Source organism: Rhincodon typus, chromosome 4 (genome assembly GCF_021869965.1).
Source record: "Rhincodon typus isolate 14 chromosome 4, sRhiTyp1.1, whole genome shotgun sequence".
In the NCBI taxonomy this organism is placed as follows: domain Eukaryota; kingdom Metazoa; phylum Chordata; class Chondrichthyes; order Orectolobiformes; family Rhincodontidae; genus Rhincodon; species Rhincodon typus.
Window position 1 is genome coordinate 89,035,572 of NC_063335.1, and position 66,822 is coordinate 89,102,393.

Here is a 66,822-nt window from a genome sequence, read left to right on the forward strand (position 1 = left end):
AGCCTGATCGTTAGCAACTCCTTTGTCTGTCCAACTGTCTTTCTCTCTCTTTGGGCTCTATCCTATCATTTACTCCCTACCCCACCCACCTCCCTATTTTCTGCATATAAACTGACGTTTTCCAAGCCACCATCAGTTCTGAGGAAGGGTCACCGAACCCGAAACGTTAACTCTGTTTTCTCCGTCACAGATGCTGCCAAACCTGCTGAGCTTTTCCAGCAACTTTATTTTTGTTCCAGAACTATACATGATACCCAAGGTGCAGCTTCACTGAAGTAATACATCCGTACTTCTAAAGTCAAATCAATGTGCGGTGAAGGCCAACATACCTTTGCTTTACTAATTGCTTGCTGCACCTGCCTCTTTAATTAACTGTTATGCAAGGATACATAGATTCCTTTGTACATTCACATTTCCCAATATGTCACCATTTAAACAATACTCTGCCTTTCTGTTTTACACCAACGCATATAACTTCGCACTTAGCCATATTATATTGCTACTGCCTGTGTTTGCCCACACAGTCAGCTTGTCGTGATCACCCTGTAGCGTCCTTGCATCCTCCTCACAACTCTCAATCCCACCGAGTTTTGTGTTATTATCAAACTTAGAAGTACTGCATTTGGTCCCTTCATATAAGTAATTTTCATATAACATGAATAGCTGAGGGCCAAACGCTGATCCCTGCGACACACCATTAGTTTCCACCTGCCACCTGGAAAAAAAACCTTCATTCCCACTTTGTTCTCTGTCAACCATTCTTAATCCTTTCTAGTATCCTGAATGCTTTAATTTTACCCACTAGCCATGTAGATGGAACCTTAACAAAAGCCTCCTGAAATCTAAATGCACCACATCCACTGGTGTCCCCCTGTCTATTCTATTATTTATATTCTCAAAAAACTCAAAGTAAATTAGCTGAGCATAATTTCCCTTTCATACATCCATGCAGATCTTGTTTAATCCCATTGATGCTTTACAAATGTTCGAGTATGATGCTTTTTACAATTGACTCTAGCATTTTCCCATTTATTAGTGTTAGGCTAACTGGTCTGTAATTTTGCTTTGTTCTCTCTCTTTTTTAAATAGTGGGGTTATACTTGTCATCTTCTAATCTGTAGGAACTGCTACAGGGTCAATAAAATTTTGGAAGATAACCACCAATGTATCCAATATTTCCAGAGCCACTTTCTTTAATACTTTGGGATGCAAATTATCAGGCCCTGGAGATGTGTGAGCCTTTAACTCCATTAGTTTCCCTAGTACCATTTTTGTTTTACTAATTCAGATTTTCTTTGATTCCTCCCTCTTATTAAACCCTTGGTTTCCTCTGGAAAATTATTTGTGTCCTCTTGTGAAGATAGAACTGAAATATGTGTTCAATTCTTTTGCCATTTCTTTGTTCCCGATTAAAATTTCTGCATTTCTAACTGTAAGGGACCTACATTTGTCATTGATAATTTTTTTCTCTTCACATATTTAAGGTTTTTATAATCGCTTTTTATGCTCCTTGCAAGTTTACAATCATACTTTGTTTTTCCCCTCTTGAGTAATCTTCTGGTCACCTTTAGCTGAATGATAAATCGCTCCCAGTCCTCAGATGTGCTGCATTTTCTGGCAATTTTATATGCTGCTCTTTGGATCCAATAGTATCTCTAATATACTTTGTAAGCCATGGTTGAGCCATATTTCCTGTTTTATTTTTGCACCAGACTGGAGTGAATAATTACTGTAACTCATGAATATGTCCCCTAAACATTAGACATTGTCTATCCACTGTCAATCCTTTAGTAAGGTTCCCAAATCCATCAGTGTCAGCTTGCACCTCATAAGCTCGCAGTTCCCTTTTTGTAGATTCAGGCTGTCCTGTTTGTCTCTTATCCTAGTCTTCAGCAGAGTACTGTGGGCTTATCTGGCAAAAGCCAATACAAACATTTCTTTGGGACAATTAAATGCAAAAATGTGTACCATCATTAGAATCCTCCACTCAATACCTCTCCTCTAGCTTCCAGTCCTCACAAACATCCTTGTCACACATCAGCAACTTACAGAAACCCACAAACTGGTTGAAACCATCTGTGCTGCACCTCATTTAGCACTCCACAATGATCTGTTAAAATCATTCACCTCCAGCTCATTATCCACCTTGATTGGCTCTATTAAGCAAATTTGCTAAGCGAAATCTACCAGCAGACATCCTTTGGATCATGGGATCTTCTAAACAGTAAACAGGTCTTCTACTTGTCTCATATGTTCTTCTCATATGTTATGACATTGTCTAATTAAGTTACACAGTTATGAACCTCAGCTATGACTTGATTCATAAGCTGCTGGAATGTAGCTGGAACATTCTTTAACCCAAATGGCATCACTCAACATTTGTATATCCAATTTGGTGTAAGAAAAGTGGATATTCCTCAGCCCTTTGCTTTAATGGCACTTGCCAGTATGCCTTCAATAAATCAATAGGAGGAATGAGGTACTGCCAAACCTATCAATACAGTCTTCTAAATGTGCAATGGGGTTTAATTCTGTCTTTGTGACCCCATTTACCTTTTTATAATCCATACAGAATCTGGTTGATCCATCCAATTTAGGAACTAATACTACTGATGAACCCTAACTGCTTTGGCTAGGTTAACTCAAGTGGTTTTCCAACATGTACTGAATCTCTTTTTCCACTGAACTTGGTTTTCTGGACTCAACTGATGAGAATGCTGTTTTATTAGTCTTGACGCTCTAAAATCCATATCATGCCTGACAGAGGTAGGAGCAGAAATCTTAATTACATTTAGGACATATTTAGACGTACACTTGCCATGCCAAGACATAGAATGCTATGGGTCAAATGCTAGAAAATGGGATTAGAATAGTTAGATGGTTATTTTTGACCAGTGGAGACTCAATGGGCTGAATGGGATTTTTCTGTGTCATGGATTCTATAATATAATATATCTCTACAGACTATCTTATACATTCTAAATTACAAGATCCTTCTGTTGTTCTTTCTGTCAATATGAGAACTCAGTGTCTGTAGTCCCAGTAATTTCTGTGTTAGCTCGTTGAATAATAGGAGATTCTCCTTGAAAACTATCCATCTGTCCTTCCACCTCACTCTTATTGACTCTCATCTTTCATTACTCTTCTCACCTGACACACTTGTTCTCTTTTTTCTCTTCCTTACAATGACACCTTTTCAATCTGTCAACGTGACAACCAATTCTTCTTCCAACAATCAAGAAAATTTATCAGAAATGTAAACCCTCCTAAATACTTGTGTAGACTACTGAAATTTATTTTTGATGACGGTCCTTCACAATCTATTAACACTCAACCAAATAGTTCTTCCAGAAATATAATAACCATAAAATCATAAGATAGAGGAACAGAATTAGGCTATTTCGCCCATTGATTCTGCTCCATCATTCAATCATGGCTGATATGTTTCTCAACCCCATAACCTTTGATCCCCTTACTAATCAAGAATCTATCCATCTCTGCCTTAAGTACATTCTGACCTCCACAGCCTTCTGTGACAATGAGTTCCACGGATTCACCACCCTCTGGCTGAAGAAATTCCTCCTCATTTCAGTTCTAAAGAGTTGTTCCTTCACTCTGAGGCTATGACTTCGGATCCTAGTCTCTCCTACTAGTCAAAACATCTTCTCCACATCCACTCTATCCAGGCCTGTCAGTATTCTGAAAGTTTCAGAGAGATACCCTCTCATCCTTCTAAACTCTACCAATTACAGACCCAGAGTCCTCAACAACTCCTCATAGAATAAGCCCTTCATCCCAGGTCATTCTTGTAAACCTCCTCTGGACCTTCTCCAAGGCCATCCTTCCTTACTTATGGGGCCCAAAACTCACCATATTCCAAATGCGGTCTGACCAGCAACTTATACAGTGTCTGCAGTACATCCCTGCTCTTGAATTCTATCCATCTCAAAATTAATGCTACCATTGCATTTGCCTTCCTACCTGACAACCAAATGTACTTGTTAATCTTAAAGAGAATCCTGAACTAGGACTTATAAGTTCCTTTGTGCTTCAGATTTTTGAAGCCTTTCCCTATTTAGAAAATAGTCTTTACTTCTTTTCTTCCAACCAAATTGCATAAGCCCTCACTTTCCCACATTGTATTCCATCTGTCACTTCCTTGTCCACTTGCCTACCCTGTCTAAGTCCTTCTGCAGCCTCCCCAACTCCTCCACACTTCCTGTCGCTCCACCTTTGTGTCATCTGCAAACTTAGCAACAATTTCATCAGTTCCTTCCTCCAAATAACATGAATAGTTGTGGTCCCCGCACTAACCTCTGTGTAACTCCACTAGACGCCATCTGTCATTCTGAAAAAGCCCCCTTTATTCCTACTCCTTGCCTTCTGCCAGTCAGCCAATCCTCTATCCAGGCCAATACCTTCCCCTACCACCAAGGGCTGTTATCTTATTTAGCAGACTCCTGTGTGTCACCTATCACAGGCTTTCTAGAAATACAAATAAATCTCATCCACTGTCTCTACGTTGTCTAACTTGCTCGTTACCGCCTCACAGAATTTTAACAGATTTGGCAGGAATGACCTCCCCTTGTCGACACCATGCTGACTCAGCCCTGTTTTACCATGCACTTCCAAGTACTCTGCAATCTCATTCTCAATAATAGACTCTAAGATCTTATTGGCGACCAAGGTCAGGCTAGCCTGCCTCTAATTTCCCATCTTCTGCCTCCCTCCCTACTTAAACAGTGATGTTACATTTGCCATTTTCTAGAAGTCTGGAACCCTCCCTGACTCCAGTAATTCCTGAAAGTTCATCACCAATACCTCCAAAATCTCCTCAACTATCCCTTTCAGAACCCTGGGGTGTAATTTATCCAGTCCTGGTGATATATCCACCTTCAGACTTTTCAGCTTCCCCTTCTCTTTAATGATGGCCACTACACCTCTGCCCCCTGATTCTCTTGAAGTTCTGGTATGCTATTGGTGTCTTCCAATGTGAAGACTGATGCAAAGTATCATATGGATATCAAATGTGCTGGTTTTAATTACATGTTGGGGTTTTCCTACCACCTGACATAAATTACATGTTTTACAGAACGGCTCTGCATCATTATGAAGTTTTGGCCTGATGATTGATAGCTGCCTTTTCCTTATTCCTATATGTCCCACCAGAGGAATTTCTACTTCCAATATCTCGCTACAATATCTTAGTAGTTCCGCTATTTAATGAACAACTGTCCATTCTTCACCTGCAGGTATGTGAGGATGTCATCATTTACTCATCAGAACTCAACTTCAGTGTGAGCTGTCTGGGCTTAGGTTTGCATCTGCTTCCCGAATCTTAATTAATGAAGACATGTTAAACACTTCTTAGAATTTCAGCTACGTGACATTTGTTTGCGATATTTCTGTGATCTTGGGTGATGGACTTTGTTTACGTGATGGAAGGTACCCAAAGTCTGAACTTCCTGTGATTACGGGTGTAGATACAGCTAAACCATACACCAGGACTAAATAAACTCCTTCCACAATTAATTTCATAACTACCCCAACTACCATTTGTCTAGACAACAAGTTACCCTTCAATTGGACTTTGTACAACGGACCTAGGTTGTAGTCTCCACCTGTCCCAATTACCAACTGTTTGGGAAGGAAAATCTAAATCCTCGAGCAGTGGATGATGAGATGGATATGAGATGTGATGTACAGATGCGTTCATTCTCCTTGACCTGAATGAAGTCATTAAATGATTATTCAGCAGCCTGCAATACATTACTGCAACTACTGACTTTATAGAGGCTGCAATGAAGAAAGGAAGAATGCCTGGAGCATGTAGTTTCTTCACAGTGCTATGCCATGCTCTGCAATCTGCAGAGAAGGTAACACTTTGAAGACTGGGGCAAAGTGAAAGCTGCTTGTGGGCATGCTAAAATTGGGGAAATGTGCTGGCTACTCTAATCTTATATACTGGCAATCTCCATTCCTACTGGTTTGGGCAAGTTACGAATCATAGTCCTCAAACCCAAATATCAGGGTAAGTATATTTCAAGGGCGTAGAGTACAAGCAAGGAGATTATGTCAAACCTCTATATAAGATACTAGTTCAGCCTCAGCTAAACTATTGTATTTAGATCTGGGTGATAAACCTTAGGAAATTTGTGAAGAGTTGGAAAGAGTGCAGAGAAGATTCACAAGAATGGTTCCAGGGAGGAGGAGCTTCAGTTATGAAGGTAGTCCTAATCTCTCCAATCTGTTTTCTCTGAAGTAGAGAAAGTTGAGAGAAAATTTGTTAGAGGCATTAGCCATGATGTGGAGGTGCAGGTGTTGGACTGGGGTGAATAAAGTCAGAAGTCACATGACACCAGGTTATAGTTCAACAGGTTTGTTTGAAATCACAAACTCTTGGAGCGCTGCTCCTTCATCAGGTGAAGTGGAAGGAAGCACACAGGCTCAGAATTTGACAATAGCTTCTCATTTGTCTGCTGTTTTGATGACGATGTTGTAGTTGGTCTTGAGAGTACAGATGGCATTGCGCTGTGCTTGGATGACATTCTGGACTATTTTGTGAGATGATGAATCTGGCATTGACGCATCTCTTGATGGCTTAACATACATGTTGATTTTAGGGCAGCGGCCTTCCAGAGGGGTCTAATTCGACTCTTTCTTCTTTGGTCGCTGCACCATGGATCTCTCTGTCAACTGTTCTGGTTAGTTGGTTGTCTCATTGGGCTCGCTGCTAACATCTTGGGGTTTGTGGAAGAATTCCCAGAGCTTCATTCACCTGATGAATTCCTCTGTGTCTGCCGCAAGACCAATGGGGTCCATTTTGGTAGTGAGGCAAAGTTAGGTCCTCGGCTCAGAACTTCGATTTCATCTGGTTGAAGGGTGTGGTCAGACAAGTTGACGATGGACTTCCCTGTGATAGTACCAGTTTCAACCCTGGTACTGCGAGACATTTGGTTACTGCTGGTGGTGATGGTGAGTTTCTCAGGTTTCCTGCTCTTGGTGTGCATGTAGGTGGCATGGTTCTGTTGCCTCTTCTTCTTGGCTGTGTCTTGTAGCTAGTCTGCTGTATCCTGAGAGCAAGCTGAGAATATGGATTCTACTTTGATTTCAAGGCTGCAGCATCTGCTGTAGAGCTGGTGTACGAGATGGTTGAGGAGTGTGTGAGAGGTGTGAAGCCAGAGCCTCTCAGCGTTGTCTCTGTTGTACATCAACTTGAGTGGGTTCATGATCTGTAGTCCTTTCGGGATCTTCTCTGCTTTCTTACATCTCTGTAGAAATTTGATGTGTCGATATGCATGATCTTCTTAGCGATCCTCTTCACTTTGGGCCGGCAGTTTGTGAAAACCATGAAGAGGAGATGCTGTTGTTGGACTGAGGTAGACAAAGTCAGAAGTCACACAACACCAGATTATAGTCCAGCAGGTTTATTTGAAATCACAAGTTTTCAAAGTCCTGCTTCTTCATCAGGTGAAGTGGAAGGAAGTGCACAGGCACAGAATTGTGAAAGAAACAAGAATGTGAGAGCACAGATTTAAAGTAATTGGCAAAAGAAACAAAACTGACCTAAGGAAAAATTTTCCATGCAACAGGATCTTGAATGCACTGCTTAACAGTGTGTTGAGGAAGGTTCACTCGAGGCATTCAAAAGTGAAGAACACTGTTAACTGAAGAAGAATGTGCAGGGTTACAGATAGAAAGCAGGGGAATGGTGCTAGTTAAATTCCTCATTTGGAGAGCTGGTGTTGACATGATGGTCTCTTTTGCACTTTAACATTTCTGTGAAATTTCACTTAACTGGGAGAAACAAAATAAGAGGTTAAATGACCTACTCCTATATCTCTATGCAGACTACTGGATGGGCACCCAAATGATTTAACTTTAACTCAACAAGAGCTTATATGACGGCTATCAGCTGCTATTCAGTGAAATGGTCTTCCTATGTGTGAACACAGGCCATAGGTCTCTCTTTCTACAAACTCAGAAATTACAAAGGCAATCGTACATAGACCGAGAAACCAAACTGGAAGCTCCCAGCTTTGGATATGTGTCAATGTTACGCTGGATAGTGGATTTATCCCTTTACTAAATGAAAATGTGAAAGAGATGTTAAATTCTTGACAGACACAGCTGCGCAGTAGTTTGATTACAGTGATATTTGAAAGAGGCTGAGATTAACTTTGCTAACTGCACCACTCCTCTCTCAAATGTTCTGGTGGTATTTTGAGCATTGACGTTGAGTTTCAACAAGCCTTTAAGCGGAGTTGCCAAAATAGCTGAGCCTAGTCTTGCTTTCAACTCACATCTGCACAATAATTTTTTTCAAACATTTCTGCAGATGGATTTGGGGTTGGGATCCTACAGAGATTAACACACTCCTGAGATCCTCAAGAACATTAGCACAGACTTCCTACCCTAAATTCAGAAAGACAGTGTCAGGTCCAAAAATAAACCAATGTTATCACTGCATAAAATATTTATTAGTGTACAGCACCAAAATAACATGCTGGTGAATGGATGCGTGCAACACAGTACAAAAATCTGATGACAAACTGGAAATAATTGGTAGCTGCCCAGATATTCTGGGATTCTCTCAACAGGCACCAAAAGTCCACTTTGAAACTTGTAACCAAAAAGCACTTTCTTAGTGCAACATTAGTAAACTAGGCGGTATTGGTTTAGTAATTCTTGTAGAATTGTTAAATCGTTATCCTGACAACTTTTTCTAATTTATTTTATGTCTCTCTCTGTGTCTCTCTCTTGAGTGGGGGGGTGAACTGTGACAAGGATACATAGATCCTTCAGCATGATGTGGACAGGTTGGGTGAGTGAAAATCAATGGCAGATACAGTATAAATTGGACAAACATGAGGTTATTCACTTCAGAAGCAAAAACAAGAAGGCAGAATACTATCTGAATAGCTGAAAATTGGGAGAGGGGAGTGTGCAGTGGGACCTGGATGTCCTTGAGCAACAGACGCTGAAGGTAAGCATGCAGGTGCAGCAGGCGGTAAAGAAGGCAAATGGTATGTTGGCTTTAGTTGTGAGAGGTTTTGAGTACAGGAGCAGGGATGTGTTGTTGCAGTTATACAGGGCCTTGGTAAGGCCACACCTAGCATATTGTGTGCAGTTTTGGTCTCCTTTTCTGAGGAAGGATGCTCTTGCTCTTGAGGGAGTGCAGCGAAGGTTTACCAGTCTGATTCCGGGGATGGCGGGTCTGACGTATGAGGAGAGATTGACTAGGTTAGGAGTGTTTTCACTAGAGTTCAGACGAATGAGGGGGGATCTCATAGACACTTATAAAATTCTAACAGGACTGGACAGGGTAGATGCAGGGAGGGTGTTCCTGATGGTGCGTGTCTAGAACCAAGGGTCACAGTCTGAGGATTTGGAGTAGACTATTTAGGATGGAGATGAGGAGACATTTCTTCACCCGAAGAGTGGTGAGCCTGTGGAATTTGTTCCCACAGGAAGATGCCAAAACATTGAATGTATTCAAGAGACGGCCAGATATAGCACTTGGGGCAAATGGAATCAAAAGTTGTGGGGAGAAAGCAGGATTAGGCTATTGAGTTGGATGATCAGCCATTATCGTGATGAATGACGGAGTGGGCTTGAAGGGCCAAATGGCCTCCTCCTGGTCCTATCTTCTATGTTTCTGTGTTTCTCTCTCTTTCTTTCGCAATGTTTTTTTAATTATAGCATAACAGGACCGGTGACAAACTCTTAAGTGTCTGCCAGTTCCAGCCTGTTACTGAGTACTTTTATTCATTCAAGCGATATGAGCATCACTGGCTGGGCCAACATTTATTTACCATTTCTAAATGCCTTGGGGAAGGTGGTAGTCATCTGCCTTCTTGGCTGCTGCAGTCCATTTGATGTCAGTACATCCACAGAGCTCTTATGGGATAGGTTCCAGAATTTTAATGTAGCAACAGTGAAAGAATAATGATAAGAGTTCCAAGTTAAGACACTGAATGGCTTGGAGAGGAACTTGCTGGTGTTGCCCTATCGTCTGCCTTTGTCCTTCAAGGTGGTCGTGGTCATGGGCTTAGAAAGTGCTGTCCAAGAGTCTTTGATGAATTTCTACAATGCACCTTGTACCTGGTCCACTCTGCTGCTATTAAGCATTGGTGATAGAGGGGCTGAATGCTTGAGGATGTGGTTCCAATCAAGTGGGCCTGCTCTGTCCTGCATCTTTTCAAGCTTCTTGAGTGTTGTTAGAGCTGCACTGATCCAGACAAGTGGGGAGTATTCCATCGAAAACCTGACTTGTGCCTTGTAGATGGTGGACAGGCTTTGGGAGTCAGGCAGTGAGTTACTAACTGCAGGATACCTAGCTTTTGACTTGCCTTTGTAGCCATTGTATTATATAGCTAGTCCAGTTCAGTTTCTGGTCAATGCCAAGACCTCTGCTGGGTCTGTCAGTGGGATAGGACAGGGGTGGTGATGGTATTGTCTGACACATTGTTAGATATGATTCTGTTGGTATAACTCTGTCAGCTGTTGCTTGATTAGTCTATGAGACAGCTCTCCCAACTTTGGCACTAGTTACCACCAATGACAGCTCAACAGTAGCAGTACTGATCAAGCTGGTCGAGTCCTAAAGGACTTATCTGCTAAACTGGGTGTGAGCAAGTGGTGAGGGAAGTAATGAAATGGAAGAACATAATTGACTTCACCTTCATCAATCTGCCTGCTGCACATGAATTTGTCCATGACAGTATTGGTAAGAGTGACTACTGCGCAGTTTATGAGGAGACAAAGTCCCATTTTCACATTGAGAGTATGCTTAATTGTGTTGTGTGGTACCAACACTGTGCCATATGGGATAGATTTTGAACAGATTGAGGAACTCAATACTGGGCATTCAATACTGAGGTTCACGGGCCATCCGCATCAGAATTGTACTCCAACTCAATCTGCAATCTCATGCCCAGCATATCCTCCAGTTTACCATGAACATCAAACCAGGGGATCAACCCTAATGCAATGGAGACTGCAGGAGGGCAAGCCAGGAGCAGCACCAGGCATACCTAAAAATGAGGTGTCAACCCGGTGAACCTACCAAACAGGACTATTTGCATGCCAAACAGTATAGGCAGCAAATCACAGACAAAGTTAAGCAGTTCCACACTAACAGATTGGATCTAAGCTCTGCAGTCCTGCCGCATCTAGTCATAAATAGTGGTGGACAATTGAACAAATCACTTGATTAGGAGACTCCACAAATAAATCCCTCATCAATAATAGGGAGCCCAATACGTTGGTGCCAAAGGTAAGGCTGAAGCATTCACAATCATCTTCAGCCAGAAGTGCCAAATGGTTGGTGCATCTCAGTCTCCTCCAGAGGTCCCTAGCATTACAGATGTTAGTATTCAGCCAATTCAGTTTACTCCATGTGATATCAAGAAAGGTTGGAAGCACTTGATACTGCAAAGTCTATAGGTCTAGACAACTTTCCGGCAATAGGACTGAAGACTTGTGCTCTAGATCTTGGTGCTCCCCTGGCCAAGATGTACCAGTACAGCTACAATACTGGCATCTACCCAACATAGTGGAAAATTGCCCAGGTATGTCCTGTACACAAAAAGCAGGATAAATCCAGCCCAGCCAATTATCACTCCATCAATTTACTCTTGATCATTAGTAAAGTGATGGATTGTGTCATCAACTGTGCTATAAAGTTGCATTTACTCACTGGTCACTGATGCTCAGTTTGGGTTCCACTAGAGCTACACAGTTCCTGACGTCATTCGAGCCTTGGTTTAGACATGGACAAAACAGCTGAATTCTAGAGGTAAGGTGAGAGTGATTGCTCTTGACATCAAGGCCACACTTGGCATCAAGGACTTCTAGCAAAACTGGAGTCAACGGGAATGAGGGCAAAATCTCGCCATTGTTTGCAGTCATACCTGGCACATTGGAAAATAGTTGTGGTGATTGAAGATCAGTCATCTCAGTTCCAGGATATCTCTATAGAAGTTTCTCAGGCTAGTGTCTTTGGCCCAACCATCTTTAGGGCTTCATCAATGACCGTCCATCTACCATAAGGTCAGAAGTGGGAGGTTCTCTGTTGACAGCACAAAGTTTAGCACTGTTTGTGACTCATCAGATACTGAAGCAATCCATGTTTCAATGCAACAATCCTGGAGAATATCCAGGATTAGGCTGAAAATTGACAAGGAACATTCATGCCACACAAATGCCAGGCAGTAACTATCTCCAAACAAGAGAGTATCTAGGCATCACCCTTTGACATTTAATCACCATCACAAATCGACCACTATCAACATCCTGGGGGTTACCATTGACCAGAAATGGAACTGGATTAGTCATATAAGTACTATGGCTGGAAGGCCAGGTCAAAAGCTAGGAATCTTTCAGTGAACAACTCAACTCCTGACTCCTCAAATCCTATCCACCATCTACAAAGCACAAGTCAAGAGTATGACGCAATACCACCCATCCCTACCTTGCCTAGATAAGTGCAGCTCTAGGACACCATCTATGATAAAACACTCACTCTATAGGCATCACATCCGTAATTATTCAGTCCCTCCACTGTTGACACCCAGTAGCAGCAGTGTGTACCATCTACAAGATGCGCTGCAGAAACTCACCGAGGCTCCTTAGCACCTTCCAAACCCATGACTATTACCATCTAGAAGAACAATGGCAACAGACACATGGGAACACTACAACCTGTAAGTTCCCCTCCAAGCCACAAGCCATCCAGATTTGGAAATATATCAGAAAGGTCCCAGCAACAACAGGCCAACTTCCTTCCAGACCTGTTTACTTTCTATTCTGGGCACTGTTCTGGTGTACACGCAGGTTCATATCTTGTTTTCTTCACCTAGTTCACATGGTAGGGGAAGGACCCATTCTTCCTGATATGTCTGGGTTAACAAGCAACCATTGCAAAGGAGTAGCTTAAAGTCTACTTAACATTCTATATATTATACCAGGTTTTGAGCAGAGCATCATTAAACTGCGAGAAAGAAACCAAAATTGTGATTTGGTATTTGTGTAGACAGCTGTGTAACATTAGCACAACATCTGGACATCTCATCAATGTTCAATTTTAGCTATTTGTAAAATTTAGCCCATGTTGCGATAAACATTTACAGACTCGGTCAATATTCTACACTAAGCTCATAGTTCTAACATAAAGTCAGGTTTCCCAGGGCACTTTGCGATTACCTATGATATAACCTTCTAAATGTACCCTGCCAAAATAACCTCAAATGACTCTGTAATGGCTCTACCAGCCTCTGCTAAGTCCGGATATATCACCAGCAAATAGTAATTGTATTCATAAAAAAGGCTTCATCAATGTAATAACACAATTGTGATATTTGAGATACAGCAACTGTCCATAGCATTTCAATGTAGCACTTGGAGATTGTGGTCTTTGAGATGAGGCATTAAACTGTCCACTCAGAGGTGTTCTTTTGTGTCCTAACATTTATCACTTAGCCAATGTCACTCACTAAAATAAATAATATAGTCATTATTCTTATTGCTGTTTACAGGAACCCGCTGTGCATAAATTGTCCAATGTTAACTACACTTTGTAGATAATTAAGTACTTGGGAACACCTCGAGAACATAACAGGCATCGACTTTTTTTTTAACTATCAAAGCTCTTAATTACTTGGCATTTCTAGGTTAAACATGAATTGAATAGCAGTTAAATATTCAATAACTTATCACATCTTTCAGAAAATCCCAAAATAACTTGTTGCAAATATTTAATTCCATCATCCATGTGTTTTAAAGGTATAATGTTTAATTATAGGACCCTTCCAGTTTAATACATTTTTCCTATAGCAGGGCGACCAGAGTTGTACACAGTACTCCAAATGTGGCCTTTTAATGACTTGTACAGCTGTAACAGGACATCCCAACTCCTGTACTCAATGCTCTGACCGATGAAGGTAAGCATGCCAAACGCTTTCTTCACCACCCTGTCTACTTGCGTTGCGACTTTAAAAGAACTAGATATCTACATACCCCTAGGTCTCTCTGTTCAACAACACTCCCCAGGACTCTACTATTAACTGTATAAGTCCTGTGCTGGTTTGTCTTACCAAAATGCAACATCTCGCATTTATCTGAATTAAATTCCATCTGCCACTCCTCAGCCCATTGGTCCAGTTGATCAAGATCCCATTGTACTCTTAGATAACCTAATTCACTGTCCACTATTTTGGTGCATTCCGCAAATATACTACCCTTGCCTTCTGTATTCTCCAAATTATTTATATAATTGATGAAATGAGGAACAAATTATCAATCCTGCAGTGATTAAAAGTCAAACAAGTCTGGGCTAATTAGAGTTAAAACACAATCAGTATTTGGCTTATAAAATTACAGTTGGAAATGAGAAAACCTAAACAATAGATAACTCATCATTTGACCTCTTATTAATGCCAATGTGTCCATTATTACCAAAATTAAAGATTTACATTGTTTATGTGATTCCCAGATGAAAGAATTTGAAAGGAATTGGTAAATGGGTAAGTTCACAGCGGGATCAGCAATTCTGGGAAAGAGGATCATGAACTCAATTACAGATATAAATTATTCATGTGGGTTACAAAATCAAAAGAGTTGTTTGGAAGGTAAAATTTCTTTTTGGAACATTCCAAATCATGCCATAATGCCACATTATTTTGTTTTAATTTGCTGTGTGCGTCTCATAGAAGTAAGTTGTGGACTTAGTATATGTTGAGCTTCCTTAGAGATTGTGAGGGTAAAGATACCGTAGGATTTTTCTAAATCAAATGAAAACACTTGCATTTGTATAATATCTCTCAGAGATATCCCAAATAACTTGGCATGTGACTAATCATTTGCATTTTCAGCTAAATATGGCAAGATGCCAAAGAAAGTAGTGTCACATCAGTTACTCTGCTTTGATTGTGTTGGTTGAGGGCAGGAAAGCACTCTACTCTTCTTTAGCATTTAAGGTAGAATCTTTAATTGTCTCCTGGTTTTCAGGAATCTTTTAAACCCATTACACAAACTCGAAAATGCCATCTTGCGTAAACATCTCATCTGAAGTGTATAGATACATGTGTGGTCATTTTGTAGCCCAAAACAGATTTTGTCAAATAAAGACAACTGCAGATGCTGGAAATCTGAAACAAAAAATAGGAAGTGCTAGAGAAACTCAGAGGTCTGGCAGTATTTGGTTGAGAGAAAGACAGTTAATGTTTCAAGTCCAGTGATTCTTAATCAGAACTTCATTCATATGACACTAATCAGGATAATTTGCAAGAAATGCCAGTGTAAAGGTAAAACCACATCTTTATACTGTATGAAAAGAGAGTGCTAAGTGGACTGTAATTGGTAGATGCTTTTTCCATGGAAAATGCAGCGTTAGATGATGATTGACAGTTAACTACCAAGCTTGATTAAATTTCAACCAGGCAAGTTGACTCTGATTGGTCAAGGTATTCCTCTGAGAAATAAACCAGGAAATGGCTATTAACTGCTTTGTTGAGTTGAAACAGGTTCAATGTGTGTACATATTCTTTCAGTCTGCAAAGAGCAGGATCCTGAGTACTAAAATATGTAACTTCAACTGCGCACAAGTGTGAGCCCACTTAACAATCTTATAATACCTTAAGGATTGTTTACCAAATGCTGTCCAATCACAGAGTTGTACCTAATGTTGGACACTGTGCTTTGAGTTTTACTAGCACATGCTGGTTAGATTCAGTCAGTAACTGGCTTGGAGTGAACAGCCAAAGTGATGTACTGTTTGATATGATCCACCAGTCTTTGGAACAATCTACATACACCACACCACCACTCAAGTTCACATATCACATTACTTACGTATGTTTTAGTCAGAACATTTTTTTGGCTTAACAACAGCACCCTGTTAATGCTGAACATGGCTTGTACTGTTACTGTTATTGCTACTGCAATGAAACAGCTGGTCAACAGATTGGGATTCCTAAGGTTCCAATTGTTATAAGATTAGTTTTCTCGGCAAACTCATAAATAAGGCCTACATCATTAGTTCACCATGCAAGTTAGATTTTGAAATAGAGCACGTCAAATCTATCCTGTGAGGTAATGCCTTTCTTGATCAGACTGTTTCTCAATCATACAAACTTATGAACAGACCTCAGGTTGCCATTTTTGTCCTGACTACCTCAGGTTAGGGAAAGGTATCTCAAAGATTTGAGAAACACATGATTGAGAAAAACAAAGGTTATTTGCCACTAACAGAATGCTGCCATCAAACCAAAATGATGTTCTGCCTATCACATAAATGAGTAATGCAATCTATGAATTTAAGTGCCAGTATGATGCTAAGTATGTAATCTGTGGATCCCTAGACTGGTGTGGATCATATCAAAAAGCACATCCCTTTAGCTGTTCACAAAAAAACAAGGTACTGGCCATACCTAACTAGCGCTCGATTGGAAATCTCAAAAAAATGTCCAACATCAGAAATGATTCTGTGATTGGACAACACTGCTGAATAATCCTGAATGTGTTAGGAATTGCTTGCATTTACTGGAAGCTACATATATTAATACACAGGGCACTGGTCTCTCCAGACAGAAGGAACATGTACATGTTTTGCACCTGTTTCAACTCAACAAAACGGGTGACAGATAGTCTTGGGTTCATTTCTGAGAGAAGTGACCAATCAGAGTTAACCTGCCTGGTTTAAATTTAAACAAGCTCACTAATTAACTGTCATTCATCATCTAACTAAAACTCTACCAATCAGAGTCTGCCTGCCAAATAATCAGCATACTCTTCTCATGTAGTGTAAAAAGACTGCTTTGCCTTTACTTTGGTATTTCATGTGATTGTCCTTAATTGTACAAGATGATAAAGCTTTGACAAAATGTGGCTTTCTGTTAGCAATATTCAAGGGTCAGAAATAATGCTATTAACTTTTATTAATGAATGTGATTAACTGCACTTTACTAAATTTGTTACAATGGAGATGAGCACTGACGTTGCAAAGTTTTATGCTGCAGATTTATAAATTGAAACTAAGTTGAGACTGAAGGTGGCTTTCTTTTAGGATTTTCAACAGGTGTCGGAGAGAAGGAAGGTTTGTCAGCGCTGGCATCTTGTTTGAGTAATGAGAGAATACTGTTCAATTATGGATTGATACTCATTCAAGCAAACGTGTCGTGATTTTCTGCAATCTTACTTAAAAAACAGCAACACGAGTTAGCTTCACTGAGTGGAGAGTTGCACCGAGATCTATACCTGCTTCTGCATCCAGCTGCCACCCAGTGGTAGTCAAAGAAATTGCAGGTCAGCCGCAGACCATATATAACTTGTCCAATTCAGCCTAGATTATGTGTTCAAATTATGTGTTATTTTAAACTATTAATTCACAGGATGTGGGCATTACAGGCTGCACCAGCATTTATTACATATTCCTAATTGTCCTGGAGAGGGTGGTGATGAGCTGCTTCTTAAATTGTTGCAGGCCATGTCAGATGGTGCAGTCAGGATGGCATATGGCTTGGAAAGGAACTTGCAGGTGGTGATGTCCTAATGTATGTGCGGCCCTTGTCTTCTGGCTGGTAGAGGTTGTGAATTCGGAACGTGCTGCTAAGGAGGCTTGGTGATATAAATGTCATAGATGGGACAGACTTTTGCAACAGGAAATCAGTAACGAAGAAATGAATGTTGAGGACGTTTGGGAACATGGGAACACCACCACCTGCAAGTACCCCTCCAAGTCACTCAACATTCAAATTTGGAAATATTACCATCCTTTCAATGTTGATGGATCAAAATCCTGGATTCTCTCCCTAATGGCATTATGATGTGAAGGTGCTGGTGTTGGACTGGGGTGGACAAAGTCAGAAGTCACACAACACCAGGTTATAGTACAACAGGTTTATTTGAAATCACAAGCTTTTGGAGCATTGTTCCTTCATCAAGTGAACTGTCTCCATAGTGTCTGTGAATATTTGCATTAAACTTCACTGCAAAATAATAAACAATGATCATTTAAAAGTTTAACTGTTCTGGACTATTGGATTGTAAAGCAATTGATTCCCAGTGACAGCTTCTGTGCACATTAAACTCAGCAAAAATGCTGTCCTCGGTTGCAGAAAGCATTCAACATTATTAATGCTCTCAGCCTGACAAAAACAGGCCTAAAGCCACACATTGCTTTCAGCTAAAAAATAATTCAATCAAAATGATTAAATATAAGAGAAACTGTGACACAGGAGTGCCAGGCTGCTCTCTGCTTACTGAATATTCCTGATGGTTTCCCACAGACACACATCTAATATCTTTATATTTTTAATCTATCCCATTTTATCTCCTCTCCTAAATGACTATACTCTTGGTGAGCACAACAGACAACAAATGTTGCCAAATTATTTCACTTATGAGTCATCACTGATGATTTTGTTGTTTCCTGATATAGAGTGATGGAATCATAGCGATGTACAGCACGGAAACAGACCCTTCAATCCAACTCGTCCATGTCAACAAGACATTATAAATTAATCTAGTCCCATTTGCCAGCATTTGGCCCATAGCCCTCAAAACCCTTCCTAATTATGTACCCAACTAGATGCTTTTTAGATGTTGTAATGTACCCGCCTCCACCACCTCCTCTGGTAGCTCATTCCATACACGCACCACCCTCTGCATGGAAAAGTTGACCCTTTGGTCCCTTTTAAATCTTTTCCCTCTCACCTTAAACCAATGCCTCGAGTTTTGGACTCCCCTACCCTGGGAAAATAGCTTGATATTCACCCTATCCATGCCCCTCATGATTTTATAAATTTCTGTAATGTCACCCCTCAGTCTCCGATGCTTCAGGGAAAATAGCCCCAGCCTATTTAGCCTGTCTCTGTAGCTCAAACCTCCCAACCTGGCAACATCCTTGTAAATCTTTTCTGCACCCTTTCAAGATTCACAACATCTTTCATATAGCAGGGAGACCACACCTTACACACTTGAATATTTCACTGGGTTTTCCCTGATATGTTTCCCAACCTGTTACCAGTGGTGAAGAGGCTGGTCGCAATGCCCAGTGGCTGCTCTGGCTAACATCTTGACATTGATTCATAAGGATTGCCAAATGTAAAAAGACAATGATCCATCCAATTCCATTTCTGTTATTCTGGCAGTCGCATGATGTAACTAGAATAAAATTATTAATCAATACTGCCAATTGACTTCCCAATTACTCTGTAGTGTTCCTGAATCTGTTCCCAGCAAACAGCAGGAGGTGTTTTCTCAGGCAGTAGCAGTAGCACTGTGCAGATGTAGCTCAGTGTTATGTCATTGTAGCCTGCTATCCAGTCCAGAACGCTGTGGTTCACATCAAAATAGTGCAGTCCGGAAGGCTACTCGAGGTCATCCTCCATCACCTTCTGCATTTTTCTCAACTTAACATCAACAATATTCAATTATTCCAATACTCAAGCCGCACCCACTTAAAAACACCTTGCAGAAACCCTAAGATAGGCAAAGGCATGCAAATCAAGTACTTAGAGAATGCACAAGAATGATTGGTTTAATTTTGTATGCACTATTTAAGAAGTGAACTTACACATTAGATTTGAATGTGCATTTTCAGGTAGTTTTTATTTTTGTTATCAAAAAGGACACAAATATGTTTGGAGATAAAGGAAAGGTATGGATTGTGGATCCTTGGTGAATTATGATGTGTAGTTTAGCTTAATGGCATTGCTTAAGAATAATTTGATAATATGCATTAGAAAAAGACTGTTTAGGTATAGCCTTCTTTCCTGTTCCGCTATTGTGCTGCTTCCTCCTTGTGCGCCTGCTCCTCAACCACTTAGGAGATTGTAAGAGTTGCTTCTTCATTATGGTTAGATTCTGCATAAGTCTTGATACCCACTCAGTTAAATATTGCAGGGCTTTCCAGATTGCAGAAACATTGTCTCCTGAATCCAGTATTGTGCTATCTAATTTTCATAGTGGCAATGTGACTCTCACTCTATGACTCCTATGCACATCAGTATGAATAGTTTCCTGACCAGAGACAGGAACGCTGTCATTCATGAGGGGACAACCTTTGTCACTCACTAGTCACCCTTTGATTTGCTGTTGTAGTGCAAATTTTTTTTAAGGCAGTATTTATTACCCAGAGGGTGGTTCAGAGTCAACCACATTGCTGTGAGTCTGGAGTCTCATGTAGGCCTGACCAGGTAAGGGTGGCAATTACCTTCCATAAAGGGCTTTAATGAACTAGATGGGTTTTTCCTAACAATCGACCATGGACTTATGGTCATCATTAGATTCTTAATTCCAGATATTTTATTGAATTCAAATCCCACCTTCTGCCATGGCAGGATTCGAACCCAGGTCCTCAGAATGTTATCTGGGTCTCTGGATTAACAGTCCAGCAATAATACCATTAGACCATCTCTTCCCACCACATGCCAAATGCAAGTATAACAGAGGACTGCTACAGAATGAAAGAGTTGTGGCTGCTACCACCAAACTGCATGAAGTGCTGCCTCTAGTTGCATACCAACTGCACACTAAGAGATGCCTCAAAGTAACATCTCAGCTGACACATTTGACAATGCTAGAGTGTCAGATAGATTTTGTACTCAGGTTTCTGGGTTTGGTTGACAACTCCAGGTTCGGTACAGCATTGATAAGATGTAAAGATTCCTCCACATGATTCAACCAAAAAAAACCATGGTAAAGTTCAGCACATTTGGGAAGTGTTGCTGAACAAGGAGACCTTGGAGTGGAGGTTCATAGTTCCTTGAAAGTGGAGTCGCAGGTATACCCGGTGGTGAAGAAAGCATTTGGTATCCTTGCCTTTATTGGTCATTGCATTGAGTATAGGAGTTGGGACATCATGTTTTGGCTGTACAGGACATTGGTTAGGCCACTTTTTGAATACTGTGTACAGTTCTGGTCACCCTGCTTTAGGAAGGATGTTGTGAAATTAAAAGGGTTCGGAAAAGATTTACAAGGGTATTGCCAAGGTTGGTAGGTTCAAGCTAGAGGGAAAGGCTGAATAGGCTATGGCTATTTTCCCTGGAGCATTGAAGGCTGAGGGGTGACCTTATAGAGGTTTATAAAATCATGAGGGCCATGGATAGGGTAAATAGACAAGGTCTTTTCCCTGGGGTAGGGGCATCAAAAACTAGAGGACATAGGTTTAAGGTGAGAGGGAAAACATTTAAAAGGGTCCTAAGGGGCAAGTTTTTCACACAGAGGGTGGTGCAAGTATGGAATGAGCTGCCAGAGGAAGTGGCAGAGGCTGATACAATTACAACATTTAAAAGGTATCTAGATGGGTATATGAATAGGAAGGGTTTAGAGGGATATGGTCCAAATGCTGGCAAATGGGACTAGATTTTCCTAGGATATCTGGTCAGCACGGACGAGTTGGACCGAAGGATCTGTTTCTGTGCTGTATAACTCTATGACTTCAAGTTATCTTTGAAATTAACAACGCTGTCTCTGTACTTCCATATGAAACATTGCCAATTCAGGTCAATATGAGTTAGATGTGGTGTGGTGAGGATTACTAAAGACTCACAACCCTTTGAGAGAAGAAATTCCTCCTTATTTCAGTCTTAAATGGCACTCCTTCGTTCTGAGACAATGCCCTGTGGTCCTAGGCTCTTCCGTGAAGGGAAACACCCTTTTAGCATTTACCCTGTTAGGGATTCTGCATGTTTCAATGAAAACACCTCTCATCCTTATAAACTCCAATGAATATAGTTCCAACCTGTTTAACCTTTGCTCATAAGCAAATCCCTCATACGGAGGAACATCCAAGTGAACATTCTCTGAACTGCCTCCAATGAAATAATATCTTTTCTTAAATAAGGGGACCAAAGCTGTTCACAGTACTTCAGATGTGGTCTCACTAGCATCTTGAATGGTTGCATCTTGAATGACCACATTATGTCATACTCCATTTGTCAATTTTTGTCCACTTATTTAAACAATCAAGGGCTCTCTGTAAACTGTTTGCATCCCTCTTGCAACCTTTCTGTTTACCTATTGTTGTGTCATCTAAATTTGGTTACATTCGCTTCCTTCCTCTAAGTCATTAATATATATTGCAAACAGTTGCAGTCCCAACACTGATCCCTGTGGAACCCCACTGGTCACAGGCCACCCAACCTGAAAAAGAATCCCTTATCCACACTCTCTGTTTCCTGCCCATTAGCTAAATCTCTATCCATGCCAATATACTGCCTCCAACACTGTGGGCGTTTGTGATATGACTTCACCTTTTGTGACGTACCTTGTTAAGTGCCTTCTGGAAGTCCAAATACAACACATTTAGTGATTCTCCTCAATCTTGGTTGAGACTTCCTCGAAAAACTGTAATAAATTAGTCAGACACAATTTCCCTTTCATGAAGCCATGCCAACTCTGCTTGATTAGATTATGATTTTCCAAATGATCCGTGATTATTTCCTTAATAATTGATTCCAAAATATTTCCAATAATACATCTTAGGCTAATTGGCCTATTGTTACCCCCTTTTTGCCTTCCTCCATTTTTGAATGGGGATTTCACATTGGCAATTTTCCAACCCTGTGAATAGGACATTTATCGGTGCCTCTGATTTATAGATTCATGTTAATTAGGATTTAAATTATAATTTTCCTAACATAGCACTCTCACAATCACCAGCAAAGATTCTTATATAATTTCTGAGCTAAATTCAAATTCAATTTCAAAGGTGGGAAGTCAGTGTTTAATCCCCTGCACCACCCATTCTTACTTCCCTACTACTGTTACGTTGATATTCTTTGGATTCCCCTTTGTGGTTCAATGGTTCCTAAATTATGTACCCAAAGGTTCATATCACCATCATTGCCCACAAATAAAAGTGCACAATTAAAAAAGTATATGTTCTCAGCAAAAGGCCAGAGCAGGCATTTAAAAATAACCTTTTATCTGTAGTTTCAATGATAATAGGCCTTTGTTTTGAATGACTCTTTGGAGTGCTGAATGACTTGCTGCCTGCTTGAAAGCCTCATAAAATGGGCTGGAGTCCAATGTTCTCCTAAATTGTGCAGGTGCACTGCGTGCAACATGCTGCAAAAGAATGCACAGTGCAACATATAGATCATATGCAATGAAGAAAAATGAGAGGAGACATTGCTGTAGAAACATGTAGACCTGACTACATAGGAGAGGTAAGATCCAACCATTGATTACATTGCTGAACTAGTTAGGTTTTATGCCATCGAGCAATACACCACCATCACATCCTTAATTGGTCAATTTCAAAGCCAGCACTCTTTGTTAACGGAGCCATTGGAGTAGTGGTAATGTCGCTGGACAGAAACCCCCAGACAAATGTTCTGTAGTACATGCATTTGAATCCCGACATGGCAGATGATTAGAATTTAAATTCAGTAAAATTGTGAATAGAAACCTAATAGCAGCCATGCAACTATTTGCTTGTCATAAATAATCTGGTTCAATAATGTCCCAATGTCCAATAATGTTGGCATACAGTAGCTCAGTGGTTAGCACTGCTACCTCACAACACCAGGGACCTGGGTTCAATTCCACCCTCAGGTGACTGTTTGTGTTGAGTTTGCACATTCTCCCTGGGTCTGAATGGGTTTTCTCTCACAGTCCGAAGATGTGCAGATTAGTTGGATTAACCATGGTAAATGTGGGGTTATAGGGATTGGGTGGAGGGCTGGGTCTACGTGGAATGCTCTTTGGAGGATTGGTGTGGACTTGATGGGCTGAATGATCTCTTTCTGCACTGCAGGGATTCTATGATTCAGGGAAGGGGAATATGCTACCCTTACCTGATCTTGCATAAATGTGACTTCAATGTGGTTCACTCTTAGGTACCCTCTGAGTAATAAATTCTGCCTACATCCCATGAGCAACTTTAGAAAAACCTGAAGGGACAAAGTTCTAACCCAACTGACACCAACCAATCTGTCTTTTCAGTTCTGTTGACAAGAAGAAAATAGATAATTGAATTTATTGATGCAGAACATTCTCATATGACTCATGACAAAGACAATGACCAAACAGTGGACTATTATTAGATATTGAGTTCAGAGCTGATTCTATTGACAGCTTACAAAGGGATGATAAGATTATTTAAAAGAACTCCTGCTCTCTATCAGCCGCTAAATGGAACCTATTGCAGTGATGTGAGGCACACCACCTACTTATAAATATATGCCAGTGGTTTAAATGAACTCTTTCCATCGTAATTGTACTGAAATCCATTCAGACTAAGAAGGAACTTTGGCTACTGTCCAGCTGTACTTTTTAATGAGATGGTGTAATTACTGTGTTCCTGACAAGCCTGAATGGCTCTACTACTGTTATTATAACCTGAGGCTGCCAAATGTGTCGGTATAAAATATTTAGAAACAGTTCACTGAATTGGGAAGTAGTAAACAGATGGTAATTCAATGGCAATAGATCAACAACAACTTGCATTTTTATAGTTTCTTTGACATATTGAATTTTTTTAAGGCACTTGAAATTCGTGTGAGTTAGTTGGAGTGTCATTCCTTCATGCAATTGCCCTAATTTCTGGCCAGCATACATCTGGTGTTGCTGTGAATGCAAAGGCTTATAAAATCTTTGATTTGGATTATATCATCTATTTTAACGTAAAACAAGATGTACTTGAAAAGGGGGATGGTGTGTGTTGTATTATACTCTGCCAGATAATAGGCAAGGTAATGGTTACTGTGGCGACACGGGCCCAGGTCAAGACTTACTGATACCCTACTGTCATATTTCACACCTGAACACAAAGTGGAAGATTTTTATGCTTTGTGCAGAGCAAGAGAATCCGAGGTACAAAAACCTTGGAAAAGCTCAGCAGGTCTGGAAGCATCTGTGGAGAGAAATCAGAGTTAATGTTTCAGGTTGAGTGACCCTTCCTCAGTACTGATGGCAGCTAGGAAAATGTTGGTTTATATGTAGAAGATAAAGTGGGTGGAGGGGTAAAGAGTAAACGATAGGTGGGAATAGAGCCCAAAGACAGAGAAGAACATTGATCAGACAAAGGAGTGGATAACAATCTGGCTAGGAGAGTGAATAGCTATTAATGGGGGCTGTTATGGGTTAACAATGGGTTGTGTGTAATAGCAAACTATGTGATAACAAGACCTGGTGTGTGGGGGCTGGGCTAAGCACATGGGCGAACTCAAGCCCTGAAGTATTGAACTTGATATTGAGTCCAGAAGGCTGCAGGGTCTCTAGGTGTAAAATGAGGTGCTGTTTTTCCAGCTTGCACTGAACTTTGCTTGAACACTGCAGCATGCCAGAGTCAAATGTTGGCCAGGGAACAGGGTGGTGTGTTAAAGTGGCAGGCAACTGGAAGCTCAGGGTCTTTTTTGTACACAGAACGTAGATGTTCTGCGAAGTGGTCCCCCAGTCTATGCTTCGTTTCCACAATGTAGAGGAGACCACATTGTGAGTGCCAAATGCAGTAGACTAGATTGAGTGAAGTACAGGTAAAGTGCTGCTTCACCTGGAAGTATGTTTGGGCCCTTGGATACTGGGGAGGGAGGAAGTAAACAGACAGATGTTACACCTTCTGCTGTTGCGGGGGAAGGTGCCGTGAAGCTGTTGGGAGATGTTGGGAGTGAAGGAAGTGTGGACCAGGGTGTCCCAGAGGGAACAGCAGAAGGCTGTCAAGCGAGGGGAGGGGAATATGTGTCTGGTGGTGGCATCTTGCTGGAGGTGGCAGAAATGGTGGCTGATGATCTTGTGGATGTAGATGTGGAATCCCAGGTAGTCTGATTAAAAAAATACCTGGACAGAGTAACAGTGTGAAATGAGCAACTGGAATTAAACTGTTCTGTGTTAGTTGCCAGGCTGGTGGAAGTTGGTTAAAGGGAAGGAACCAGCGGAAAGTTACAGATAATGGAAGCTTTATCTTAACAACCCTGTTAACCCTCGGTGCTGGGCTGATTGCTATTTGTTATATATATCAATGATTTGGATGAGACTGTACAAGGCATGATTAGTAAGTTTACGGATGACACTAAAATGGGCAGTATCATGGACAGTATGGAAGATTATCAGAAATTGCAGCAGGATCTTGATCAGCTAGGGAAGTGGGCCGAGAAATGGCAAATGGAGTTTAACAAGTGGGAGGTGTTGGATTTTGGAAAGTCAAATCAAGGTAGGACTTTCATGGTGAATGGTAGGGCCTTAAGGAGTGTAGTGGAACAGAGGAACCTTGGGGTTCAGGTGCACAGCTCTCTGAAAGTGGAGTCACAGATAGACAGGGCAGTGAAGAAAGCTTTTGGCGCACTGGCCTTCATCTGTCAGGGCATTGAGTAAAGAAGAAGTTGGGAAGTTACGTTGCAGTTTTACAGGATATTGGTGAAGCCACACTTGGAGTATTGTGTTCAGTTCTGGTCATCTTGCTACAAGAAGGACGTTATTAAACTGGAAAGAGTGCAGAAGAAATTTACCAGGATGTTGCCAGGACTGAGTTATAGAGAGATCTTGGACAAGCTAGGACATTTTCCTTTAGAGCATAGGAGACTGAGGGGGGATATTATAGAAGTGTATAAGATCATGAGAGGCACGGATGGGGTGAATGCACTCTGTCTTTTTCCCAGGGTTGGGAAATCAAGGACTAGAGAGCATAAGCTTCAGGTAATAGGGGAAAGAATACGCAGAGGGTGGGACACATGTGGAATGAGCTGCCAGTGGAAATGGCTGAGGTGGGTATATTAACAACATTTAAAAGGCATTTGGATGAATACACGGATAGGAAAGGTTTAAAAGGATATGGATCAAGTGCAGAGAAATGGGGTTAGCGTGGATGGAACTTTGGTCAGCATGGACCAGTTTGGGCCAAAGGGCCTGTCTTCATGCTGTAGGACTCTGAATCTATGACTGTAAGACCAGGAGAAGGAATCACTGGGGTGAGCCTTGCCGAAGGAAGTTGGCTTGAGAATTCTCAGAAGAAGAAGATTCTCTTGAATTTTTGATGGCCACTGGATTTTACAACTTGGTGAAACAAGAAGAGCCCATTGGTAACTTATTTGGATTGTTTACTTTAAAGACTGCAATTTGGTGGAGATCATTCTGTAAAGTATAAAGGGGATTTTTGAGTGCATTATACTGCAGGAAAGGCATGTATTTTATGTAGTTTAGGGCATTTGCTGCCTACTAAGAAATGTTCACTCGATGTTGAATTTAGATTGTCTTGTGCAATAAAAATTCTTAAGACTTTAAGCCGTGTTCTGTGATTCTTGGTCATTGGAAATTCAGTTTTTTTTTCATAATGTATCAGTATATTTTGGGCTCATTTGATTAAATGCAGGTGCAAACCTAAACAAATGAGCCCTGCATCTCCATAGAATTTAATCTCCAGCTATACCTTCAGCAGAAGATGGGTACAACTCTCAGATAAAAACCGTAATAGCCAATTCTAGTGGGTTCTCCTGGGATTCTGCTTACTTGCCACTGACTTTCCAGATCATGAACTGTCACAGAAAACTAACGTAAATGTCCCCTTTCATTTTTTTTCCATCTACTACCTACCAGTGGCTATTCTATTTGTAGTTTCACATGAAAAGAAAATCTTAGCATAGATCTGGGAGCAGTGGCAGTGAAGTAATCTATGCTATAGAACTATAGTTTGCATTAGAGACATGTGTTTGAGGTTATTATAATACTAAACAGACCTGCTGTATTAATGACTCCTATTTAGTGCCTGTCATCAGCCCAATTGATTTATAGTTCATGAATGCCACCTGGTGGAGAGAAGAATACAAAACAATTGAATTTTTAAACAAAGTAAATGCAATTCGTTAGTACCTTTTAAAGCGCCTAAATCAGTTTGCTAGAGTATACTCAGACAAGCCAAAAGAGGAGACGTCAGGATGGGTGACTAAAGAGTGCCATAGGGGTAGATTTTAAGGAGAATCTTAAAAAGACATTGAGATGTTCAGTGAAAATAAATCCTCAGATGGAGCGTAGATAACTGAAAGCACAGCTGTCATTGGAGGGAAGGAGTGGGTAGCAGATGAACGAGAAACCAGAGTTGGAAGAGTCAGGGATTCCAGGCTTTTTTTAAATTCATTCATGAGAAGGTGGTGGTAAGCTGCCTTCTTGAACCACTGCAGTCATTTGGTGTAGGTATACCCACAATGCTGCTAGATTAGGAGTTCCAGGGTTTTGACCCAGTGACAGCTAAGGAACAATGATATAATTCCAAGTTGGGATGATGAGTGTCTTGGAGCAAAACTTGCAGGTGGTGTTCCCATGTATCTGCTGTCCTTGTAGTTCTAGATGGGAGTGGTCTTGTTTTTGGAAAGCACTGTCAAAGAAATCTCAGTGAATTTTTGCAGTGCATCTTGTAGATAGTGCATGCAGCTGCTACAGTGTCAGTGGTAGAAGAAATGAATGTTTGTGGATGTGGTGCCAATCAAGCAGGCTGCATTATCCTGAATAGTGTCAAGCTTCTTGACTTGTTAAGCTGCACTTATTCAGACAAGTGGGGAATATTCAATCATACACCTAACTTTTATTTCAGCGATAGTGTACTTGCCTATTGTTCTATTGCATAGATTTGAGTACATAATCAAGTCTAACAATTCAGTTCCATATTGAATTAATGTTGTATCATTGGAGGTGCAATCTTTCAGTAGAGACACCAGCTGCACTCACAAGTAAATGTACATGATCCCATGGCTCAATTTTTTAAAATGAAGGCAGTAATTTTCTGGCCAATATTTATCTCTTAACCAACATCACTAAGGAACATCGCTAAAACAGATCATCCAGTCAACTGTTACTATTTCTGGAAGCTTGCTGTGTGAAAATTGGTAGCTGCATTCAGAAGTATTTTATTGACTCTAAAATCAGTGCATCCACCTCTCTGCCAAATTTCAGCCAAAGCAACGAGATAATAATGGCAAGGTTATGTGGGAATGGACATCCTGGAAGGAAATCTGCAGAGAGAAAAGAAAGACTTCCTTTTGATAGTACCTTTTTCAACTCAACACCAATTCTGAAAAAACAGTTTTCAAGAAGGAGTTAAATATATTTCTTAGGGTTAAAGAGATTAAAGGATATAGGGAGAAAGTGGGAACAAAGTACTGAGTTGGATGATAGTTATGACGATAATAAACATGGAGCGGGCTCAAAGGGCTGGATGGCCTACTTCTGCTCCCGTATTCTATGTTTCTACTCCACAGCTAATGAAATATAACCACTGTTATAATTTAGGACATTTAGAGGAATGGAAGTGGAAAGGGAGATGAAAATTATAATGAACAAAGAAAAGAGGGGGTGTGATGTATGTCAAGTGAATTCTAAGAACCAGATCAGATACAATAAATTGAGAGGGAAGATGATGAGGTCAATAAAACTGGCAAGGAGAGAATATTAGAACGGCAGTCAACATAAAGGGAAACCCCAAGAATCATCTACTGGCTCATGAATAGTAAGTAGCTAGTAAGAGATGGTGAAATGAACCCAATTAGAGATGAAGGTAGATAGATAATTAGTTTATTAAAAAATCATCCTGGTAGCAGATGCTGAATTATGATGACAATAACAAAAAGTAATAATCATAACTCATAGTTATAGATATGCATTAAAATAAAAAATACAATCGTAAAAGAATTAGACAATTTCAGTATATGGATAATTAGAATACATTGGAAATTGCTTTGCCATTCATCACAATCATGGCTGATTGTCCAACTGAATAGCCTAATCCTGCTTTCTCCCCATAACCTTTGATCCCATTCGCCCCAAGTGCTATATCTAGTCACCTCTTGAATACATTCAATGTTTTGGCGTCAACTACTTCCTGTGGTAATGAATTCCACAGGCTCACCACTCTTTGGGTGAAGAAATGTCTCCTCATCTCCATCCCAAATCCTCATTCTGTGACCGCTGGTTCTGGACAAACCCACCTTCGGGAATATCCTCCCTGCATCTACCCTGTGAGAAATCTGTGTTTAAGTCTCTAGGCTTAAAAGTTTTTAGGTTTTTCTCTCTTTTTCTGAGAAATAGTTTGTTACATTTTCATAATAGGTCCATACATTCTAATTTTCAGAGTAATGGAATGGCAAGAGTGGTTCCAGGGATTAGAAACTTCAGCTATGAGGATAGAGTGGAGAGATTAGGAGAGAAGAAGGCTAAGTGAGGTCTGACAGAAATTTTCAATATTTATGGAGATCTGGATAGAGTAGATAAGGTGAAACTGTTACTGCTTTCATGAAAAGATGAAGAAGGAGAGGCCACAGATTTAGTGTGATGTGCAAGACAAGCCACTTACATGTGGTTTGGATCTGGAATGTACTTCCTCGAAGTGTGGTGGAGACAGGTTCAATTGAATCAAGAGGCTATTGGATGTTTATTTGAATAGAAACAAGTCAAAAAATTTGGGGAAAATGCAACAGAATGGCATTAAACAAAATGCTCCTTTGGAGAATCATGCAGACATGATGGCCCAATTGGCCTCTTGTGCTAGAACACTTCTGTGATATGTTTAAGGCTTTCAATTCACCATGTAACTGCATGTTGGGCAAGATTTTGGGAAGGGTATATAATCTGATCATAGATGCAAGGGAAAAGAGATGGGAGGTCATGAGGAATAGATGCAAAATGGCCATTGAAACAATTCACAAAACCCATATGATTATCACTATCAATGCCGAGTACAATGTTAACGAGGGATGCCAGATACCATTAAAAGTACCCCTCTATCCCATCATGCTAGTTTAATAATTGGATTTGCCTGGAGTAAAAATTGTACCCTGCAGCCCTAATTGCATGATTTATTATTCTGACCACTGTCCATACAAACAGATGTTATCATGGTGATAGGCAGTCTTCCATTTGCATTTATGCTTATATGATGGACAAGACTAGAATAACTAATAAGTAATTTGTACCCATGTTTATTAAGGAGGAATTTGACAAAAAAGTTGGCAGAAGAGAAAGAATAGATGGAATGGATATGGTGAAAATTGAGAGGGGAAGTAATAAAGAAAGTTGATGAAAAGAATGTGGTGGATGTTGTCTATATGTATTTTAAGGAATATTTGACAAAATACCACAAAATAAAACTGGCTAACAAAACTGATGCCCCTGGAATGGGAAGGTCCATGTCCAATGAATTTTTTTTTTAAAAAATGGCGTAATGGCACATCCAACGCATTGAGGTAAATGGTTCTTTTACAGATTAATGGATGCAAAATAGTGGTGCTCCACAAGGATCAGTACTAGCACCACTACTTTTTTGTGCTACATAAAAATGACATAGATCTTGGATTAATGATGAGAATTTCAAAACTTGCTGGTGACGTGAAACATAGAGAAGTGGCAAATGATGAGGATGATACAATTGCCTACAACTTGACATAGGTGGGCAGAATGAAAAGCCAATTGGAACTTAATATGAAAAGTGTGGCAGAAAGGATAGACAATATTGATTAAATGGTGCACTTATAATAAGTGTATAGGAACTGAGGATACATATGTGTTTGAAGATGGTAGGACATTTTGAAACAGTAGCTAGCAAAGCATGTGGGATTTATGACTTCATAAACAGAAACACTGAGGCAAGCTATGCCAAAAATTTAAAATGTGTTTGGTCTAGTCACCACACGTTAGGAAAAATATGAGGCCCCTTGAAAGGAAACAGAGGAGATTTTCAGAATGGTTCCTGGGATGAGATCTTTTAGCTACAAGGTTAGGTTGGAAAAGCTGAAGTAGCTTTCCTTAGAGCAAAGGAGATTGAGATGATAGAATTGTATAAGATAATGGCAGGTTTGGGTAAGGCAGACAAGAAAAAATTATTCCCATTAGTTGAAAATGGGCAAAGATTCAAGGTTTTTAGCCTAGAGTTGAAGGGAAAATGTGAGGACAAATAGCTTACGCAACAAATAGTAATGCAGTGTAGTGATTGGAACCAGGGCCACGTGGATCTCATTGATACAAGATCCCTGATTGGGGTTGTTAACCTGAGCCAATCAGGGAGCCCTGGCTGACAGAAATGAACAGTAGATTCAGAGATGGCTTTGAGCAAGCTAGTCAGAGATCATGTACTGTGCATATGTAAATAAAGGGTGACTTGGTGACAGGATTTTGGCCTCTATGCAGTTATTTCAGTGACCTGAAAGTTACTGTCCAAACGACATGCATTTAATGTGAATACCACATGGATAAAAGACAACTAGATGACAAACATTTTTCACACAGTAAATGGTTAACATCCAGAATGTACTGCCTGAAAGGGTGATGGAGACAGATTCAATAATGACTTTTGGTTAATACTGGAATCATTGGAAAGAAGAAAAACTCAGACCATAATGAAAAGGTGAGAGTGTAGGTTTAGCTGAGTTGTTCTCGTAGACAGCTGGCATAGACATAAAGAGTTGAGGAGCCTGTTTCCGTGCTGTCACTGTGCACCTGTCTGTTCAGCTTCCCAGAAAAAGCTTTGAGTCTCAAGTGCATTGTGCAGAATTTATTTTTAACACATCTTTTTGGACTGAAAGCATTTTAAATACATTTGTTTAAATAATGACTGAGTCCATTAAACCATTTTAGACGTTGGTTTTATTACTCAGAAAATAATTACGTTTGGGCCTTTACAAGGAAATCCTTGATATTAGTTACTGAACAGGATTACAGAGAGAGAGAGAGAAAGAGAGAGCAAAACATTTTAAATATATAAATGTTCAGTGGGATTTGAGAGCTGTTTGAAATCACCAAACACCATAAGAGAGAATGGTTTCACTGGTTGACTGTCCTGTCAGTCAAAGGGAGGAATTCACTGAGAGGCTGGAGCAGTTCTGAAAAATTAAATAAAGAGCGATGTTACTGTTATAAAGAAAGACAAAGGCAACAAATTAAATCCACAAAATGTCGATGGAATACAAGGAAAATGCAAAGAAGTATGTTTTTTTTCAGAAACATGCCAGAGTGTTCACACACAATAAATGACTTTGAATTTTAGTGATTTTTGTAGTTGAAGAATCTAGTTCGCTCTTTGGAAAATTCTTTCTTTGGATTAATCCTTGGAATGTGGGGACTGTGGTAACATTGCTATTTAGTGCCTGTCCCTAGCTAACTTTGAGAAGGAGTGATGAGAGCTTCTTGACAGCTGTAGTTCATGTAACAAAGGTGCTTTTCTGAAGTTACTAGGCAGGCAGTTCCAGGATTTTGACCTTTGGATGATAAAGAATTGGCTGTACATGTCTGAGTGTTAGTGATGATTAACTTGTGTGGAACTTGGAAGTGATGGCACTTCCATTCACCTACTGTTTTGGTCCTTACAGTTAACAGAAGTCATGGGATTGAAAGCAGATGAAGGAGTCTCAACAAGTTGTTATAATGCATTTATAAAACTATAAAACTTAAGGGCAGGAGTAAGCCATTCAGCCCATTGAATATTCTCCACCATTTTATGACTGGGTCTGATAATCCTTAACTTCACTTTTTGGCTTTACCCCCATAACCCCTGATTCTTTTAATGATTAAAAATCTGTCTATCTCATCCTTAAATATACTTAATAACTAGATCTCGACAACTCTTTTGGTAAAAGATATTCCACAAATTCACTACCCACTGAGAGAAGAAATTTCTCCTCATCTATTTCTTAAATGAGCACCTCCTTATTCTGAGATTATGCCCTTTGCATCATGTAGTTAATGTACACTGCAGGCACACTGATACCTAGTGAGAGGGGAGGGAGTGGATGTTGAAACTAATGGATACCAAGTTGCTTTGCCCTGCCCATATGCTTTTATGTTCATTGATGCATCTTATTCTAAGTTTCCTATTTGTGTTTTTTATTATTGTTGTTTTTACTATCGTTTTTATTCGAAAGTGATAGTGTGCTGATAGTGTCATATTCAATTCTTTTTTCTTTTGCCTCTATAAGTGTCTATGGGCTTTCTTTTTGTCACTCCTTTTCAAATTGGAAGTTTCATAAGCCATTTGAAATGTTCCTAAGAGTTTACTAAATTATGTGAAACTGGACTGAAGGATAGACCAGACCTTTGACAGCTGGTTTCCTTCCCTGAGGGATGATTGTGAACCAATTATATTTTTATATCAATTTCCTAAAACCATTTCAAGTACTAGCTCACAGCCGGGGATTAAGATAGTGTAATGGTTACGCTACTAGATTTATAGTCTCATGAATGAGTTTAAATCTCGCTTTGGAGAGACTTACTTCTCTTTAGTGAAAGATAAAAAGAAAACTTTGGCTCTGTTTGCCCCAAGAAGTTAAAAACTAATGGGGTCACTTGCAAATAGGTTGAAATTAAATACTTCACTGGCACTGGTAATTGAGAGCTGCCTTGAAACTAAGAGAGTTTCTAGACCATTACAAAGAGCCATTTAGAGTCAAACAATTGGTGTCAATCTGGAGTCCTATTTAGGTTATGGTCAGAAATTCCTTTTTTTCTTCAGGCAAGTGAGGAGAACTAGGCTCCAATCTCGGGAGATATGCCCATTTTCACCATTTGGCAATACCAAGTGGACTATTGTCCAAGAAATGGTGGTCCCAGTGAGAGTTGGAAACTTCCAGTGTTGAGATTCACCAGCAAGTTTCTTCCTGCAATGGCCTTGTTTAGAGGATGTTGAAACTTTACCCTTTACACGCCCTTTGGGGGACTCCAACAACAAGTCAGATCACCCACTAACATTTAATCCCAAATCTATAGCACGAGTCACCAACCTCAATGGCAAAGCCAATGTTAATTAGGTATTCTAAGCAAAGGAAACATGCTTACCTATCACTTCTAGTCTTCAGCCAGCCATGATGTGCTTTACAAAAGCTGCAAAGTAATAAAAAATTGATTACTAATGTAGAAAATTTAGCTTGAGATGAGATTACAGTCTTTTGGTTTTCAGTTTATCAACAGTATCCAATCTATCAGGAGTTTCAATATTGTAAATATTGCCTACATGAATTATTTCGCTGCTAAGACCATAAGCTTCTCGAGGGGCACTGAGAGCCATAAAGCTAGCAGTGGGCTTTAGAGGAAACCATGTCTCATGGATAGTACTGAGCTCCCAAGTGTCCGGTGAAGACTGCTTTAGACTCCAAAGGGTCCAACTATCTGGTTGTGATAACTGATTGAAGATTATAAAAGAGGCATTCTTTCTTCCACTGACTTTTATTTAATAAAAAAGCAAAAGTGTAGTTTAAAGCAATGAACTATTTACAATGAATATTCATTCCCCCGAGATTGCAGATATTTTTGTAGTGAACAAAAATGGGACATGTCAGCAGCTTCACAGCCAAACCTGATTCACACAAGTACATTTTCCAGCAGGAGTTGCCAATAGCAATCGGATCTGACAATCTGGGAGATATTTGTCCCTCTATCACCCAAAGGTGTTGAGATCAAAAGTAGTCTCCCAACTAAATACAATCTCCGGTGTGTAAACCAGAGATTTTCCTGTACAGAATGACTCAGATCAAAAGGGCCATTGCTTTTATTCACTGCACCAGCTGTTGACACTGATTTTAACAAACTCACCTTCATAGTTGATGCATCCATTGGCATCTTCCTGTCCAGCCATCAGCTGTTCCACTTCATCCTCCGTCATTTTCTCACCTTTGGAAAACCATGAATGGTGATGTTAGCATCAAGCGTAAAAATAAACTCTCATCTTGAATAGCAGCTGAAGGATCCAACTTAATCCTTTAACTCTTATTCTTCCCTTACACCCTGTTTCATTAATCCTGAACTATGATCCTGTTGAAAGGGACGTTGTTGACTGGAGTTTGTGGGGAAGTGAAGGGGAGAAACCTAAGGTTAGCTCAGGCACCTGACCTATTAGCTGCAGAGGGACAGAACTAAACAAAGAGGAGAAAAATGAATGTGTGGCTCAAGTGATTTTATTGCTGGTCTGGTTGTCCAGGGATTGAGACATCACACCACGACATTTAAGAAGTTGATTAGAGTTTAAGATATAAAAGTTGGAATCAATAAAAGTCAAAATGAAATAAAAGATTGTTATTAAAAATTCACTGGTACATATGGAGGCCAACATGTGACACAGTGGTGGTTCATTCTAAAAGGCTGCAGTGGGCAACTAGATATGAGCAATAAATGTCAACACTGCAATGAAACCCACAATCTCCATCATCCAATGAAGCCTCCATTTCAACCACTCATTATTGTGTAAAAATTGTCTTTTAACTTCTTACCTAAAAAGTTACTCTACAGCTTTTGACTTCTTACACATGTATATACATGAATTTGGTTCAGGATGTTTATTTTGCAGAGGCTTTTACTTTTGCACTGTGACCACTGTGAGAGTCAGGGAAAGAGTGTGGGACTGTTGATTAATGGGGAAATTGGGATTGTGGTTACTGTTATCACACTCAGTTGAGTCATTCAAGGAGAACTTAGATATAAAGGAGCTATGCAGGTTGCACCTCCCCTTCTTTTTCTACTGCTCAGCTACTCAGCATATCGCTGGTAGCAGGCCCTGTCTCTCATGATTGTGAGATTTTGCAGCATGTAGCAGATCACAAGAATCTTGACATCTGCTCTGCAGTGAAAGCATTGTTTTAGCCTGACACATTGACCTTGGAAGGAGAAGGCTCCTTACATGGCCAAACGAGAACTTCCAGCGCTAGCAGGAACTGAGGATATTTAGCCACTTTCCAGTTCCGGAGTGTTCTGTTAGAGTTATAGTAAGAGTCTGGATTACATTTTTAGACTGCATTTCCCTCCATTCCACCATCTGCATTTAAAATTGGCCTATAATTTGTGAAGAAATGACCAAACAGCACTTTCTTTAGAAGTTCAGGGTTCAAAAGTAATTTGGAAGTATAAGACTTCAGAGGCAGAACTGAAACTAAAATTATTTATCGAAGGACATTATGGACTGACTAGCCTGAAACATTAGTTCAGCATGGAGTTTATTTCACCGTTAAAGGTAACCTCTTTTTGATGAAGCCCCATCTGTCTTTTCAGGTTGACTTATCTCCTGGCACTGTTTAAATGAAAGGAATTCCCCTATGTCCTGCCCGAGATTTCTCCATCGATCTTACCAGAGTAAGAAAAAAACTGCTGATTATCAGGTCATTCATTCATTTGTTATTTGTGGAACATCAGTGAATACATTTCATTGCCGTTTTTGTCAACAGACCAATGCTGACTGTATTTCATTCAGGTAATTCATCAGCTGTGATTCAAGACAGGGATATGCAATATATACACTACTGGACACACCTACTCATGCAGTATATACACTACTGGACACACCTATTCACTTTAGGATGACAATGTTATGGTGGTTTAAGTGATTTATAGCGCATTATTTGATTGAGGTCTGATAGACACTGAACAGAATAAGATGAAGGATGAACCATTGTCAAATTAGTACTGGTAACAGTGAGAGTGGAGCACAGGGGGAAACATATTTAGATATTACGGTGGTTACACATGAGGCTTTGACTCAGAACACTTCAAGTGTTCATAATGTAAACAGGGAAATGGCTTAGTGTGTGCTGAGTCAACTGTTCTCAGATGGTAAACGGTAACCATGCTGCTACAACTGGCCTTAGCAACTTTGGGCTAGGGAGAGAAATGTCAGCTAAGGTTTCTGCTCCTAACCACACTCTAGTGAGACTTATTAGATTCAGGATGTCAATTCAGGAAGGAATTACGTTCTTTTGCAATATTCTCTGTGGTCAAATTAGCTGCTGACACTCAAGGGATGTTAGGCAGTTGAAATTGACTTAACGATATACAAATGGATCTCGCTGTCTTACATTGTAACCTACTCACCTGAAGCTGAAGGTATAATAACACTTCAAGTATCACACTGGAGTTTGAAGATGTCATTGGGCTCCCACTGTAATTTTACATCAGATTACATGTGCTTCAAAGCACAGAAACAGGTCATTCAGCCCAGCTAGAATATGCTGGTTTTCAAACTTCATTTGAATCTTCTCCCATTTATGTTCATCTAAATTTGTCATAACCATCTATTCTCTTCTCACTCATTTGTTTATCTAGTTGCTGTAAATGACAACTCTATTTTTCTCAGACTGGGATGGGAGTGGGTTTTCGTCCTCAGGTAGGAGCTAAATAAACTTCTTCAGCTAAAAAATGGTGAGAACATGGAACTCACCTTTCCAGGGAATGGTTGAAACAAATAGTACAGATGTATTTATTTACACTGTGCATATTAATCCTCTTCCAAAAACATTTCAGAGCCAGTAGAATCTGTTAAAAAGGCTGTCATTCCAAAAACAATTTGGATTCTTTATACATTACAAGCCTTGTTGTATTTACTACAGAATCTCAGAATTAATACATCACAGAAGGAGACCATTTATCCATCATGTCAGCACTGGCTCTCTTAATGAGCATCTCACTTATTGCCATTCTCCTGCCTCCTCCTTGTAACCTTCCATGTTGTTCCTTTTCAGATAACAGTCTAACTCCCTTCTGAATCCATTCATTGAATGTGTAGACACTCTCAGGCCATGCAATCCATGCTACTTGTCATCTTATTTGTAATATGTTTTACTGAAAAAGGACTTCTTTATTTCAAAGCTAGGGGCCACAAATTATGAATTGCTAGGCTGGATGTTGCAAGTGATTCAACTTGTCACAATATGACTTCTTCAGCAGCACTGCCTAAAGCTGCACCTTCTAGCCCCAAGAAAGACCATGACTGTGGGTGCTTGGGAGCACTGACATCTCCAAGCTTCCCTTTATATCATGTTTTGATTCGACTCGGACAAATACCCTTTACTTCTCTTTGGCTTTTGGTAAAAATCCTGAAAGTTCCTAACCAAAAGCAGAATGGGAACATCTTCACCATGTGGACTGCAGCAGATCAAGAAGAAAACTCAATATCACTTTCTCAAGACAGACTAGGGATAGGTGATGAATACTCACCTTCCCATTGATTCAAAAATATACTTTTTAAGAGCAGCCAATGTTGTTGCATAGACGAGTGTGACAGTCATTATTCAAATCCCACAAGTGATTGGTCAGTTTGTGTATTTTTGGAGGAATGTTGACCAGAATGCTGGGCGAAATCCTACCCTACTTCCTATCCAAAGGAAGTTAGATTGTGAAAAATGCTGCTGCGGCAAATGTGCCACAGGCAGTAGGAAATTGAGTGTGTTTCTGAAGATAAATCATTGAGTAATATAGTGAAAAGGGGTTTGTTGGTATTGAGCTATTAGAAAAGGACAGGTTTGTTGAACTCAATGGCATTTTCTTCTCCCTAAAAAATATGTTCTTGGATAGGAATTTATTACATTGTCAGAACTCAGAAGGGTAGAGGGAAAGAGGAATGATATTTGCAGCAAACTGTTTTTGATAAGCATAGCCCTCTTGCTGTTTGCCAAATATTTGAGAAGGTCAGATCTGTCATTAAATATCTTAGCCCCCTCCCCATCCCCCCTCACCCCATCCATGATGCTGGAGGTCACTTTGTCTTAATGTCTGTTTCCATTTTAGTTCCTCTGATTTAATTCCCAAAACAGCCCTTGTCCTTCAATCCCTCCCTCTCTACCAGTAAGTTGGCAGATGTCCCAGGTAGGTGCAAAGAATGAAACAGTGCCCCCTCGACCCATTCAAGGGCATATTTTACTGTATGTTGCTCAGCCATACTGGGGAGTTTTTTTTGAATGAGCTAAACTCTCAGAAAAACAGAAATAGACCTACCCTTGGATGCCTGGAATAGAGTCCAACCGGGGTTAATCTCTTAGTCTGATAGAGACTGAATCTTCCTCTGTGCTAACTACTTCTGACTAGATTTTTTTTCCCTTGGTTCCTTTCCAAGAAAAGGCAATTCAGTCCATTACAAGTTCATCAAAACCAAATGAGGATGTTAATATCTTCCTCAATATCCTTAGGCGGCAGGATTTTCCAGTCATTTATTAGTGTTTGCATGAAGAAATTATTTCTGTATTTGTTCTAAATTTACTTTTTACTGGTGTCTTATTCTTAGTAACATTCAGACTGTAGCAGAGAGTTACATTGGCACAACAGGATTGATTTTAACCTGAATGGGTAAACAGTTAAAATGGAAGCAATGACTTACCCTGCTGGTCCCATGGGTTGCCATTTTGCCCTGTCCCTTTGAACAGGTGAACCAGCCACCTAATAAAAATAGCAGCTTTTTGTACAGCTCACTCTCTGAGGATGTTATCGGAGCACTTCTGCATTTTTAGTCTAAGGCTGCTCAAGTGAAACTGTTATGCTTCCTCCATAAAATCTCCCTTCCAAACAGTACCCAAATGATGTTGACCAATTATTGAGTGGATCCAGATCCTTAAAGATCCTTAGGCCTGTGCTGAGAGCCAGAGACTGATGGCACCCCTGCAGATTAATCCCAGGAGCTAAACTCTCTCAGGCTCTGTGCAGTAGAGGGACAATACCCAACTCAATACCCATACAACCAACCTTGCTAGGAGTTAAAATTCAGGCTGATGTATCTAATGGCCACTTCTTGAGTTGCAAACAATGAATAAGGTCTTTCAGCCCATCTTAGTTCATTCATCTACATTCCCACACTTCAACTCCTTAAATGGTAGTGGCATTTTAACCATAAATGATAAATGAGGCAAAACAAGTGAGTGACAGCTCCCTCATGCAGATGGGGACAGGTTTTTGATCCAGAAACAGGCCTGAACTCTTTTTTCTGTGCCTTGAGAAAAGATCTATAGTGTTACTTAGAAGTGAGTTCAACAAGTATTTGAAAAGGAATATAATAAAAAGGTGGGAGGGTGAGAAAAGGGAGAAAAATTGGTACAACACTGACCCTGGTGAACTGTGAAATAACTCCACACCAGCCGGTATCCACCAATGGATTGACTGGGCTTGTACTCACTGGAATTTAGAAGAATGAGGGGGGGAATCTCATAGAAACATATAAAGTCCTGATGGGACTGTACAGGCTATCTGTGGGAAGAATGTTTCCGATATTGGGAAAGTCCAGAACAAGTGGTCACAGTCTAAGAATAAGGGTTAAGCCATTCAGGACTGAGATGAGGAAGAATTTCTTCACTCAGAGAGCTGTGAACCTGTGGAATTCTCTCCCACAGGAAGCTGTTGGGGCCAGTTCATTAGATATATTTGAGAGGGAGCTAGATGTGGCCCTTGTGGCTAAAGTGATCAGGGGTATGGAGAGAAAGCGCCTATTTTCTTTGTTTTTATGTTACCAAGTCACCCTTTATTTACACGCGCACAATACTTGACTCTGGCCTGGCTTCCTCAGAGCCACCTCTTAGAATGACCAGAAACTCTGAGATTCTTGCTTATATCTGTCAGCCAGGGCTCCCTGACTGGACCAGGTTAACAGCCCCAATCAGGGAACTCATATTCTATGAGGTCCAGCTGGCTGACGTCAGTACAATCACTACACTTTTGTGTTGCTAAATTCCACAGGCTGAATTTTGTGGGTCATGGGCAGGCAGAGAACAGCAGCAGTGTGGATCCATCAGAAAGGGGTGCACTCACCCTCACTCTGCCACAGATTTACGGACAGAGGGAGAGGCATCAGGTGAGCCACCCAATTACAGCTCAATAGAGGTCCTGAAGTTGGCAATTAACGCCCAATTATAGGCCCCATCACACCACCACTTTGATTTAATGGGTGGCAAGATCTTGAATCTTGAATTTAAAATGAAGTCACATTTGGGTATCTTAATTATTTGAAGTGTTCTTTGAAATGAGAGATAGGCTTCTTGGAGCACTTGCTGCTCCTAATTAATCTACCAAATAATTCCTTTTAGTTTTGTGCCCAGCATATCTAACCTTATGGGCTGCTGGTGGGTGAACAGTGGAGGGGTGATGTTTGCCTTCATCCAGGGCTCCCTGTTCCAATGGGAGAGTTCCACCCCCTCCTACCGTAAGGAAAATGCACTTCCATCACTCTCTGAGGGCTGCCTACCTGCCTCTGGCAAGATCCCAAACATAATTACCTGGGTTTGGGGGCATTCTTTGTTCTTCTTCCTTCCATGATGGCTGCAGCTAATGTAAAGCTGCTGCCCTCCAGTTGACCAGACTGCTCCTGGGGATTTCATAGAACCCCTACAGTGTGGAAACAGGCCCTTTGGCCCAACAAGTCCACACCAACCCTCAGAGCATCCCACCCAGACCCATCCACCTAATCTACACTTTCCTGAACACCACAGGCAATTTAGCATGGCCAACCCACCTAGCCTGCACATCTTTGGACTGTGGGAGCACCCAGAGGAAACCCACACAGACACGGGGAGAATGTGCAAACTCCACACAGACAGTCATCTGAGGGTGAAATCGAACCCAGGTCCCTGGCGCTGTGAGGCAGCAGGGCTAAACACTGGGCCACTGTGCCACCCTAAAATGCTTGGATCGAATGAGCAGTCATCCCCACCTCATGCTAATTCAAGGGTCATTGCCTGAAAAGCTAAAGTGGAGCAACCCAGCTAAGCAGAGAAGAACTTGCCCCTGAAATTTATGCTGGGTTGAGGGCAATTCAGCATATAACCTAGCTACAGTCAATTCTTAAAGTTGTCATTGAGTTCCTGAAACTCAAGTAAGTGGATCATTCAGATTTAAATGTCTTTTCCACATTTTGGAAATGTGGGTTGAAATCTGAAACTGAGTTCTGAGGAAGGGTCACCGGACCCGAAACGTTAACTCTGATTTTTTCTTCACAGATGCTGCCAGACCTGCTGAGCTTTTCCAGCAACTTCTGGTTTTGTTCCTGATTTACAGCATCCACAGTTCTTTCGATTTTTATTTAGTCAGTACATGGAGCAGCGCAGTTCCTGCACCAACCTACTTCTGCCACTAGGTGAAGCCTCTCGGTACGAGTTCAGAGTCACAGTCAGGAGAAGGAAATGCCTTCAATGGTAAAGGGAGGGACCTAAAGTAAGAGCAGAAGGAGGCAAGAATTGGTGATGTTAGGGCAAAATTTAGCTTGTAAGAGATAAATGATACCTTCATATTAAAAGCAACTTCAGGCCTACGGAACCAGCATTTCTGATGAAGGGTCTAGGCCCGAAACGTCAGCCTTCCTGCTCCTATGATGCTGCTTGGCCTGCTGTGTTCATCCAGCTCTACACCCTGTTATCTCAGATTTTCCAGCATCTGCAGTTCCTACTATCTCTCATACAATTTTAACCCCACTGCGAAGCCTCTTCTAAGGATGCCTACCCTGAAGAAGTTGCCCTCCTCCCTCTGGACAAATCTCAGGGGATCTCTCTCCCACTGCAACTCTCTCGTAATCTCTTCGGCCTTGAAACTGCTCGACCATGTCCTGAAGCAAACCAGGTACTACAGCCACATCACCTTTCTTAGTACCTGCCTACGGAACCAGCATTTCTGATGAAGGGCCTAGGCCCGAAACATCAGCCTTCCTGCTCCTATGATGCTGCTTGGCCTGCTGTGTTCATCCAGCTCTACACCTTGTTATCTCTATTTCTTTCATTAGCTGTGTATGAATAATGATTGGAGTATGGGTAATGGGGTGCTAACAATACAAACGATAATCAACTTTTCTGAATGCTTCAGAGATTTGCTTTGGTTTAATTACTGAGGGAGATCTCACTTTACATTGCTCAACTAAAACGCTAGTTAAGAATGAGATATTAGAAAGATTTGGCAAAGGTATTATGGTCAATGTCTGGTAGACTTTCAAAAGGCATTTAATGACATAGCACTTGGAATCAATGAACAAAAATATGTTATAATGCAGAACAAGAACTTTCAACTCATTGTGTCTGCACCAGTTCTCAAAACGTCTTTGTGCCATTCTCCCACTTTTTCCCTATACCTTGGCGCATTATTCATATTCAAATAATCATCCTGTACTCTCAAATGCTTCAATTGAACCTGCCTTCACCACACTTCCAGGCAATGCATTCCAGGCTCAAACCACTCAATGCGATCACAGTTGGTTGTTTTGCAAATCACCTTAAACTGTGCCGTCTCATTCTTGTTTATTTTACAAGCAGGAACAGTTTCTCCTTATATCCTGCCCCTTCATGGTTATGAAAACTTCTATCAGATCTGCTGTTGGCTTCTTTTTTCCAAGAGGAATAATCCTAACCTCTCCAATCTGGCCTCATAACTGATGTGTCTCATCCCTGGAACCATTCTTGCAAATTACTTCTGAATTCTCTTCAGTTTGTATATATCGCTCCTACAGTGTACCAACTAGAACTGTAAACAATACTCCAGCAGAAGTCTCACAAATGTCTTAACAAGTTCAACATCACCTCCTTGCTCTTGTATTCTATGCCCCTATTAATCAAATCAAAAATACTGTTTGCTTCATTAACTGCTTTCTTCACCTGCCCTGCTGGAAGAAGAAGAAAACAAATAGTGACCAACAAATAATGAGCAACAGGTTTAAGATCTGGAGGACTCCAGTTCAGGGACAATCAATGTTGTCTTGTTGCCTCCGAATTTCATGAGAAAAGCGGCTTTGAACTTATATTTTTTGACCCATCACCAAAAGTCAATTGGTCCTGAGATACACACCCAATGTAGCTAAGACGTGGCGAAGTTCTGCCCCCATGACTTTGCCATTTCCCTCCTTATCGAACACTCTCAGACCCTCCACAAAGTCCTCAAACGTGCCCTGGTCCTTGACTTTGCAAATATGTTGATGCATTGGCAGAAAGGTGTCGAAGTCCAACATCTTTGTATTCATCTCTGGAAAATAAGGCAAGTTAAAATTATTTTTTGTTTTAAAAATAATTATAAGAACAATGCAAAACTAGGTGCAACTTGCATGACAAATCACATGAATTGGTATGCTGAGCAGTTGTTGCTGCAAGTTCATCCAAAATGTTGCAAAGTAGAAATATCAGACACAATGGATCCGAGCTGGAACAAATCAGTTGTTATTATGTATAAAATCAGATCAATGCTCATTTATTAGATTTGCCTCAAAGTTCTAAGTAGGAAGGTTGACCTGTGCTTTTCAATACAGAGAGAATACAGGTACTATGTGACAGCCATAACCATGTGTGTGTTTTTTTTTTAAAATCAATGTTGCATCTTTACTTGAAACCCTGAAAATGTCTTTGGGAAGGCATTGCAAATCTGAGAACCGGATAATCTGCAGATAATTTTTGGATTCAACCACCTTCCCTTGTCTCCTCCCCACAACAGGTGGGAAAAGGCCAGGGCGAAGTTAAGTTTGACCAGATGTGAAGCTCAAATTCAATATGCCATGACTGTGTCTATTTTGAGTTTAACCACATGGAGTTAACAGATGGGTGAGTAACCCACTGTGCTAAGTTAAATTGGTCATCATTACTTTAAATAGCTTCTGTGCCTCAGACTTTGGTAGCCATTTTCACTTAAACATCCCTCTCCCGAAACATCTCTCCCACTTTGCAGTCTCTTCCCACAATATAATCTTGCAATTAACTGTTATCTACCTCTCCCTGTGATCTCTCCTATTGATCCCTAGCACTTCAAGATCCCACCCCATCTTGCAACCCTGTACATTGATCTCCAACTCATTGTGATCTCTCCTTCCTGCCATCTCAACAAATCTGTGATGCCTCCTTATGTGATCAACTCCCCAGGTGATCTCACCCTCCCTGTGATATCATCAAATCTGCAATCTCCCTTCCTGCAGTCACCTCCTGTGATGTCTCCTTCAGTTATGTGCAATCTGTGGTCTCTCCCCACTGTGTTGTCTCCCTCTAGTTTCCTCCTGAAAACGTTTTGCCTGATTTTTTTTTCCATGTAATCTGTCCTACTCTACAATCCCTCCCCCAATCTCTCCATCTGTGATCCCTTACCCCTCGATCTTCCCCTCTTTGCAATATCTGATTGATACCCTTGCAAAAACTTCCTTCCTTAGACTCCTCCCCACCTTGTGATTTCATTATCTTTGCAAATCACAAACAATATGCAGATACAGCAAGTGAAAAGCAAAGGAAGTGTTGACTTTTTTTAGCAAGTGAAATGGAGTTAAAAGTTGGGAAGTTTTATTGCAACTGTTTAGGAGCTTGATAAGATCATGTTTTGTGTGCTGTATACAATTTTGGCCACTTTATTTTGAAAAATATATCATTACATTAGAAGCAGTCTAGAGAAAGTTAACTCAACTTAATCCTGGGATGAAAGGCTTATCTCATGAGAAAAGATTGGAAGGTTTGGGCCAATAACCAGTGCAGTTTAGAAGAATGAAAAGTGATCTCGTGGAAACATATGAGATCCTAAGGAGGCTTGGACACTGTTATGTGTGAGACTAGAAATAAGGGACTATTTAAGAGCAAGATGTCTTGTTTTAAAGATGGAATTCAGAATTCTTTTTCTCTCTGAGGATTGTCAATATTTGGAATTCACTTCCCCAGTCAGCAGTGGAGGCTGACCCACAAGGGAATTGAGGGTTACAGGGGGAAACAGGAAAGTACAGCTAAAACCACGGTTATGCAGGCTTGAAAGGCAAAATGGCCTACTTCTGCACCTAAGTCCTATGTTCCTATGATCTTTCCATCCACAATCATCTCTTGGAAGCTCTCCTCCAGGGATTTCTCCATGTCTGCAATCAATCCATTTCTGATCCATCCTCTCTGTATTTAGAAGTAGTCTCCTTCCAAAACACTTTCTGTTAATTCGGCCCTTTGATCTCTTCCTCTTTCCTGATTTGCCCATTTGGATCAGTTCCTCCTGGCTACCTCTTCCTCTATGGTATCTCCCCATGATTGCCTCCCCAGTAAACTTTGAACCTTCTATGATCTTTACTTTATTGTGATTTCTTACTAAAACACTTTGATCACTCCTTGCCTCTTCTCTGTCACGTTTTGAAGACTCACCCCTTCAATCCCCACAATCTTCAATCTCCATGATTGTCATGGACCATTCCAAATAGTCCTCAGCTATTTCTTTTTACTTTAAGATCAGCAATTCGATCTAAAAAATTCTAATAAGATCCTTTCAATGAAGCTGGCAGGACATCTAATATTCTCCAATGTTTCTGGGTTTCCCACTGACAGATAGCCCCACTTTCTTTCGACCTTCCCTTAAATATCAGACAGCATTAAGCTGCAGATTTTGAAGAACATTTTGCCTCCTAACTGGATTCCATATGGCTGCTTATTCAGCAAATCTAAGCCCTTATTGAACAGCATCAGATACAACTGATGTTCTTCTTTACAGGTATACTGTTAGCTAACAATGTCCTGGCTAATTTTGAGGTTGAATTAGTTTTTGAGTACATGAAACACTCAACATTAAATGGTAATCCTTACTTCATTGAGATTTAATCTACTTCACATACAACTCTGTACTGCTGCTTTAACTTTAGCTTCATATTATACATTGCCTTGTCCATTCCAGATCTAACTAGTTGTCTAAATGATACATTGTCCAGTCTTGATTGTTAAGTAGCTGCTCAAGTTAAAACATTGCCATTTAACAGAGGTTGGAAGATGTATAAGTGCTCATATCATTAGAGGACCTATTGCAGCGGGGAATGATTTAACTTTGAAAGTGATGAATATATTTTTGATGGGCAGGACTATCAAATGGAATGCAGCAGCTACACATTACATATTACAGGCTTGGTGTACTAGTGACGAAAGGATTAACTGTTCCTCACTTCCCTCAATTCCCATTGAATTCAATTTTAAAATAACACTTTGATGCCATATTTACTCAAATTCAGCCTTAATGTCGTTACTCTAATCCCTCCTCAAAAAGAATGAAGATCGTTCTTTCACCAAACAGAGTTATTTTACTTTTCTATGACTCTCTATGCTCTACCTTTCACTCACTTACCTTCTTGCTTGGGTCTTCCTAAGACCTTCATAACTTCTGCATTAGTTGGGTTCTGACCTAGAGCACGCATAACATCACCACACTGGCCATAAGTGATCTTCATCTCTGAATTGGGTGTCCTGTCAAACAGGGTGAATGCCTCCTTGAAATCTGAAAGAAAAAGAATCCAGACAAATGTCACATGAAAACATTCTGTGCAACCCTTCTGATCTCCTGTTCACCTCTGAGATACTAATTTTAGTCATGTTGATGCAAAATGCCAATGATTCAAAGCCAATTTCTTGACAAAGTTGGAGGGAGGGAAAATTAGTCCTAGACTCACAGTGATAGAGTAAGAGGCCCTTCAGCCAATCATGACTGTACCAGTCACCAAACACATGTCTACTAATGGAATAGATTCTAAAAACAGGGACATCTTGTTAAAGGTAGACAAGGTACTAATTAAACTCACAAAACTAGAATACTTTGAACAGTTTTGGTCTCTTTATCTAAGGAAAGATATACTGGCTTTGGAGAAAGTCCAGACAACGTTCATTAGATTAATCCCAATTATGGAGAGAGTTTCTTATGAGGCGAGGTTGGCCTGTGCTCACTGGAGAGTGAGAGGAGACCTTATTGAAACATATTAGATTCTTAGGGGGCTGAGATACTAAGAGGTTGTATCCCCTTATGGGAGAGTCAAGGATAGAGGGCATAATCTCAGAGTAAGGGGTCGCCATTTAGGACAGAGACAAGGAGGCATTTCTTCTCTCAGAGGATAGTGAATCTATGGCATTCTTTACTGTAGAGGGCTGTCAAGGTGGTTGGTTATGTATATTCAAGGCTGAGTTGGCAGATTTTTAATCAGTAAGGTAATCAGGTTATGGGGAAAGGTAGGAAGGTGGAATTGAAGATTATCAGATCAGTCATAACCACATTGAGTGGTGGATCAGACTCAATGGACTGAATGAAATTTCAACAAGTGCTGATGAGTAAGGTTTTTCAGGATTTTAACCCAGCAACAGTGAAGGAACAGCAATATTCATCAAGCCAGAATGGTGTGTAGTTTGGAGGGGAACTTACACAGTTGGTCACAATGCTTCAAAAGTAATTTATTGTTTGATATTCACTTTGGGATTTTCTGAGAGGCACTATAAGGATTGTTTTTTGACTCAATCCAGACATGTACCTATCCTGGGACATCAGTTCTGTGTTCAACACATTTTTTTTTCAGTTTCTTCTGCAATAAAACCAATCAGTGTTGATATTGTTTACACTCTCACCTTCAATCTGATCAGCAGTGAATTCAAGCTGTAAAGGAAAGGAGATATGTGTCAGGTGGAAATTGCTCCAAAAAAATCAACCTCTTTAAAAATGAGAAAGATAACAAAGAGCACAATGGTATTTTTTGCCTCTGACTTGAAACAACAACAATGTTAATTTAATGCTTATAGTGTAATAACCTATCCAAACAAAATTTGAGATAACACAGTGTGGAGCTGGAGGAACACAGCAGGTCAGGCAGCATCAGAGGAGCAGGAAAGTCGATGTTTCAGGTTGGGACCCTTCTTTAGAACTGAACCACATAAGGCATGCCAATGCCTTGGTTTAACAGCTGATTGCAGCACCTCTTTGACAGTTCAGCGGTCCAATGAAATTGCACTCAAGTGTTCTTCTAGCTATGTTTCAATCTTAAATAAAGCTTGAGTTCATGGCTGTCTGATTTGGATTGACTGATTGTTTGATTTATTGTTGTCATATGCACTGAGATATAGTGAAATGTGTTGGTTTGCGTTCTATACAGGCAGATTGTACCATACAAGGTGCACACATTGGTAGAACAAAGTGCAGAATACAATGTTACAGTTGCAAAGAAGTTCAGAGAGAGAGATCAGAATTAACATTTGAGAGGTTTGTTCAAAAGTTTGATAAGAGCGGGGAAGAAGCTGTTCTTGAATCTATTCGTATGTGTATTCAACATTTAATACTGTAAGCAGCAGGGCAGGGAAATGAGAAGTATGTCCAGGCCTGGCTTCAGTATCTCTCAATTATCAACTGAAAAGATCTTCTTAGTTTTTGAATTGTTCTTTGGATTTCAATACACAGGTGATACACCTGTGTGTCATCCTCCCCTCTGCCTAATTTATCTTGTAATCTTTTTCCTCATAATGTCTTCCTCCTTTAGACCTGCAACAGTAACTTCATGAGTAGTGGGTCAATAAGAAACAACGAAGCTATAGATGATATTTGGATGCAGAGAGGTTGAAGAAAGATGGGAATAGGATAGGGAAATGGAGTTCTGGAAAACGATCAGCTATAGCCTTACTGACTGGTAGAGCAAGTTCAAAGGACAGAATTGCCTATTTCTGCTCCTATTTCTCAAGTTCGTAAGGGATGCAGAAAGAATTCATAAGGTTGACTGCTATCTGTGCTCTTTCACACTTCTCCCTGCTCCACCAGCAAACCCACTCCTCCCCATTCCCCGCTCGCTGTCATGTTTCTGAGTTATGAGGAAAAGATGGAGAGATGAGGATGTTTTGTCCTGCAAGGATTTGTGTTGGAGTCTCAGCTGTTCACTTGCTGTCAAATTGCTCACTCACTTTGAGCCTACCTGGATGCTCACAGCATCCCTGCCTTGCCTTGGCTTTTTTCATCTCTGCCACCTCAGCCCGAGATCCCACACTCAAAGTATTGCTGTCTTGTCTTGCCATTTAGCTAAGGCATAAACCCAAGAAGCTTGTCATGGTTGTCAGCAATCCTCAGTCAAGTCAAGGGACATAGCTTTCACTAATGGGTAAGCCAAAGGCATCCTCCAAAACCAGTCCAGGGGCTTGGTCATGGTCAGTCAGCCACTTGGGGCAAGCAGAGTCAGGATCCTTTCCAGATAAAGAGGTGAGGACCCAAAGCAACCCACCCCCATGTTGACTCTTTCTGCCATACTGTGGGCTGTTTTCCCTCATGGAATGAGAGATGCAGGATTTAAGGAAGATGAAAGAGGGTTGCACAGCAATGTTGAGGTGTCCCGAGTGAGCGAGTAGGCAGCTCTGAGGGCAGTCCTGTCAGGGGAGTTGAGGCAGTGACAGAGAGTGAGGGAAGATTTTGCTGGCAATAGTGAGAGTGATAGAGCATGAGCCTTTGGTGGGAAGTGAGTACAGGAGCAGAGAGAGAGTGAGTGTGGGGTGTTGGAGAGAAGGTGGTGGAACTTGCTGTGGCAGAGTGGAGGAAGTCATTGATTTTTCCTCCTACAGTGCTAGGCATTAATTCAGTTGGCTGAGACTGCACTGACCCGGATGGCAATCTTGGCCCAGGCTGGCACAGTCTAGTGCCATGGCCTCCACTGCTGGTCCTGGGGGATAAGGACATGCTGCATGTCCCATCACCCTGTCCAGCAGGACCTCCAGATCCCAACGAGCAAAGCAGGGCACACAATCTTCCTTATCAACTACATGTGGGGCAAGTGTCAGGAACTGTGCAGGGCAGCTCTGGAATGTCAGTGCTTGTCCAGGTACAGAGTGAACTTTTAAAGATGGCACTGAACCAGGAGTGCCAGTTGACGCCAGGATATCCTAGCAGTGGCAAATTGTTTCTGCAATCGTATTTTGTCAGATAGGGCTAGAATTGGACCAGAGGGATGCCTTAGGGGTAGGTAGTTAATGAGGTGATTTTGGTGAGATATAATGAGAAAACTTGCTAGACCTAATGGAAATAAACCCTCCAAAAAACTTGTCAAAACTGGCACTTAATGAAAACAAAACATCAGAATCAGCTCCAAGGAGGTCGCAGGTCGCAGATCATCTCATTGAGTGGGCTAATTGGCCTGCTCATGTTCCCATTCTCAATTCAGAAAGGAGGTCATTATATAGTGGTTTACAGGATATTTCAGGGAATGGAAAAAGGTGATTATTTACGTAATTACTTTAAAGTAGATCGTGAAAGTAGGTCAGGAGGATGTAATTCAAACTTGTGGAACATAATCTTAGGCATGATGTCAGGAAATACTATCTCACACAAAGAGTGATCAAAATATCAAATAAACTTTTTGGGATTTTGCTGTACACATATTGGCTGAGACATCTGAATATATGTCAAACCTTTGGAAAACTGATGAATTTGCTGTAAAGTGCTTTTTAGAAAATGTATCTTTCACAAGGTTCTCAGCTCAACCTTAATAAAGACTGCAAAATCTTTTCGCTCTCACCAGCTATGTATCTGAATTTGTAATTAATATGTGAATTGTTTTAACCTATCCCACTACCAACACAATAAGTTTTGGAAATTCCCCCATGTCTCCTTCCCTTTGTCCTCCTTTGATATTCTCCTTAAAGCCTATTTTTTGGCCTGATTTTTGGTCATCTGACCTAATATCTCCTTATGCAGCTCAATGCCAAATCTTATTTGATAAGGTCAGAAATCACATGACACCAGATTATAGTCCAACAGGTTTATTTGAAAACACAAGCTTTTAGAGCTCACACCTGAAGACGGAGCGAAGCTCTGAAAGCTTGTGTTTTCAAGTAAGCCTGTTGGACTATAACCTGGTGTCATGTGATTTCTGACTTTGTCCACCCCAGTCCAACACTGGCACCTCCACATTATTTGATAATGATCAAATAAAGTGCTTTAGCACATTTTACTTCATTAAAGTTGCTGTATAAATGCAAGGTTCTGTTTATAATTGGAGACAAGCTAAATTGGTGATCTCACAAATACATTAGCTGTTTCAGTTAACAACTAAAACAGAACTAAGCCTGTTGGTTTGTTCAAAGTAGATTTTAAGTGAATTTCCTGCGCCTACCAAAACCATGGATTATAACCTTGAATCACTTATGAACATAACAAACTTTAATTTCAAAATGTGCTTTTTAGAAGAGGATTGATACAGCCAAAATGACTGCAGATGGAAATTCAGAGGCTGTCTGGAAAGACAGGAGCCCTGAAATGTCACACTTGATGAAATGTCAAGAAAGCTTCAAAGGAACGGAGTTCAAAAGGACAAAATACTATAAACTGAACTGTAATGCCCTCTGGTATCTCAGACTGTAAACATGATGATTAAAAAGCACAGCAGGAGATATATTTTTCTTTCAAGAATGCACCGTGAGTTTCGACTGTAGTCTGTGTGTGTTAGTGGCCTGGAATCCCAGTATACTGTGAATGTCACTGCTTGGAGAATAACCATTTAACACACCTACAATGTAGGTAAGGAAGGGGAAGAGTCTATCTCTCGCTTTGAGTACTAGAAGCCAGCTACCTAGCAAATCAGTTAAAGGGAAACAAGTGAAAAAGGACTCCCTCAGTCTGACTGCTGCCTATCAACCACTGTTGAGAGAAACTAGGACAAAGGAATTTCAATTATCCTGCGAAGTTCAACCTCAACATCAATGCTAGCAGTAACATCCATTGCCTACTATCTACTCTTCATGAATGATTCAGAGACTGATCCATTTCTCTTAACTTCTGTCTTTTCTCTGCATTCAATTCTCATTTCAAATCTGGGTAATATGTATTGCATTATTATTTCTTCTCACATTTAATTATTAATAACTTTGCTGTCTGGTTAACACAAGAAAGTCTGGTTAAAATGCCTCCTTTTAAAACATAATTTCATTTGGTCTGGGAGAAAGAGATCCACAAGGACGGGATCCTTTATAACTGAAACTTGTTGTGACCAATTGAAGGGTTGGGTGAATAAAGAAGACGAGTCACTTCCTCCCTCCTCACGTGGTAACTTTGGTATAGGCCATCTGAAACCATAGTAAGCTCTCCCAGTGTCTAGTTGTTACATTTCACAAGCAGAAGGATATGAACATATCTGACTCATGGTGTACTAAACACTCCTAGAACATAACGGGATGGCTTGGTAACAGAATAAACTGTCTCCATGCTGCTCCAGCAAATATCGTCAGGTCAGATATAGCACAAGTTAGATTCTGAATAAAGCTCCCCTGACATTACCCCATCAAATTCTTGTCGGCCTTATCACACTTTTGATTGGACTTTTTGTATAATAAAACATCCCAAGGTAATCAGCAGGAGAAGCAATGGTCAGGAATAGATATTTAGTGCTTTCTCATGCTTTGTTCAAACCCAACTTACTTTCAAGGTTTCATTTGTGGCCAATACTGCCATCGCACGAGCATGTGTAGCTTTGGTTTTAAAATTAGTACGTAGCATCAAACAAATCAGTTTGTCCTACGTTTGTACAAATTGCTACAACACATTACACTATTACAGGGAGTCCAGCCAACATGAATATCTATTCTTTGCTGATAGAATCCAAACACTTTAAGTCCTCGTGTAGCTCACAGTCATGCTGGCTAACAGAAGAAGTAACAGAGTACCCTGAGAACTCATATTACAATATAGTAAGAGAAAACCACATACTTCAAACACTTCAAAGTTCTTCCACTATTTCATCACTGCTGTTGTTAAAACCTGTAACTGGAGCTCTCTGTCACATGGTTCCCCTCCCTGCCAGGTCACAACATTCTGACAGACCTAATGATAAGTTTTTCAGGTGCAAGTTCACAGCAAAGGAATTATTAAATGAGAAGACGAAAAGTCCATTTAGTTCACTTTCTACCATCCTGGTAGTTGTACAAGTCATCAAACTTCTTAAATTCAGTTCCAGTTAGTTCAATACCATAGCTGCCTTGCTATATAACTTGCTGAACACTGCTGCCTAAACTCCTCAGTGAGTTCTTCTACCACCACTCCTGTTTTTGACTTCAAAAACCTCATCCTTATTTTGTAATCTGGTCCCTTCCAACCTCTGCAATAAAACATATCACCCAAAAGAAAAGGCCTCTGCTGGAAAGCTTAATTATCATTAACTTCAGATGTTAAACATGCCTGGATTCTCCATTCTTTTATGTAACTTTCCCTTGTCAGGCAGTCCTACTTTGAACTTCATATTGAAAGAGACAGGTCATGCCGTTGGTGGAAATGTACTCACAGTTACTTTCTTGGGGTCAAACTCAGGCTCTTTGGGGATTTCTGGCTCAACAGGCTTCATCTCCTTCTTTGGTTCCTCTTTCTTAGGCTCAGGTTTCTTGGGTGCCATGTTTGTGTGTCAGTCAGAGATGGAAGACCACGAGGGGAAAGGACAGAGATTGAGTGGAGAATGGGCACACGATGTCTGGAACAGAGGCCTTTTATCTCTGGTCAGCTCTCTCAGGCATGCCACAGTATCATTTCTCCATACATTCCAGGCTTGACAATGAAGCCTTCACTATAAATGGAAAAAGCATCTGTTGCTATAAAAAGCAGCTAAACTGAGCATTGTTACTGATCAGTCTCGGGACAGAAAGACTTTGAGTCGGCAAATCACAGAGATGACAAAGTCACAATCCAGATTGTTACAGCAGCCTCTTCAGATCCCGTTAGATTTAATAAACAGCAACCTTAACAAAATAAAATTTGAGATTTTCTTTAGTTTTTTTTGTCCCTTTCTCTCCTGTTTCACAGGAGGGTACAGTTCCAAAGTTCAGACTGTCCTTTTCGGGTATTTTCTGGTCATATATTTCAGGTAAGACTGAACAGTGAGAGTTAGCTTGGTTTGTAACATGCATTTCTCTGCATAAGAGGTTGTGGGTTTAAATCTGATTCCAGGAATTGAGTACATAATCTAGGTTAGCAAGTCTGAAACTGAGGGAGTTTGAGCCTTCAAAGTCCATCCTTTGGGGACACTGTAGATGAAATCTTTCTTTTGAGATTGTGTTGAAATGGGTGTAAAAATGAGAAAGACTTCCACCTAGGGGCGTGCATGTTTATTTTCTCAGCTCTTTATATTGGGCAGGGACTTTCTGGGCTCCAACATCCAGGCACTATATTTAAACAGCACCTTGTAGCACATTCTATGATGCAGGAACATCACTCAACCTCTGCTCATCAACACCCTCCCAAGCTGAAAATGTCAGAGACGAATCAAAAAGCAGCAATAGGTTTTAGCAATGCCTCACTAGAGGTTCTCCTGAAGGCTGTCCATGTGGATGACTACTTAAAGCCAACCCAACTGATAAATGCAGCCTGGACAGCAGGAGTGGGTGGGGAAGTCAGTGCCCATGGGTGATTCAAAAGAACATTACTCCCGGGTGCAAGAGGTATGTACCAGTGTCTACTCAATGCTTCATGTTGTTCTCAGTGTGAACCAGCACAGTAAGGTTGCCACTGCAGGCAGTTCCAATCCAAGAATTTCCATCAAATGCTTTATGTGCAATTAACATCTGGCACTTCATTGCAGCTACTAATGCAGTACTGATGGTACCACTGCCTCTCATGTACTTGCCTGGCTCCACATGATAGACAAAAGAGCTAAAATCCTGAGGGGAGTTTATCAAGACATCAAGGCCACATTTGACTGACTACAGCATCAAGGAATCACGGCAAAATTTACGTCAATCTGAATCAAGGGGCAAACTCTCCGCTGGTTGGTGTCAGACCTGGCACACAGGAAGATGGTCGTGGTTGTTGGAGGACATTCATCTCAGCTCCAGGACACCTCTGCAGGAGTTCGTCAGGGTTGTGTCCTCGGTCCAAACATCTTCCACTGCTTCATCAATGACCTTCTGTCCATCATATGGTCAGAAATGGGAGTTTTGCTGATGATTGCACAATATTCAGTACTATTCACAACGCCTTAAGTGCTGAAGCAATCCATAACCAAATGGAAAAGACTTGGATGATTTCTAGGCTTAAAATCATTTCAGTCACACAAGTATCAGGCAGTGACTGTCTGCATCTTGAGAGAAACTAACATTTTTGACATTCAATGGCATTACTGTCATCGACTCCTCCATTATCAACATCCTGGGGTTACCATTGACTACAAATTGAACTGGACTGGCCATATAAAGAGTGGCTAATAAGAGCAAATCAGAGGCTAGGAATCCTGCAGCAAGGAACTCACCCCAAACCATGTCCACCATCTGCAAGGCACAAGTCAGGTGAGTTTTGGAATACACATCACTGGCCTGGATGGGTGCAGCTCCAGTAACACTGAGAAGCTGGACATCATCCAGGACAAAGCAGCCTGCTTGATTGGCAACACATCCACAAACGCTTAGGACACATAGCAAATTCATGGGAACATTATCACCTGCAAGTTCCTGTCCAATTAGCCCACTATCCAGACTTGAAAATATATCACCTTTCCTTCAGTATCGCTGGGCCAAATCCTGGAACTCCCTCTATAACCGCATTGTGGCCATTCTTACACCCATTGGTCTGTAGTACTTTAAGAAAGAAGCTCACTACCACCTCCTCAAAGGCAACGAGGGATGGACAATGAATTCACCCAGCCAGTGTTGTCCATATGCCTTGAATTAATTTTAAAAATATCAATTTAGTGCAATTTGTGGGATCTTGTTGTGCATAAATTACCACTGCCTTTAGTTATGTTACTGCATTCACTGCATGTTGTGTAAGATGATTATAAATTCACTTCCACTGTTGATACCCTTCTCAGGTTCATTAATATCAGCTGCTCCCTTAGACTGTGTCTATCTCTTACTATTATAGTAGTTGACTCATGCTGACCTCTATCTACTTGTTCCACAGCATGACTCAGTTTTCCTCACAATTTTGTATATATGCTTCTTTCATTTCTTCAAGGGCAGACTGATGCTAGCTGTGTCAAGGTTTGCGTAGAAAGCAGCAAAGTTACACATATGAGGAAACTGCAGATGTTCTCTTTAGAAAGTTGAGTTGAAAGTCAAAATCATCATGGTCTTAAACAGGGTAAATAATTGAAAATGTTTTCACTGGCTGAAGGACAAGAGAGTGCAGACTTAAAGGTTTTACAAAAGAACCAGAGGCAATGTGAAGAAAAGTTCATTTACACAATGACTGACAAGGATTTTGAATACACTAACAGTAGATACAGATTCAAGAGTGTCCTTCAAAAAGAAAAAATTACAGCATATGGAAAAAGAATGAGTGGGACTGAAAGGATTGTTCTTCACAAGAACTAGCACAGACTCATCAAGCTGAAGAGCCTTCTCCTGCGTTGTCATATTTAATGATACTCCAATAGGAAGAAAGGAATTCCAAGGTGCAAAATGACCAAGGCCTATCTAATTCATCTGTCAGCACGCTTGTCACTGATTCACAAAGTTTTGGGTCCCTATTGAGCATTGAATTCAAGGCTGGCGCTCCAATGCAATTTCGAATGTGTGCTGCATTGTTAAAGGTGCTGCATTTCAGATGAGATGTGAAACCAAAGCACTTTTGGTCTTTTGTGGTGGATGTGAACAATTCCATGCCATCATTTTGAAGAAGAGCTGGAGACTGATCCTTGGTGCCCTGGCAAAAACTTTTCCCTCAATCAGCATCACAATAAAAGGTCATCTGGTCATTATCACATTACTGTTTTGGGAGTTCATTTTGTGGAAAATAAGTGAGGGTGTGTTCTGTATTATAACAACTGAAAGCGCATTGTGGTATTGACTGTAAAACATTTTGAAACATCCAGTGATGATGAAAAGCACAGTTCTGTAGAAATATACATCTTTCTTTTCTTGATATCCTAGTTAGTGACATGATACTAGCTAGGAGATGTTGACTAATCATAATCATTGATATTACTTTCAGATCCAGTCACGAGATGAGGAAATTGTCTGGTGCAGTGCTTTGGGAACGATAGATCCATTTCAATGTCACCCGTTTCTCTACTAAGCACACTACATTTTCTCCATGTTCTGTATTAAATTACGCATAAATTTCATAAATTGTATCCCAAAACACCATTTATTAAAAATCTAATTTGCATTTTTATTAATCAATACTTTTCCATATGTTCTGATTTCTATCTATTTTAAATTTTATTGTTCATTAGCAAACTTGTTGTGGTACATTTTTGTTCATTAAAAGTTATGTAAGTGAGTAATTAACAAGAAGAAGAAAAAAATTGTATCATAAACAATTGTATCATAAATGATCAGTGTGAAATCCTGTGATGCTGTGGTGCCCCTCTGATCTCTGGTTACACAGACAAAAGATGAATTCCTTTTCCAGGTGTGCAGGCTGGAAGAAGGTAATAGAAAGACACAAGCTTGAGACATGAGGAATAATGGATGGACACAACCATCAGTCCCTGGTAACAATAACAACAACATAACCACTGCTTTAGTTTATTCCTTCCCCCCCATGATCTTTATCTTGTTTCAGTAGGCCTAGGGAGTCTGTTGCAGAGAGGGCGCATAGGGATGTATACGCATGAATGAATTAATAATTCAGGTCATTTTATTCCATTGTCACAACTTAGATTGATGCATGATACAAGGTAAAGAAAATGAGACATGATTCAACTTTGGTGCATACACAATTTAGATAAAATAATCTCTCAGCATTTTATCTTGCAATTCCAGGGCACAACCTCCTCTTTTCTCAGCATTTTCAATCTCACTGTCTGCACAGAGTCTTCCTTCCCATGGACTCACACAACTCTCCCAAGCCTCCTGACATTTGTCTCGAAAACTCTGTCAAGTTTGCCTGCAGTCACCTCCTTCACAGGCAGTCAGTATCCAACTGAGGGACAAAGTACTGAAAACTTGCCCTTGCATATGGCCCCCTCAAACGCCAGCCTCTAAGACCCATCTTGCCCCATTTTTCTCTCTCCAGGGCTTCAGCAATGATCCTCGGTGAAGGCCTCAGTGCATTACAGACAACACCCACGGCTCCAGGTAACACTGCCAGTAATGGCAGGTGATGTCCTCTGATTGCCTGGCAGATTTTAGGGTTGGAATTTGAGCCATATTGGGGTCTTAACTGGATTGCCCACACTGTCCAGATGAGTGCCTGTATGGACTTAAATTGCATCAGGGCTCCCACAGAAAGATGATGTTGTGTTCCCACTGATTGTCCAACTTAATTAAGTTCTCAGAATCACAGAATCATTATCATGCAGAAGGAAGCCTTTCAGCCCATCTTGCCTGCACCGGTTCTATTACCTAATGTCAATCTCCTGCCTTTTCCACGTATCCCTGCACACCATTTCTATCCAAATGCCCTCTTGAATGCCTCAATTGAACCTGCCTCTACCACATTTCCAGGCTGTAAGTTCTGCTCCATATCCCTTCCTTTTGAAGCCTGACTACAGCGTGAACATGTATAGTCAAAACAGACGTTGCCCCCTACTTTCCCCAGCCACACACCTCCTTGAGTAGAATCCACCAGCCTTGCTCAGTAATGAGCCCTGCTGAGTTCAAATGAATAAGATCATCAAATCAGCAATGAATGTGAATTGTTACTGTGGGATGCTGGGCAGGGGGGATGCTGGTGGCATTGAGATAGTGGCAGAATAGTAACATCACTGGACTCCAGAAATCCCGACATTCAAGGTAATACACTGGGGATACAGTTTCAAATCTCACTGTAGCACACAATAGAATTGAAATTTAATTAATGAATTCACATAATTAATAAAAAGCTGGGATTGAAAGCTAGGCTCAGTAATGGTGCATGACACTATTATTGTTTTGTCATTATGTCCTTTATGGAGGAAACTGGGTTGTCCCTATCTGATCTGGACTATAAGCCCTCTAAAATGGTCCAACAAGTCACTTAGTTGTGTTAAACCTTACTATAGAAAAGTCAAAAAGGAACAAAACCGTACAGACCCTAAGTACCCCAATCAACAACTGCCCAGCAAGCTCTGTCAAATCTATGAAGTCTTTCTTACTAACTTCTGGTGACTTATACCAAAATTGGGAGAGTTGTCCCACAAACTTGTTGCCCTGGTATTATCAATATTGACTTCAGACCCCATGAAGTCTCATGACATCAGATCAAACATGGGCAAGGAAATCTTTACCTCAATATCCACCCTCAGCTGATTGATCTATACAAACACCAAATGGTGGAAGTGCAGGGGGTTATGGGTCATAGAAGATACTGTTGGTGGGGGTATTCAATATTCAACACCAAAAGTAGCCTGGTAGCTCCTCCTTTACTGACTGAGTCCTGAAGGACATACCCTGGCAGACTGGGCCTCTGGCAGGTGGTGAGAGAACCAGAAGAGGGAAAAACAGTTATCAGACCTTGCCCTCACCAATCTACCTGTCACAGATGCGTCTGTCCATGACAGTATCAGTTGGAGTAACTGCCACAGACAAAGTCTCGCTTTCACGTTTAGGATACTCTCCATTGTTTTGTGTGACTCCACCACCATCATGCTAAATGGGATAAAATCAGAACAGATCCAGAAACTTAAAATTCAGCATCCATGTGTTAAGCACTAAAACTGTTATTAATGTCTAAATGTTGTATTTTCAGAAAGCAACTCTGCCGACATTGTATCTATTGTATTGTTTGCAAGAACCATCCAGGATGCCTTGGGGCAGATTCACTGCTGCTAATCCTTCTTATTGATATTTATCTTAGTTACTGAGACCAAACAGGAAAGGATGTCCACTTGACATATACAGTATAAGGTGAGCTAAATCTTGATAAATAAAGAAATAGTTTTATTACATTGTATTCAACAACGAGTTACTTTACATCTGAGATAAATGAGAGTTTTTTTGGAAGATCTTAGGCTATTTTTTTCCTAATCATCCTGCTGAGAGATTTTATGACAAACCATTAGAACAGCTGGGCCTTGGACTCAGGCATCCTGAGTGGCAGGTACATTCCATTGTGCCACAAGAACCATTAAACAGGCAGCTATGCATTGGCCAGGAAATGAACCCAGGCCTTCCACATGCCAGGCAAGAATTCTACCACTGAACCACCAAGAATAAGAAGACATTGCTACTATACTGAAACATTCTGGTTCACAACTAGAGACAACTGAATAACTTGAAAACTGGTTAACTCCTCCCAGGGACATTCTTTTATACCCTGATGGGCAGAGCTTTTCTCACAGTGCTAATTAGCCCTTACAGGTATTGACTGGCTTATATATGCGGGTCGTTGGCAACAGAATTGTATTGAAAAGTATCTAATCTCAGACCCAGCATATCCCCCATACAACCATTTCTGCAAACTAAGCAATCAATGTTGGTTCAATGAAGAGTACAGGAACTCATACCAGAAGCAGCTGCACCAGGTATATCTAAATATGCCATGTCAACCTAGTGAAGCTATAACACAGAACTACTTGCATGCTAAACAGCAGAAGATACATATCACGGATAGGGCTAAATGGTTCTGACCTACGTTCTACAGGCCTGCATCGTCTGGTTGTGAAATATTGCGGACAACTAGTGCAAATCCATCAACAATACTCACGAAGCTTTACACCATCCAGGACAAAATAGCCCACTTGATTGGCACTACCTCCACAAGTATCCATTCCCTTCACCACCAATAGTCAGTAGCTGCAGTGTATACTATTTAAGAGTCCACCACAGAAATTCGCCAAAGATCGTCAGACTGTTTCTTCCAAACCTAAGACCAATTCCGTCTAGAAGGACAAGAGCAGCAGATACATGGGAACTCCACCACCTGTAAGTTCCTCTTCAAACCACTTACCATCTTGACTTGCAAATATATATCACCATTCCTTCACTTTGCTGGGTCAAAATCGTGGAACGCCCCCACCCCCAAAGTGCATTGTGGGTCTACCTACAGGACGTGGATTGCAGCAGTTCAAGCAGGCAGCTCACCACCACTTTCTCCAGGGCAACTAGGGATTGGCAATAAATGTTGGCACATGCCCATGAGTGAATTTAAAAAAACCACCAGAGGATAAGTTTCCACATGTATCCCCACCCTCAATGATGGGTTGCCCGGCAGACCAATGTAAAAGACAAGGCTGCAAATTGGCCCATTGCTTGACATTGCAGACATTTTAACCAGAGGTTCTGAGCAGATGATCCATCTCAGCCTCCTCCCACAGTCCTTCAGATCACAGATGTCAGTCTTCAGCAAGTTTGATTCACACTGTGCAATATCAAGAAATGCCTCTTGGCTTTGGATACTGCAAAGGCTAGGAGCCCTGACAACACCCCAGCTGCTCTATCTTCACATTGCTCCATCTCCATACAATTGGGCTTTACCACCGTACTAAATATTATAGATTTCAAATAGATGTAGCAACCTTTGCTGGGCATTTATTAGGGCTGTGGGCTATCAGCAATAGCAGTACTGTATTCAACCACAATCTATAATCTCACGGCCTACCATAACCCCACTCTACAATTGCCATCAAGCCACAGAACCATCAACCTTGGTTCAATGAAGTGTGCAGTTTCTGTTATGAAGACCGATTGGACAGACTGTGGTTGTTTTCCTTAGAGAAGAAGAGATTCAGAGGAGTAACTATCATAGAGTCCCTACAGCATAGAAGCATGTCTAGAGGAGATGTGAGGAAAAACAGGATGGTGGGAGTCCAGAACTCACTGCCTTGAAGGTGGTAGAAGCAGGCACCCTCATAACATTTAAGAAGATTTTAGGTGTGCACTTGCAATGTCAAGTTCTGGAAATTGCGAATAGAACGGTTAGGTGCTTTAGTTTGACCAATACATACATGATGGGCTGAAGGACATTTTCCTGTGCTATAGATCTCTATAACATCACATGTAGGCCAGACCAGGCCAAATGTCCTGAATTAACCAGATGGATTTTTACAACAATTAAAAGTGGCTGCATAGTGACAATTAGACTAGCTTTTCTAATTCCAAATTTAGTAACAATTCAAATTTCACCATTTGCTATGGTGGGATTTGAACCCAGCATCCCTAGAGTATTAGCCTAGCGCTCTGGATTTCTAGTCCAAATATATAGCTATCCTAAGCGGAAGAGGCCATATAAAGTAATTGACAAAATGTGACTAGTGATATTCTGAACTGAGGCTTCAGCTGTTCACCATATTTAAAATCCACTTAGCTGATGGAATAGAAAGACATATTTCCAATTTTGCTGGCAAACATACGCAGCATTTAAAGCAAAATAGAATGAAGCTTGAATTACAGAAATATTGATAATTCTTCCACAGGTTATCTGCAATGTTCCAGACTCCATAGCGATCTATTGTTTTTCATAAAGAAAGATTCTGCAAAACGCAGAACTGTTTTAAAATTTATTCTTGCAAAGCCAGCAGTTTCCTAATTCTCCATGAGAAGATGTAGTATGCTGTCTTATGAACCACTACAGTCCGCGTGTATAATCACAGAGCTTTTAGGGAGGCAGTTCAGGATTTTGTCCCAGAGACAGTGAGGCAACAGTGATATAGTTCAAGTCAAGTGTAACTTCAGGATGTCTATCTAACTTTGCAGCTTGTATTATTTACCCTGGACCTGTTCTTGCTTTTCACTCAACATTTCTATCCTCCAAGCAGCAACAAGAATACCAAAAAATTTACAATTAAGAGGTACCTCTAGCATATTAAAAGTTCTCAAGGCTCTGCATAGGAAACTGCTCAAAGAACATTTGACACCAAACTACACGTTCTGCATGATATTTAGGCACCTTTGTCTGTATTCTTCTTATGCCATCAATTACTAATTAGATGCAAACCAGATCTTTCACTGAAATTGTTAACTGACATGGTAATGACGAATTTCTCTGAGACTCTGTTTCATTTGTTGGTCTGTGGAGGCAGAACAGGCCTTCTAATCTTCATGCTATATTTAGTGTTTGTTAATTTTAGAATCTGTCCTCTTGCTTTGTGCTCAGAGACCCAGTTAAATCATTTACTTGCATTTACATTCTTTTCAGACACCAAAATAACTGGGATCATGTCTCCATCATCCATCTATTCTCTAGAATCAGTTCAATTCTGTGGGTCTCTCCTTGCAACTTGGGAACATTGAATCCAAGTCCCTGAACTCTCTGAACTTTTATATAAGAAATGTTTTCTCAACGGCTAAGATGTTCCAAACTGAACAGGACATTGGGTTCAAATATACATGTCCCCGAAACCTTGTAGAATGAAAACACATTTCAAAAGTTTGAACCAGCATGGCCTCACAGCAGGATTAAGCTGAAGACCTAAACATTTCTAAGTCTCTTTCAGCTCAATGTGATGTCACATCAAAGTCATTCAAAGACAGCTGGAATCATCAAAATGTTGGCACAAGATGCTCCTCCTCTCTCCTTCAGTATCTGTGACATGCCTGATGAAAGCTGTTTAAATAGCTTGTTTCACATCCTCAGACCAATTCTGTATGTCCCCCTGGGAGGCACCTGGCATTTGTCCTCTGAAAGACATTGAGATTGACAACAACAGTGGCTACTCCCCCACCCTCACTGCAAATGACCTTTGATTTTAAATAGAATATTCTAGACGTTGCTCTGCCAACAGTTTCTGTCTTGTCCAAAGGACTGAATAGATTGGAAGAAAAGAATTAAACACCAATAGATTCTTCCAGGCTTTTTAAAAAATATTTCCTACTTTCATTGGTGCCATAGTTTTAATTCATCTGAACTCTCTTTATCCTGTAAAGTTGCAAATAGCTCAAGTCATAACTTCTGCTTTCATTTTTTAAGTTAGCAGCTTATGTTGATGATTCTGTTATTTTGCATTTATACCCCCTGTGCACCTATCTTTTCTTCTTGCACCATCTGTGGTTAGACAAACTAACTCTAACTAGCTAACTAATTAACTAACTGCAGAACCTCTGGAGAATGAAGCTTGTTTATACTTGATTACAACTGAAAGAAAATTAGTTTTAACAGTAAATGGTAGGTTAATGCTAAGCACAAACTAGCTGCGATTTTAGAAAGAAATTAATCCATAAAATTATTCCCTGAATTCCCAAGTTGACAGTTTGTTCATCTCTACGTAGTAACCCTCGGATTTCTGAATTCTAGATTCGCCCCATGAGTGGGAAGATCCTATTAACATCTACCCCCTATATATGGACTTGCATTGCAAACAAGTTCACAAAGGCTGATTCCTAGGGGAGGGGTTTGTCTCATAAGGAAAGCTTGAGCACAATAGGCTTAAACTTAGTGGAATTTGGAAGAATGAGAGGTGATTCTATTGAAACGTGTAAAATTTTGAATGGGCTTGAGAAGGTAAATGTTAATAGGATATGTAATATTTTAAATCATTCACAGGATATGGGCATTGCTGGATAGGACAGCATTTATTGTCCATCCCTAGTTGCCCTCGAGAAGGTGCTGCTCAGCTGTCGTCTCGAACTCCCATGATGTGGAGGTGCCGGTGTTGGACTGGGGTGGACAAGGTCAAAAATCACACGACACCAGGTTATAGTCCAACAGGTTTCTTTCATGACACAAGCTTTCAGAGCCTCGCTCCTTCTTCAGATGTCAGTGAAACAGGTAGCATCAGACTCCGAATTTATAAGCAAAAGACCAAAGGGCCATAGAACTGATGCGTTGTTGAACAAACCTAAGATGGCTGTTAAATCTTTAATCAGCTAGAAAGAATTAATATGTAAATTCTAGAATTTCTTTCACGTCACTTCCCCAAGATAACTAAAGATTTTATCAATTCCCTCAGTATACCAGAGGTGACATCCCAGGTCAGATAATGCATTTTAGGTATGAGGCCTTGTTTCAAATCTGGCTGTGTATCAACTTGGAGTCAGACTGGTTTTATTTCCAAAGTAGGAATTTATAAAATGCTACATTGACTGTCTACAAACTGTGTGCTTTTTGAACAAAATAGAATGTATCTGCAATTACAAATCTCCAAATGCAAATTCACCCCATAGATTTATATGTGTGCATGCATGTGTGTATTTGTGTGTGTGTGTGTGTGTGTGTGTGTGTGTGTGAGTGTGTGTGAGAGAGGGGGAGACAATGAGTGTGGGCGTGCACGCTTGTGTGTAGGTGCAACTGAGGGAGAGAGAGAGTGGTGCATGTGTGTGTGTGTGAGAGAGACAGACAGAGATTGTGTGAGAGAGGGTCTGTGTGAGTGTGTGAGTATATGTGTTTGTGTCTGTGTGACAGAGTGTGTGAGTGCATAGTATGGTGGTGTCACCTGTAGTGCGACATGAACCCAAGATCCCCATGAGGACGGCCTCAACCAGGATTTGGGTTCATATCACACTGTAGGTGATCCCACCACACTATACACTCTCACACGTACATACACACACACTGTCACACAAACACACTCACTCAGAACCTCTCTCTAACACACATTCTCTCTCAAGCACACACATGCGCGCACACATACATTCACACTCTCGC

General features: G+C 40.6%; 1 protein-coding gene across 1 annotated transcript; it reads right to left on the bottom strand.

The window, feature by feature from the left end:
* Nucleotides 1–32,629: 32,629 nt before the first annotated feature.
* On the bottom strand, nt 32,630–54,782 carry LOC109915031 (myosin light chain 3-like). The gene is made up of 7 exons (XM_020514639.2): nt 54,674–54,782; nt 49,002–49,029; nt 47,740–47,889; nt 44,479–44,652; nt 35,506–35,583; nt 34,753–34,797; nt 32,630–32,804 (listed from the first exon to the last, which is right to left on the bottom strand). The coding sequence occupies exons 1-6, from the start codon at nt 54,779–54,781 to the stop codon at nt 34,769–34,771; spliced, it is 567 nt and encodes a 188-aa protein (XP_020370228.1). The 5' UTR covers nt 54,782; the 3' UTR covers nt 32,630–32,804; nt 34,753–34,768.
* Between the last annotated feature and the right edge of the window lie 12,040 nt (nt 54,783–66,822).

Coding starts and splice junctions, on each gene's coding strand:
- LOC109915031 (XM_020514639.2), bottom strand. CDS start 54,781: ATGGCACCCAAGAAACCTGAGCCTAAGAAAGAGGAACCAAAGAAGGAG. Junction 44,653..47,739: donor AGGAAGACCCAAGCAAGAAG/GTAAGTGAGTGA, acceptor CTTATTTTCCAG/AGATGAATACAAAGATGTTG. Junction 34,798..35,505: donor TGGATGCATCAACTATGAAG/GTGAGTTTGTTA, acceptor ATTACTTTGCAG/CTTTTGTAAAGCACATCATG.